Source organism: Bidens hawaiensis, unplaced genomic scaffold (assembly GCF_021521415.1).
Source record: "Bidens hawaiensis isolate Kalapana, Puna unplaced genomic scaffold, B.hawaiensis_p1.1 tig00013897_1, whole genome shotgun sequence".
NCBI lineage: Eukaryota > Viridiplantae > Streptophyta > Magnoliopsida > Asterales > Asteraceae > Bidens > Bidens hawaiensis.
In genome coordinates, this window is record NW_027492190.1 from 201714 (window position 1) to 273296 (window position 71583).

General features: G+C 39.2%; 4 protein-coding genes, 1 long non-coding RNA gene and 1 pseudogene across 8 annotated transcripts; 2 read left to right on the plus strand and 4 right to left on the minus strand.

Moving 5' to 3' along the window:
• Positions 1 to 2102: 2102 nt before the first annotated feature.
• LOC143545308 (uncharacterized) lies at positions 2103 to 4361 on the plus strand. Its single transcript, XM_077037228.1, has 7 exons — positions 2103 to 2208; positions 2513 to 2622; positions 2697 to 2846; positions 2951 to 3123; positions 3789 to 3899; positions 4001 to 4045; positions 4172 to 4361. The coding sequence occupies exons 1-7, from the start codon at positions 2106 to 2108 to the stop codon at positions 4329 to 4331; spliced, it is 852 nt and encodes a 283-aa protein (XP_076893343.1). The 5' UTR covers positions 2103 to 2105; the 3' UTR covers positions 4332 to 4361.
• A 19139-nt stretch (positions 4362 to 23500) lies between these two features.
• LOC143545310 (uncharacterized) lies at positions 23501 to 25935 on the plus strand. Of its 3 annotated transcripts, none has more exons than XR_013137402.1 (3): positions 23501 to 25003; positions 25096 to 25641; positions 25709 to 25935. It is a non-coding gene; the product is annotated as an uncharacterized LOC143545310 (long non-coding RNA). The 3 variants fall into 3 exon arrangements; XR_013137404.1 differs by having other exon boundaries at positions 25096 to 25250; positions 25400 to 25935; XR_013137403.1 differs by having other exon boundaries at positions 23501 to 24852; positions 24936 to 25003; positions 25096 to 25935.
• Positions 25936 to 30107: 4172 nt separating this feature from the next.
• On the minus strand, positions 30108 to 32791 carry LOC143545311 (uncharacterized). The gene is made up of 8 exons (XM_077037229.1): positions 32422 to 32791; positions 32248 to 32335; positions 31854 to 31939; positions 31687 to 31765; positions 31526 to 31585; positions 31303 to 31424; positions 31153 to 31224; positions 30108 to 30449 (listed from the first exon to the last, which is right to left on the minus strand). The coding sequence occupies exons 1-8, from the start codon at positions 32694 to 32696 to the stop codon at positions 30347 to 30349; spliced, it is 885 nt and encodes a 294-aa protein (XP_076893344.1). The 5' UTR covers positions 32697 to 32791; the 3' UTR covers positions 30108 to 30346.
• Positions 32792 to 34087: 1296 nt separating this feature from the next.
• On the minus strand, positions 34088 to 40926 carry LOC143545329 (uncharacterized; annotated as a pseudogene). Its single transcript, XR_013137408.1, has 14 exons — positions 40568 to 40926; positions 38976 to 39146; positions 38649 to 38752; positions 38174 to 38240; positions 37240 to 37332; positions 36996 to 37160; positions 36725 to 36865; positions 36431 to 36508; positions 36237 to 36349; positions 36064 to 36124; positions 35711 to 35878; positions 35505 to 35606; positions 35339 to 35428; positions 34088 to 34521 (listed from the first exon to the last, which is right to left on the minus strand). The product of XR_013137408.1 is annotated as an uncharacterized LOC143545329 (transcript).
• Positions 40927 to 43422: 2496 nt separating this feature from the next.
• LOC143545330 (putative NAD kinase 3) lies at positions 43423 to 47527 on the minus strand. The gene is made up of 10 exons (XM_077037241.1): positions 47279 to 47527; positions 46626 to 46758; positions 46219 to 46532; positions 45816 to 45929; positions 45586 to 45680; positions 45373 to 45476; positions 45180 to 45253; positions 44877 to 44955; positions 44231 to 44538; positions 43423 to 44009 (listed from the first exon to the last, which is right to left on the minus strand). Exons 1-10 carry the CDS (start codon positions 47303 to 47305, stop codon positions 43701 to 43703), a joined length of 1557 nt encoding a protein of 518 aa, XP_076893356.1. The 5' UTR covers positions 47306 to 47527; the 3' UTR covers positions 43423 to 43700.
• Positions 47528 to 63321: 15794 nt separating this feature from the next.
• On the minus strand, positions 63322 to 68463 carry LOC143545332 (eukaryotic translation initiation factor 2 subunit gamma-like). The gene is made up of 9 exons (XM_077037242.1): positions 68308 to 68463; positions 68104 to 68235; positions 67938 to 67999; positions 66857 to 66969; positions 66668 to 66770; positions 65555 to 65782; positions 64849 to 65067; positions 64509 to 64769; positions 63322 to 63822 (listed from the first exon to the last, which is right to left on the minus strand). The coding sequence occupies exons 2-9, from the start codon at positions 68207 to 68209 to the stop codon at positions 63520 to 63522; spliced, it is 1395 nt and encodes a 464-aa protein (XP_076893357.1). The 5' UTR covers positions 68210 to 68235; positions 68308 to 68463; the 3' UTR covers positions 63322 to 63519.
• Positions 68464 to 71583: the final 3120 nt, after the last annotated feature.

The window sequence follows — 71583 nt, forward strand, 5'->3', positions numbered from 1 at the left end:
TGGCAGATTCAAATATAGAGAGAGGAGTTACTCGGAGCAAGCATACCTGGACAAATGATGAAGATGCAAAGCTAATTGATGCATTAATGGAGATACATGCATCCGGAAAGTATGCTGGTGCTCACAATGGATTCAAACCAGGTTATTTAAATGGTGTTCAACAATTGCTAGATGTAAGTCTTCCTAACTCTGGCCTCAAAGAAGAACCACATATAAAGTCTAGGATGAAGACATGGAACGTGAAGGTATATTCTAAAAAATATATTTTTAGATTTTAAAATTTTAGTCTAATTTATTTGTAATTGTCTTGTAGTCTCACAAAGGTGCTGTGAATTTTCGTGACAAGTCATTTCCTTTCTATGACAAATTGTGTACCATATTCGGTAAGGATAGAGCTACTGGTAGTAAAGCAGTTGACCTTGGAGAAGAAGATGTTGTTCAAGAGACGCAAAAAAGCTCACATGTTGATATTGAAGACTTTGATTTTGTTGATGAAGCCGTTCCAAATGTTGATAGATCTGAAGGACAAACAGGAAGTGTAACAAGCAAGCGCAAAAGAGGTAGAAGCACGGATGCAGATGAGATATATCGAGAGTCTTGCAAAGATATCAAGGAAGTTTTGCTTCGATTTGGGGAGATGGTGGGTGAACAACTTAGCAAAGAAGGTATGGAGGCTCGTGAAATCTATGAAAAGGTTAGTGATGAGTTGAAAGCTTTACCAGGTATCACTACGAAAAAACGGTTCAAAGCAGCTCATTTGATTGGTAAAGATGTGGATCTAGGACGTTCTTTTCTTGCGTTGACAATAGAAGAGAAAATTGAGATGGTCGAGTTGTATACCGATGGTTCAATGGGATAGTTGTGTATGGTTGAAGTATGTTTTGTATGTGAATTGGTTTTAACTATGGTTGATGTTTTTTGCTTAAAAACTATGTTTTGTATGTGAATTGGTTTGATCAATGCATATTTTGGTTGGAATTTATGCATCTTTTTTTATGTTTTTTATTTTTTAATAAATATTTGTTATGAAAAAAATACTTGTGCTAATGATAAAGTTGATATAATTCTCTGTTTATTTCCTATGTACCAAACAAGAGAAATGATTCTCAGCTATATTTCTCTACTGAAATCTCTGTACTACCAAACAGAACAGTCAATTCTCATTCTCCAGACCAATTCCATTTCTCTGCAATTCCATTTCTCTATTCCATTTCTCTACAATTCCATTCTCTGTACCAAACACCCCCTAGTTGCTTATATTGTGAGATGAAAAGTTCCATAAGTTACACTTTTGTAACTTATAAACTTATTGAAAAGTTATAAGGAGGTAAAATAAGGAATCCCAAACACCCCCTTACACCCTGATCTTGAGTTTTTTTAAAGGAGAGAAAAGAAAGAAAAACTAAGGATAGTTAAAAAATGGGTGTTCTTGAGTTTTTAGGTTGGAAAGGAAATGAGTATGAGGAGTTAGGAGAGATTAAATTAATGTATTTTCCCAATAAGTTATCCTCCTAAAAATGGGATGATTACTAAGGATAACTATTTTTTAACATAGTTATCATTTTCTATCCTCTAATTTCCTTCAAACTCAAAAACACAACTAACTAAAAAAGATTTCCTCCCCTTCCCTTCCCTTTCTTATCATCCCTTTCCTTTCCTTTCCTCCTTTTCGTTGTGTTCCCGAGTTGAGTTAAGGAGAGAAAGGAAATGAATTGATTCATTTCCTTTTTTTTCATTTTCAGTTTCTTTTCTCTTTTTCTTTTCTTTCCTTTTCATTCAATTCTTTCCAATTTGAAAAGAAAATAAACTCATCCAATTTGCTCTTCATTTGCTTTGTTTTTCCTTTCCTTTAATGAAATTCAGGAACACACGTTTTCTTGTTTCTTTTCCTTACCTTCCTTAATGAAACTCAGGAACACGACACTTTACTTCTTTCTCTCAATTTCCTTACATTTCTTTCGTTTAATGAGACTCGGGTACGCAGCAATAAAGAAACTCAATAACAATGCGTTAGTGTGAAAGTTGAGAAGAGTGTTTACGCATTTATTTGGGTCCTCCACTTCATTTCATTCAGTCGTAATCGTCTAGCTGGTTGATACACACTCATGGAGGTTGTGGATGCTTCAGAGGCTCTTAGGATACTCGAATCGTCACTTTCTCGAACCAATTGGCGTCTCAAAGCTTCATCAAAGCAACGTCTCGTAACAGGTTTAATAATACTTTCATTTCATTTTGACCTTATATCCTGTGTTGTTTTAACCCTAATTTTACTGCTTTTTAGTTCTAGGAACCCTAATTACACAACAGTAATTGATTGAACTGAAATTAGTTTCCATAGTAATTTTATTAGGTTTCAATGTAAATAATAGAAAGGTGTTGTGTTGCTGGTAACTTATATATCAAATTTTGCTTATTTTAATTTCAAAAGTTTTGTTGACTTCTAAATGCTTTGTAAGTTCAATAGTTTGATATTAAATAAATATTTACAATTAAATTATGTATGTTTTAACAGATATTCTGGCATTATGCACCAGAATGAGACCGGTAATAATGATAGATTATGGTGGAAAGATGCCTGAACTTAGAGACCGATTATGTGCATTTCTCAAGTTTAGCCAAGAGGTAGAGCTACAATTTATATGCAGCTGCTCGTTTTGTATATTTGTGAATAAATGTTTCTTGTGCTCTTTGTTCAGGAGTCTTTGATCTTTGGGAATTTACGGGTCATGGTTATTGAAGATATGATATACTTGGTACATGTCAGAGGGCTTGCAGAACTTATTAAATTAACAGTTAACAAAGAACTGGAATTGCATTTTGTGGATCTTGAACAGGATCCACCAAAGGTTAAAGTTTTGAATGTTATATGAGCTGCTAATATATTTCTCAAGTTATATTTGTTTGCTTATTGTTTTTATGATTTTTTTTATTTTTATGTCAATTATTTCAGATGGTAACTGAGGCCGAAAAGATTTCTACCGGTGCACAATTTGTATCCCTCCAGAAGCTGTTTTTTTCAGTTTTTTGTGATGATGCTACAAGCAATGATAATCAGAATTCTGACTTCATTGATTTGAGTCATTTTATGCAAGATACGCCCGTCACTGTGCCAACTTTGAACGGGTAATTCTTTACATTGAACATTGTAAGCTTATAACATGTGAGTGAATCAAGAAACTGATTTCTGGTTACTCATAACTGACTTCCAACAAATGAAACTAACATGTGATTAAATTTTCAAACTTCCATGTGTTATTTCAAGACTACCTCTGACTTGTTAAGACTATTTTTTTTCTAGGAACAGAAAAAGACTTTGAAAGATAATTAAAATTAATTACGGTCTGATCTGCACATACTATATAGGGTTAGGTTCATTACAAAATACAAAAATAATTGCAAGAGCAAAAAGCACAAAACTTACAAACTTAATATTTTGATCACTGGTTTATATTCTTATATGCTGCACATCTTGAATGCAAATATATATGTTGTTCACATAAAATATCATCAGACTAATTTGTTTATAGCTTTTTTTAACAGTTTACTTACACATGTGTAGGTTTCATATATTAAAGAAATTTTCCTTATTTTTTTATTATTTTTTTTACTTTTAGGAGAGAGAGAGAATAAACAATGCATTTCAACTATTTTCTTATATTTTAAAAATTTTAAGATTGAATAAGTAAATGATTTATTTTGTTATGCCCGCTCTTGCACAAAATTGTGTTCTTCCTATTCATTTACACACACATGTGTATGTAGCAACTAAGATGAGTACATTGTTGCAGGTGGCTTCTTGGTTACCCTGTCGTGTATATTTTTGGCAAGGACCATATACAGGATGCTGTCTATAATCTTTCCACCAAATCATTAAATCTTTTCAACGTTTATGTACGAAGGTTTGTGCTTACTGTTCTTATCGCACCTCTAATTTTATCACGTGAATTAGCGTGTCTGTTATATTAATAATAGTTCTAATTTGGTATACATAAAATTGCAGGAACAGTAGCTCCAGTAAAAGACCTCCACAAGAAGAACTAATGAGGTCAGACTCCTAAGTCCTTTGACCTTTGGTCAATATCTTTGTCAACTCTTTTTTCCTTTTTTTTTTTTTGCTTCATTTTATATTATTCTTTTATGTTATTTTTACACACGAAACGGGTGGAAACAGTTTCTCAGTACCTTACGAACTGAGCATAGAGGGTGATAATGAAGCGTGGGCCGGGACGTTTCTGGCTCGTATGAAGACCAGGTGGGAAAATTGCAGACACATTTGGGGGTCGTTAAAAATGGAGGTCAATGCTACTTACCCACAAGCAATTGCATTGTAATTTGTAACCATTGTTAAGCTCTCTTGTTAGTTTTTATAGTTGTGCATCCCTTTTATGCCTAAAGGGTAAAATAGTCATTGCATGTAATTGAAAGTAACAATGTTTTTATATGCTGTGTGCTGCCTTGATGGAAGGCTAAAGAGCGGACGTATATTAACTTTGGTCTTATAAAACAAGGTTTATGCGTAAATCTCATAGGATACAGAACATATATTATTATTTATCATACATAAATTGTCAAAATAAGTTTTCTGTAATGACTTTTATTTTGTTCTAATCAAGTTTGTCGATTTTTTTCTTTTTTTTGAGACAAAACGTTTGGTGAGATGGGATTGTATGTAGGGGTTGGTGGAATTAGGAAAATTGAAGGAAACACCTAATTCAATTAAGTTGGATAATAACAACTCATTTCAACTTCCACCTAAGTCAGCACTTTTATTAAAAACTTTGGATTTATCGACATATTTTATTCACCACGTGACAATATATATAGAAAAAGAGAAAATTACCAAAATAGCTCATTTCATGAGAGAGAAAACAACAAATAGCACGTGAGATTTGAAATTCCTAAAATAGTCCATCAAATCTCACGTACACGTGAGTTTGTGAGATTCCCCGTGACTTTTCGTGGACGAATCAGATTCTGCTAAGTGTGTTCCATTCCCACCTACCACGATATTTTTCATCCCAAAGCTGTCGGAAACGTAACTTTTGACACCAAATATAACCTGAAAAAAAACCAACTTTAACGTGATGTTTCAAGCTGTTTTCATCGGCAACGTGAGTTTTCAAAATTATGGTTTTTAAAGTTATTTTGAAATTCATCTCCAAAAATGAATTTCAAATGAATTTCAACTTCGAAGACGATTTTCAATTAAAGTTCATTTTCTTCTTCTATTGTAAACCTCACAACCACCCTTCTTCCCCACCACCGCTACCATCCTCACTTTTCCGGTGAATATCACCTCCGTTACCCTCCCATCATCACCTTCTTCCAAATCACACACTTTCAAAAAAATATTATTCCTTTTACTCACACCCTCTCTTATTTCCATTCTTATTATTTCCACCATACTCACCACCCTCTTATACCGCTGCAACCACCACCACAAACCACCATCCTCCGACAGCCACCGCCTGTTTCCGGCCAAACACCCCACCTCCGACAAACCACCACCATTACCCACCACCGCTTCAACTCCTAGCACCCACTACAACCCACCACCACCACCACCACCACCACCATGGGTTCAACGGAGCTCCACCCACTGCCGCCATTACCCCGACAAAATATTTATCATAATAATAACCAACACAACGTAGACGAGTGTTGTTGTTTCACGGACTCCGAGGACAAGTTCTTCTCTCCGACAGGATCATCGCCTGTTGTGTCTGAAACTAAAAAGACGGTGTCGGTGCCGCCATCGCCACCACCGCCGGTGCCGGTGTTGAAGCCGAAGTTGAAAGGTTTGCATTGGGATATAGCACCTCTTTCCAGTAAGATTTATATTATTGGGTTTATAGATAGATACGTAATATTCATGTGGATATTTATAGCTATGGATATTCATTTTGGTTATGATCATCTGCAAAATCTAATGGCTTCCTACAAGAACAAAGATAGGGACTGGTCACTCACTCTATTGTTAGAGCTTGGAGTTGGATGAAGAGGATGACGAAAAAGATTTTTTTAAAAGTCAAAATTCATTTGAAATTCAATTTCCAAAAAAACATAAAAACCATCTTTTTAAAAACTTACGTTGTCGATAAAAACAGCTTGAAACATCACGTTACAGTTGGTTTTTTTCAGGTTATATTTGGTGTCAAAAGTTACGTTTCCGACAGATTTGGGATGAAAAATATCGTGGTAGGTGGGAATGGAACACACTTGGCAGAATCTAATTCGTCCACGAAAAGTCACGGGGAATCTCACAAACTCACGTGTACGTGAGATTTGAAGAGCTATTTTGGGAATTTCAAATCTCACGTGCTATTTGTTGTCTTCTTTCTCATAAAATGGACTATTTTGGTAATTTGCTAATAGAAAAAAGATATTTTGAAAATCCGTTTTGAGTTATGGATTAGGTCCCCACTGGGTATACACAGTAATGTCAAAAATATAAATTATAAAAAATAGATATGTTAAGGCATTCAAAAGTATCCTTTATACAGGAACCTACTGTTTTCTTAGGTTAAGTTTTACAAATACTTCCTAAAATATACACGAACTCCTAAATTAAAAAATAATGTAATTAGGGGAAAGTTAAGGGATCCCCAAATGAAGGATATAGACCTCATAGACAACCTTTATGTGGCGTGGTTGCAACAGTTTTGACTTATTTCGGCTAACCCATGCTCGTTTTAACATACATGTACCAATTTAATTAGGGGTGTGCACAAAACCGGAAAAACCGAACCGAAACCAATAAAACCGAAAAAACCAAACCGAAATAAACCGGTGGTTCGGTTTTGAACTTCAGCAAAAACCGAAATATTGGTTTTGGTTCGGTTTTGTATTTTGTTAATAACCGAAAAAACCGAACCGAACCGAAATAAGCATAACATCATAATCATTAAAACAAAATCTACCGATGAATATTTGTTTAATTTTAACATATTGTTAATACAAATATATTTGGTTTGCAAGTATGGTTAAAAACCAATAATAGGTACTTTCGGTTTTGATTTTGAATTTTAATTTCAAATATGTCCTCTATTATCTTTTAATATTTTAGGTCCAAATATTCAATTTTCTATTAATCATTAGTTTAAAGAAAAAAAAATGGCATGCTCGATTTCAATATCTTGGGCCAAATGTTTTTTGCCCAAAAAGTTTTGGCTCGACTAGCAAACCGAAAAAACCGCTTTCAAAACCGAACCGAACCCAAAAACCGAAAAAACTGAAACCGAATGGTTTTAAAAAATCATAAAACCGAAAGTTTTGTTTTTGGTTCGGTTTTAATCAAAAACCACACCGAACCGCACCATGCACACCCCTAAATTTAACTGGCTATTTCCGCTCAGGCGCCCACACTTATAAAAATCATGGATCTGTCAGCAACAAGAGAACCGTTTATTTAAAGGGTTTGCTTGTCATTATCATAGCTATCGATCTTTGCATGTCGTGTAAGCATTTGGTTCAAATATTGTGTTGTTTTTAACCATTTTAAAGGCTGCATGCCTTGCTAAAGCCACAGGTAAAAGAAATGAAAATAGTTCAACTTTATAATAATCACTAAAAAAGTTGCTCATAAGACCACCCGTAGTGGTGGCTTACCAGCGTTGTGAACCAAAACGCGGGGGGGTACACCGCCCCCGCCCCCCCCCCCCCCCCCGCGTTATGTTGATTTCATTTTTGCAAGCGTTGTATATAAAACGCTGAGAATGGCACCAAAAAACAAGTGTATAACTCTGGAAACACCGCCCCCCTCCAAGTTATGGAGGCTTTATGACTACACTTGTTTTTTGTACAAACCATAACTCTGATTGGGCGCCACGTGGCGCATGACCCCTGGATGTGGAGCTTTACGACTACACATGGTCTAAGTTCCACTTAATCAAGCAATACATTGGATTATTGGAAACTTAGCATCAACAAAACAAAAACATCTACCAAACAAACCCAGGTCATTGAAAATCGACGATCAAATCACTAGTTTCAGTAATCAGCAAGACTCAAAAACTCTTTGCCCTATACTATTTCCTCAAGCATTTGCTTGATTGACGACAAACCAAAATCATATCAAAGAAATCGGATTATTCCATCAAGAAGAAAAACGAGGCTGCGATCTATTGATGCACGTGCATAAAGGTGTCGACCTCTGACACAGTTGGAAGGGCCGGAATCGCACCCTTTTTGGTGGTGGTGATGGCTCCACAAGCACACGAATACCTCAATAGTTCTTTCAACCTTCCTTCATCCTACATTTCAATATTATGTTACAACATATGATAATATCATACTGTCATAGTGTCATTATTCAAGACTCGGCATCGGGTTTTATATTAGTCACGGTCAGTTAAGCGTGTCCAAGTAAGGATTTGATACATTTGACATGAAAGCGGTCACTTTTGTTCATTTTCAACCACTGACACGTTAATCCGTTTGACATGATAAATTTACAAATCATTAGAAAGATATTCCCCAAAGTTCAAACCATAAAAAGCAATAATCAAACATTTTTACTAGATAATTTACAAATTTGGAACCTATATATTACATATAATATATTTGTAGGGGTATGGTACTAAACCCGGCTTACGACCTTAATTTATTATGTTTGGCTTGTTTTATTATATGGGCTAATACAATATTATTGGGCTGAGGGGGTTTTGTGGAGGTAACCCTAACTGGGCTAGGCCCATTAGGGTACCATGATGGTGGCCATGAGGCTCCCTATATAAGGAGGTCTCCACCTCCTTGTTAAGGGTTGGTTGTTCTCAATAAGAGCCACCACCATAACCATTTTTGTGTCTGTAAACAAGAGATCCTTGAGATTTTTTAGCAGTCACCTCCACACCCCCAAAAACCATTGTAGATCTTAAGCTACCGGAGAAGAAGATCGAGTCGTGGTTCGTTCATCTCGAAGACCGGGGAACATCGTCATGGATCAGGTCAGATTCATTTCATGTTTCTACATTGGCGCCATCCGTGGGACAGGCAACGAACCACGTCTTGTTTTTCGTCTCGGTCCTCCGATCTGTTCATCAAATACTCTAGGTTCTACGATTTCTTCTTTCAGATCTGTTCTATGGAAGTCCAAAAATCCGTAGATCTGAAAATATTTCTAGATCCGGAAATATACAAGAAGAAATACCACCAAACTTTGGGGAAAACCCTTAGATCTGTGTGTTTTATAAGTGAAATATACCAGATCTAGTTATGATTTTTTCAGATTTGGGTTCGTTTGAGCAATAATCACCTTTCATATTCATAGATCTATAAATCCTTTCAGATCTGTTGGTTTTTACATAAAACCTACCTGATGTGGATATTCAGATTTGTTCCACGCGCGCTCAACCATTCTCCATGCATGCGCGCTCAACCCCGCCATGCATGCGCGCTCAACACCCCGCCATGCATGCGCGCTCAACTCCCCGCCATGCATGCGCGTTCAACTCCCGCCATGCATGCGCGCTCAACCCTCCGCCATGCATGCGCGCTCAACCCTTCACCATACATTCACCGAAAGCTCTCGCATAACGTATGTTAGCCTAATAATATCCCAAACGGCCACGCGCCAAACATAAAGGTCGGGAGCCCAATAATATCCCAAACGGCCACGCGCCAAACATAAAAGGTCGGGAGCCTAATAATATCCCAAACGGCCACGCGCCAAACATAAAGGTCGGAAGCCTAATAATATCCCACATGGCCACGCGCCAAACATAAAGGTCGGGAGCCTAATAATATCCCAAACGGCCACGCGCCAAACATAAAGGTCGGGAGCCCAATAATATCCCACATGGCCACGCGCCAAACATAAAGGTCGGGAGCCTAATAATATCCCACATGGCCACGCGCCAAACATAAAGGTCGGGAGCCTAATAATATCCCAAATGGCCACGCGCCAAACATAAAGGTCGGGAGCCTAATAATATCCCACATGGCCACGCGCCAAACATAAAGGTCGGGAGCCTAATAATATCCCAAAAAGGCCACGCGCCAGCGTAGGTTAGGCACACCTCATAATTTGCCCGAGGATGGGAACCTTGTAATACATCCACTTTTAGTTGATATGTTTTTGCAGGTTCGGCTACGAGTCGCACAAGTACCTATTACATTATTATTATTATCTGGCCGTTTGTGCCTCCATTATTATTTTGAAGACAAGCCGGGATAGTCATCCTGCATAGAAGAGGCCTTTGTGGGCCAGTCAATATCATCATATTATAGCTTATAAGCCGCAACTCGCGCATGCTTCATTATTTTATAGCTCGTAAGTCGCCTCGCGCGCAAGCTTCATTATTTTTATAGCTCGTAAGCTGCCTCGCGCGCAAGTTGCGTTACATTATTATCGAGATGCGCACTCTATCTTTTATCAGGCCCCGCGCCACTATTGTTATGATGCGTGCTATATCTTATTCATGCCAGTGCACCATTATTATCATAAGGATCACAACATGTCACCATCATGGAGAAAACCTCTCAAAACTCAAAGACAATAAAGACAAGGCCGAAGAAAGGGGAAAAAACCGCCTCATATCCTAACACACCTTATGAAGTCCAGAGCTCCACCTAAACGCTTGCACGCCTAGGAGCAACACTGGACTTGGGGGGCTTGTAGGGGTATGGTACTAAACCCGGCTTACGACCTTAATTTATTATGTTTGGCTTGTTTTATTATATGGGCTAATACAATATTATTGGGCTGAGGGGGTTTTGTGGAGGTAACCCTAACTGGGCTAGGCCCATTAGGGTACCATGATGGTGGCCATGAGGCTCCCTATATAAGGAGGTCTCCACCTCCTTATTAAGGGTTGGTTGTTCTCAATAAGAGCCACCACCATAACCATTTTTGTGTCTGTAAACAAGAGATCCTTGAGATTTCTTAGCAGTCACCTCCACACCCCCAAAAACCATTGCAGATCTTAAGCTACCGGAGAAGAAGATCGAGTCGTGGTTTGTTCATCTCGAAGACCGGGGAACATCGTCATGGATCAGGTCAGATTCATTTCATGTTTCTACAATATTGTTTTTTTATAATCATTACACTATATAAATACTAGATGTCTAGATCATTAACAAATTGTGTTTATAAAAGAAAACTTTAATAATCTATTCTTCTAATAAAATGATTCTAAGATGTCCTATGCATTAAAACTACACCTTAGACTGAATTCAACCCGTTTGACATAGTTTTTTTACAGTGGTTCTACCTTTTAGACTCGCTAGAGGTTAAATTTTTTTATTTATGTAAAATCGATTTTGATTAAAGCATCAAAATGCGAAAATATTACCTCTAACACGGATTGGTCATCAACGATCTTTGGTAGAAGAGCACCAACAAAAGAGTCACCTGCAAGTATTTTATTATATGGACACGTGGTAACCCTCTACTTCAAGTATTTTACAGTTATTTTTAAGAATCTAAGTTGGTTTCTTCCACGATTCCAGTTAAGGCTCCATCAAACACAAAACATTGATTTAGAAGCAGAGAGGTTGAAGACGGTTTTTGTTTCATTAGGTACGTCTGAAACAAAAACTAACTGGTCCCGCAAAGCCCAGTTGGACCCGCGAGTCACACCTTGAAGAGGTACGTCTGCGCAAAGACTAACTAGTCCCGCAGGACCCACCATGCTCAGAGAGATGAAGACCTTACACGCAGTAAGCCAGCTGTTCCCGCAGGAAAGCCTCCCTTGGTACAATACCTTGCCTGTTCCCGCAGCTATGGGTACAAGCCAAGAAGGAAGGCTACCCGCACTAACGGTAAGGCTACACGCATGAGGCACTAACTCTTATACTTCAGTAATGTCACCGGAAGAAGGAATGAGCAAGGCGGGAATATTCCCGCCCAAAAGAGCCAGTCCGTACGCTTCTGGAAGATCTTTTGTACTATACCTGCCAAGGTATGGACAAAATAGACAAGATCTGACCAAAGCAGCCCATGAACCAATCACAGGGTGACAGCTCACCGACAATAGTACGAGGAGGAGCACGCTCTAGTACAAAACGTCACTATCAGCCGCTGCCTACCCACCAGCTCCCATCGTGGCACGTACATAGCCCGTAGTTGGTGGAAAAGGAATAGTATACAGCCGGCCATGTCACTATCAGCCGCTGCCTACCCACCAACTCCCATCGTGGCACGTACATAGCCCGTAGTTGGTGGAAAAGGAATATTATACAGCTGGCCGTACCTGCTTGGAAACCTACCTTCGGCTATAAATACTCCAATACCTTGGAACGGTATCATCATCTTATCTTCTCTAGCTATTTCTCTCAATATACACTTATATTCAGAGCAATCTAGTCTGATTCTCACGCCGGAGGGTGGTCACAAGGAGGAACCCCCCCCCCCTTCTCAGTGACGAGCTCACGGTATCTGTTTTGCAGGTCTAGAAGAATAACCATCTTTGCCGGACCTAACCCTCGTGGGAAACATCTACTTAACCCTAAGATTATCCGTAATCTGCCGTGGTCACTTAGTGTTTCTTCATTGGCGCCATCCGTGCATAAAAGCTAGAACTAATTCTTTTTCTCAGCTTTTTCAAAACCACTGGAAAGATGGTTAAGGTTACTCCGATGCCAAGGCCAACGAGTGACCAAGAAACCCCGGTAACCACAACCCCAGCTACTGGGGGGAACACCGGCGAGTACACAGTTTTTACGAACACTACCCCGGTTACCCAAGCCGGGGCAAGTGCAGTAAACAATCCGCCCCTGGGATTCAATGATACCCAGTTGGAGAAACAACAGACGAAGCTCCCCCGCCAAACACTTGATCAAGTTAAAGCTTGGGCGGAAGCACGTCAAAAAGAATTCCAAGCTGAGTTGGATGAACGTTTACGTTCACTCCAACAGGCTAATGACGAATTCGGAAGCACTCGACAACAGCTCAACATGAGTAATGATTGCGAGTATTCGGATGATGAGTGGGAAGAATCTGACAGTGACGCAAACCCTCGTCATAAGACGAAAGGGAAGCGTAAGGAAGCAGACTTCCAGCCGAGAATAAATTTTGGAGAAACCTTTAAGCCAAGGAACGCGGGGGGAAACCCACGTGACTTCTCCAAGACTTTCAGGCCAACTGTTGCAAATGCGGGAACGTCCAAGTTTGCAAGGGACATTGCGGAAGCAATCGCCCCGAAGAGTGCCAAACAGATGTCCAACATCGGCACTTATGATGGCATATCCGACCCAGACGATCACTTGAACAGATTCATAGCGGGGGCAACCGTCAGCAACTGGACGGAACCCACGTGGTGTTATATGTTCCAGATGACGCTGGTCGGAGCGGCCAGGGCGTGGTTTGACCGTCTACCGGTCCACCACATCTATGATTGGACGGACTTCCAGCACAAGTTCAGCCAGCACTTCAGTCAACAGAGAAAATATACTGAAGAGCAGTGGACGATCCTCAAATGCGTTAGAGAGGAGGATGAATCTTTGCCAGAATTCATCACTCGCTTCAACTCAAAGAAGCTGAGTCTGGGCACCATAAGTGAAGATCTCGTTCGCGCCGCTTTCATCCAGGGCGCCGAATACCCAGAGCTTATCCTCACATTGACGGGTAAAGATGGCATGCCATCCACATGGGATGCCATCATGACGGCAGCTAAGCGCTTTGCCGAAACGGGGAAGCAACTGGGTAGGAATCTTCCCCATAGTACAAACCTCTACACGCAAAGGACCAGAGAGAATAATGTCCGCACCGCCCGACAAAACAAGAAGAGGAAGCTTGGTATTTGGCAGTCAAGGGTAAACTTTGACACCTCATCCAGCTCTCGCCCTTTATTAGGCGGAAGGGATAACACGCACTCATCAAGCCGGAATCCTAGATGGACGCCACTCACCAAAAGCGTCATAGAGATATTTGCCACTGAGAAACTCCCATGGCCAAAAGCTCCAATGATCCGACAGCGCCATAACGCTGATCAGAGCAAATCCTGTGACTTCCACGGGACAAAGGGCCACACCACCGAGGAGTGTACATCTTTGAAGGATATTGTCGAAACATTCGTCAAAGATGGAAACCTTACACACCTTGTGGCATCAATCAAAAATGGGGGGAGAAATGATAATCGGTACAAGGGCAACGGACGAAAGCCCGTCGACATCAGCATTCACATGGTTCATGGTAACGTCAGAGGAAGAAAACGACGAACGACAGAACCATGTGCGTGGAAGGAAGCTGAAGTGCGCTTCCCGCGAGTGCCAGGAGGGCCCAACAAAGAAGGCCCTATAGTCATCAAAAGCCAGCTGGGGCACTACATCACTTCCCGCACTCTTGCTGATAATGGCGCTTCGTCAACGGTCATGTACAGGCAGTTCTTCGACAAGCTAGACGACGAAGACAAAGAAAGCCTGGAAACGGTCTACGCCTCGATGGAAGGGTTCGATGGCAGCACAAACACCCCCTGGGTATCCTATCTTTCCCCGTCACTCTCACGGACGGGAAACACTCCCGCACATAAGACGTGGACTTCGTCGTAATGAGGAAGCCACACCACACATACGACATTCTCTTCGGGAGAGACGGGATGGCACGATTCAATGCCGTGGTATCTTCAGTCCACGGCATGATGGGGTGGCCAACAGCTGAAGGTGTAGCGATGATCACCGGTATTCCCCAGGTATGCATCGCATCTGTCTCATCTAAACCCAAACCAAAGATGGCTAAACCAACCATTACCGAACCAGAAGAATGGGCCTTCAATGGCAAATACCCAGACCAGGCTGTTACCATTGGCCCAACAATCACCGATCCCACACGCACCTTGCTCAAACGCTTACTGCAGAAAAACGCTGACATCTTCGCGTGGACACCAGCTGACATGACTGGTGTACCTCGAAGTAAGGCAGAGCATAAGCTCAAATGTGACCCGGCTTTTACGCCGGTCATACAAAAGCGTCGAGTAATGGGGGCGGAACAGGCAAACGCGTGTAGAACCCAAGTCAAGGAACTCCTTGATGTGGGCATCGTACGCGTTAGTAGATATCAAACATGGGTTGCAAATCCCGTCATGGTACCGAAATCTAACAAACAATGGCGCATGTGCATAGATTTCAAAGACCTAAACAAAGCATGCCCCAAAGATTGTTACCCGTTACCCGAAATTGACCTTAAGGTTGATTCGTTAGCACCGTTTCGCCTTAAATGCTTCCTTGATGCGTATAAGGGATACCATCAAATCCACATGGCCGTTGACGATCAGGACAAAACCGCATTTTGGACGCCCGATGGCACGTTTTGTTATCAAATGATGCCATTCGGACTTAAGAATGCCGGGTCCACATACCAACGCCTGATGGACAAAGAGTTTCATGCTCAAATTGGGAGGAACTTGGAAGTTTACATGGATGACTTGGTCATCAAAAGCCCTGAGCCAGAAGCGATGTTGAAAGACATCGAAGAAACTTTCAACACGCTTAGAAAGATAAACATGAAGCTCAACCCGAGCAAGTGTTCTTTTGGAATGGAAGAAGGGAAGTTCTTAGGAGTCATCGTTACCAAAGATGGCTTCAGAGCGAACCCTGAAAAGGTCGAAGCCATTATCAAAATGGAATCACCTACTACCATCAAACAAGCTCAGACACTGAAAGGACGACTAGTCGCACTTAACCGCTTTTTGGCGAATCATGCGGATAGGTCATTCCCATTCGTGTCAACATTGAGAAACTGTTTAAAGAAAACGCACTTCCGCTGGACACCAGAAGCGGAAGCAGCTTTTCAAGAGATTCGGTCACGCTTGATCGAACTCCCAACGCTTACAGCACCAGAAGCGGGGGAGGAGTTAATCCTATACCTCTCCACCACAGATAGAGCAACCGGGGCAGTCCTGCTAGTAGAACGAAAAGGCATCCAGATGCCCATCTACTATGTTAGCCGCGTCTTAACAGACGTCGAAACCCGGTACTCTACTTTGGAAAAATTAGTCTTAGCACTCGTACAGACTTCACGCAGGTTAAGACGGTATTTCCAAGGTCACCCAATCACCATTCTCACCAACTTCAAACTTGCAAACGTTCTAGGCAAACCCGAGTTGTCAGGACGCCTAGCCAAATGGGCAATAGAATTGGGAGAATATGCGATAAAGTACAAGCCAAGACCAGCCATAAAAGGCCAGGTCTTGGCCGACTTTATTGCAGAAGTCCCCGCTTCGCGGGAGAAAGAGTGCCAGGAAGAGGCTCAACCCTCTCCAGCACAGGACATTGATGATATCTGGCGACTCTACACAGATGGAGCAGCCAACAACGAGGGTTCAGGCGCAGGGTTGAAACTAACCAACCCAGCAGGCCAAGAGTACACTTATGCTATTCGACTGGATTTTCCAAGTACGAATAACGAAGCGGAGTACGAAGCATTCTTGGCCGGATTGAGAATTGCGCGTAAGATGGGAGTGAAAAACTTGGAAGGCCACGTGGATTCCATGTTAGTAGCCAACCAAATAAACGGGACGTACACGGCCGTGAACGACACAATGGCCCTGTACCTCGCACAAGCAAAAACCCTTATGCGCGATTTCAACGATTGTAAAGTCATACACGTCAAGCGAAGCGAAAACAAATCTGCGGAGACGTTAAGCAAGCTTGCATCGTTAGCCTTCACCCACTTAGGAAAGGACATCCGCATTGAACTCCTTGGAACACCATCAGTCCCGCACAAGGAAATTTGTGTCATCCAAACCGGCACGGAAACGTGGATGACACCAATCATAAATTACCTTGCGGCGGGTATACTACCAGAGTAAAAAACACAAGCAAGAAAGATACGCTGTAAAGCACTGAATTATCAACTCGTTGATGACATACTTTACAGGCGTAATTTTCTTGGCTCACTCCTAAGATGCGTGGACAACCAAGATGCTGATTACCTCCTAAGGGAAGTACACGAAGGCATCTGCGGAGTACACGCAGGTCCACGCGCAGTTGTAGCTAAGCTAAACAACGCGGGATACTTTTGGCCGGGGATGCATACGGATGCGCTGGCATACATCAGGAAATGCAGGTCCTGCCAACTTTACGCACCCAACACGCATCTCCCAAAAAATGAACTTGTTCCAGTCACTTCTTCATGGCCATTTCAGAAGTGGGCCATCGATGTGACGGGCCCGTTTCCCACAGCAGCAGGGAACGTTCAGTTCCTAGTGGTAGCTATCGATTACTTCATTAAGTGGATAGAAGCAAAACCCTTAGCCCAAACAACCGCAAAACATATCAAAAAATTTATTTGGGAATTTATTATTTGTCGTTTTGGACTTCCACAGAATTTGGTGAGCGATAACGGCACCAACTTTGCTGACAAGAAGCTACAAATGTGGCTGGAAGAACTTCAAATCACCCACACCTTTACCTCAGTGGCGCACCCGCAGGGTAATGGTGAGGTGGAAAGAGCAAATAAGAGCATCGTCGACGGCATAAAGAAAAGACTCTTGGAACATAGATCCGGCTGGGTGGACGAAGTTCCACACGTCCTTTGGGCAAACAGAACGCTGAAAAAGGCAAGTACGGGAGAAACCCCGTTCAGCCTCACCTATGGCACTGAAGCCATGGTCCCGGTCGAAATTGGTCTACCCTCACCAAGGGTCTTGGCTCAACCAGAAGACAATGATGCGGAAAGACGGTTAGACCTTATGCTAACCGAAGAATGCAGAGACTTAGCCGCAGCGTGTGAAGAGAATTACAAACGACAAATGCAAAAGTACTACAATACGCGGGTAAAACTCTGCAACTTCAATATCGGAGACTACATACTGCGTAACAACGAGGCTTCAAACCAAGAGCGTCCAGGAAAGCTGGCCCCGGTTTGGGAAGGGCCATACATTATCAAAGAAGTTTTGGGAAAAGGCGCATACCGGCTCGAAAGGCTCGATGGCACCCCCATCCCAAGAGCATGGAATGGAGCTCAATTACGCAGATGTTACATGTAGATCAATTCCAAACTTGTAAAGAAAAGGTCTAGAGCCACTTCTAATGGAAATGATTCTCCTTTATCACATTGTGTTGATAGCCTTACCTTTATACTTATGAACTTTCCAGACTGATATGCCGGTATTCACCGCATAAATAAGTGTGGAAAGAAGTAAGTCGTTGCGTGTGGAAGGCGGCAAAACCCGCATAAACATAAAAACAGTAAAAATTTATAAGGAAAAGATGAGGAAAACCTTCACGCAGGTCAGATTTAGGTAAAGTTTGGCCATCCTACTAAGTGAAAGTGACGGTCTTACCCGCACAATCATGATACAGGAAGCAAAACTTGAACTTATTATCTAATACGTTGACAGGTTAACTTATCCTTAACACTTAGAAAATTGCTAAGTTAAACTAAAATATGCATGAATAAAACATATATGGTTTACAAGGCAAGGCATTAACAAAAACATTTATATTCCATAAAAATTCAAAGATTACAAAAATGGCTGGGCATCTACCCGCCTACAAAAATGTAAATCTATCCTAGCGGGTGGAAGGGATCTCAAGGTTCAAGCTTCAGGACCACTCCCTCCAAACCCACTTGAACCCGCACCATCAGTTGGCTGTGGCGGTTCAAGGAAAGCCTTGAGAATAGTTAGCCCATCATCAGCAGCAATCTCGTTCACCTTCTCCACCACCGGATGGGGGAAGGCAGCATACTGGTTCACTGCTTGGTCGTAAGCAGCTTTAGTGTCCAAGTCATAAAGAGGGAAGTTGGAAGGCGGGATGCCCTGCTCAACAAACCCCAGACCAAGCAGGAAACCAGCCTTTTCCCCATCCTCATGAGAAGCGTTGAGGGCTGCGCTCATAGCATCGTCATATGATGTGTTCGTGAAGATCCGATGCACAACCTACAAAATAAAAATATATCAAAAACTTATCTACGTATGAAGAAAAGCGTAAAGAAGTTACGGAATTACGCATACCTGCGACAACGCTTCTCGTAGAAGCCATTCCTTGGTGATCAGAGCTTCCTGGAGGGCAGCTTGAGCTTGATCACGGGCGCGTTCGGCTTCGTTTTTGTTAAGGTTGGCGAGCAACACATCCTTAGCAGCAGCCTCTTCAACGCCCTTCAGCTTACGCTCAGTGCGGTCAAGCATACCCTTCTGATCCAGAAGCTCTTGGAGCTTCTTGGCGTCTTCTAAGGCCAAGGCATCATGAGCCTGCTGGAGCTTCTCTAATTTGGCTTTAAGCTCTTCGTTTTCAGTGCGTAGAGGCTCGGCAACAGCTTCAGCCTTGGTGGCCCTATCGGTCGCGTTCCGCGCAGTTTCCTTAGCCAACCTAAGCTGTTCGTTAACAGCTTGGGTAGCCTTGGAACGGGCCTCATGCCGGGCCTGGACCTCGACCTCAAGGTCCTTGAAGGCCTTCTCCTTCTCCGCAGCAACCATGGCAAGCCTTTTGTTTTCCTCCCGCAATGCACGCGCCTGAGCCACTTCCAGGCTACACGTCGTCTTTAACTTGTCGTTTTCACGACAAAGCAACTCGACGCGCGGCTGCATTCGAGCAAGGAGAATTCGAAGCTCATTGGTTAGCCTACCCTCCTGGTAGCTAGCCATGGCCTCCCCTAACGCACCGCTTGGGGCGGCGTGGCGCGCCCATTCGACGCAGTCCACAGCCGTTCGAAGGGTTGTTCCCCGGCGGATGTTCCACCGTGGAACATACACCTCATTGGAATCTGAAACTGCAAAAACAAAAAACAGTTAGGAAAAAATGATAAAAAAAAAGATAAAGATAATAGGCCAAAATAACCCTACGCACCTGTAGGGTCGATAACAGGCCGGTAGTCGCCAAACCCATCATCCGAACCTAAGGGATATCCATCCAAGAGGTCAGGGAGATGGGAAGGAGGCAGAGATTGGCTAGAAGCCCCAACCCTGAACATACCTGATGAACCGGCCATGGACGAGGTAGTCGCCGGTGCCGGAGGAGGCATGGTTGAAGCCGTCGCGGTAGAGACCATCGGAGGTGAACTCACTGGAGGTGAACTCACAACCGTGGCCACCGCTGCGGAAGAGCCCGCAGAAAAATCACCGCCGGCTCAGTGAAGAATGCAGTGAAGATGGCACTGACAGCCGGCGGAGATGACGTCACAATTGGAACAGTTGCCTCAACGGGATGAGCAACTGAACCAACAGTGCAAACAGGCGCAGCCGCCTGGGTCATCGCCTCGGGTAGGTTGACCAAACCTACCGTCGTGGGTCCAGAACTGCTCCTTCCCGCACCACTTTGGAATGCGGTTGCATCCACGCCTGCATGAAGATAAAACAATATTAAAAACAATGGCGGAAAGAAACGCGGGAAAGATAAATAAAAAGTATACTTACGGGTTTTCTTAATCTTGAAGGTTCTGACGGGCGGGGACGAACCCGATGGAACTGCCCTCTTCACGCCAGTCACCGTCGTAGAACTTGGTGGCTCGGAGGTGACAGCTGTCTCAACCTCCGAGACAATCGTCTCACCACCACCAGGGTTCCCCGCCGCCCCCTCGCTTTCAGTCTCGGAGTCAGACTGATTTCCTAGGTCGACGGCGGAGGTAACCTTTGCCTTGCCCTTCACGGCGGCAACTTTCTTCTTCCTCACGAAGACAGGCCCATCTGCGGATTCCTCATCAGAAGATGACAAAATTAGAGGAACTCCAGCAGAAGTCTGAGCATGCAGAGGGCGAGGATTAAAGAATCCCTTACCTGGCCGCGTGGCGCTCAAAATCTCGTGGCCTAGCGGGTAAACCTCCACGAACTTACCCGCCATTTGCTCCAAAATGGGCAACTCGTTCTCGTCGAGATCACGAGTACCCAGTCGAGCGGGACCACCAGTCTCCCGCGGTTGCAGAAGCGATTGCAAATTGTTCCCCTCTGAAAATAAAAAGAGAAACAGTTAGAAGAAAAACCCTAAGCCAGCAAAAAAGACGGAGCATACCGTAGGGAGTAGAATTCAAACCGTATTCAAGGATGATAGGTAGTTGCGGCGTCCCAGAACCGGCATCCTTCCATACCCGGCTCATCCCGAGCATCACCATCCCAGACTCCGCAAAGCGGTAAACCGGAGTCTGGATCTGGGAGATCTTGGTAAACCATTCCGTCTCCTGGTAGTTGGAGGCGTGAAGGTTGGGAAGTGCTCTCCCGTTCTTGAATGTCATCGCAATGGGGACGACACGGGCAGAGATGTAAAAGAACTCCCGTTTCCAAGACCGAAGACTGCGCTCGGTAGCGCAGATCTTCAAACCCTTGATCTGGGTGACCAAGGTATACCAGCCTTGGATGCACCTCCAGGAGTAGAAGGTCATCAGGCGGTCGACACGGGGCTCGATGCCCAGAATGTGGCACACCCATTCAAAATGGCGGACCTTAGCGATCGCCATTGGGTGTACCTCCGTCAAGTGTACACCGTGTTTCTCCAAAACATGGTATACAAACTTCGTTAATGGGAATCTGAGATTCCCATACATGAAGAATGAGGCATAAACCCTTATCTTGCCCTTGGGGGCATCATACACCGTCTGGTGAGGCTCTGTAAACTCAGGCTCGTAGGGCTCGAGCATGAACTTCTTGACGATGTAGTGATACAAATCGACAGAAAGAGCACACTGGCACTCGCCAGCAGTACTCTTGTCGTCCTTGTCAGACGCGGACATCGGGTTCTCAGGGTATACGTCGGACTCTTCTGCGGTAACCTCAGGATCGTGAACGGAAGACATGTTTTAAGGTAGGAAAGAGAACGATTTCAGGAGAATGCTCGACAGAAAAGTTAGAGTATTTGCCGGAAATCGCTTAGAAGAAGAAGAGTGAAGTGAAGGTGTGAATTGAAATGCACCCTCTCCCCCCTTTATATACTCATCGCAATGAATGCGATGAATTTAATGCGGAGGAGAGAGGAAGCGCAGGTGCAATGAAATGGCGACACGTGGAAAGCGCAAGCTGGCAACAGCTGTCGACAGGACGCGTGCCGTAAAATTCGCGCCCACGCGCCCAGGAACTCGCGCCCACGCGCCTGAAAAAGCGTCTGGAATGACCATATACTGTCACGTTGCCATAACTTCCTGCACATCCTGAACTGTCAGAAGAAACCGTCGGAAGACGCTAACGTCCCTTCAACAGTTTGGACTGTTCTTATCCTTTCACCAACTCTTCGAATTTCAAAAAGATTCAAAAATAAGAAGGAATATACCCCTCACCTTGGGAAGCAAAAAACCATAAGACAAGTGCGGGTACAGTGTCAAGGCGAAACCCTTCACATACTTAGCACTTGCAGGGAATTGAAGCCAAGAAGGATCTTGTGAGCCATGCTTGTGGAAAGGGAAATAACACCTTCGCATGGCGGGAACGTGGACAACTAGATTGTTTGAAACTTCAAGGTGGAATTGGTAGTTTAACATAACTGATCACTATGTCCAAAACTACCAAAACCTCGTGAAGAGTCTATACAAGTGAAAGTCAACGCTCCCGACTTGCGAAGAGGTTAAACACCTACCCGCATCATAACCAAAGATCAGGCAGAAAAGTCGGGAATTTCTGCAAGTGACATTAGGAAAACCGCGGGAAGAATCCCCACGGAAAACCTTAAAAAACAAAAACATCTTTAAAACCCCTTGCTTAAAGTCCAAAAGTTCACCTCACTTATTAACAATTCATGAGAAGAACAATGGACTGGGGGGACTTGAAGAGGTAGGTCCCCGCAAAGCCCAGTTGGACCCGCAAGTCACACCTTGAAGAGGTACGTCTGCGCAAAGACTAACTGGTCCCGCAGGACCCACCATGCTCAAAGAGATGAAGACCTTACACGCAGTAAGCCAGCTGTTCCCGCAGGAAAGCCTCCCTTGGTACAGTACCCTGCCTGTTCCCGCAGCTATGGGTACAAGCCAAGAAGGATGGCTACCCGCACTAACGGTAAGGCTACACGCATGAGGCACTAACTCTTATACTTCAGCAATGTCACCGGAAGAAGGAATGAGCAAGGCGGGAATATTCCCGCCCAAAAGAGCCAGTCCGTACGCTTCTGGAAGATCTTTTGTACTATACCTGCCAAGGTATGGACAAAATAGACAAGATCTGACCAAAGCAGCCCATGAACCAATCACAGGGTGACAGCTTACCGACAATAGTACGAGGAGGAGCACAAGCTCTAGTACAAAACGTCACTATCAGCCGCTGCCTACCCACCAGCTCCCATCGTGGCACGTACATAGCCCGTAGTTGGTGGAAAAGGAATATTATACAGCTGGCCGTACCTGCTTGGAAACCTACCTTCGGCTATAAATACTCCAACACCTTGGAACGGTATCATCATCTTATCTTCTCTAGCTATTTCTCTCAATATACACTTATATTCAGAGCAATCTAGTCTGATTCTCACGCCGGAGGGTGGTCACAAGGAGGAACCCCCTTTTCAGTGACGAGCTCACGGAGTCTGTTTTGCAGGTCAAGAAGAATAACCATCTTTGCCGGACCTAACCCTCGTGGGAAACATTACGTAACTCTAATATTATCCGTAATCTGCCGTGGTCGGTGTTTCTTTCATTGTCTCAACTCCCATTCTCCGCCTCTTTATCAACACGTCATCTGAAGATGAACATAAATTCCATTGCCCAAATCGAATCACTCACATGATTCGAGAAGAAATCTTCAATTCAGTCATCAATTTAAGCAAGTTGTTCTTCAATGGTTCATCGTCGTCCATTGTGTACAGGTTCTTCGTCATCGTTTGCCTTAATTTTGATCTTCAATTCATTCAATCGTGCAACATAAACCCGCGTACAAACCCATAAATTTGTCATGATTTCGCTACTTTCTGTTTTTTTTCCGCCACAGCTGTGCTTTGATTATAGATGTAATGTTAGGGGTTTATTTTTTATTTATGTGTTTTTAATCAATTTATTCAGCCTTTTATGGCTTTAATTAATTTATTCTGTTTTACTCATTAGAATACTCCAAGGATTGGAATGGAATTGAACAAATTGTGCTTGGGGATCCACAAGGAGCTTCGGCTAGGGTGGGTTAGTTTTGTAAGTTCAAGAATTCATGTTCGTTTTTTAAGAAAATATGTATATTGATTAATCTTTTGGTATTTGCACAATTTTTGCAAGATGAAAGAAGCAAAGAGCTTTTGTTTATGAGAGTGGCAAGGTGTGACTTGACGGTTTTTTGCTTTAATTCGTGTTTTTTACGATAAAGTTGCAAGATTTCAGTTAAAAGATTGATTATGTGATGTGTAATTGTTCAATATTGCTTATTAGATTTTGGTATATATATTAACTTAAGATTACGAAAACTGTTTTAGAAGCAATGGCCCAATTCTTTAAAAAACAATTTGGGAGATTCTAACCTCTAAAAATGTAGACTTGTTTTCTTTTTAAGTTAAATGATCATGCTTTATGCCATCTGCACCTTAAATATTGCGAAAATGATGCTTATATGTTAATACGTGACATTTTTATGGAATTCTACCCGAAGGCGGTGCGAGGAGGTATTCCAAATTGTTTTCCTCATGTATGTTTATAATTCCGGTGTATAATGCAGCTATTAACTGATCAAAATATATTAGTGACAACTTAATATGCATATATGCCTCTTAATGTAGTCTGACAACTGTGATTCACATGAGCAACACAAGTTAGCAAGAAACAAAATTTGGGTGGTTGATGAATGATGACAATGTTCCACCACTTCCCGCCAATGATTCCAGTTGGAAATCTTATGTTAACTTGCTTCTTAGACCATCTGAAGAAGATCTTAAGTCTTGGCCACACAGGTTTGACTTTACCCATTTGATATGTTTCCTTTTTAGCTATTATTTTCACTCTACAAATGTTTACCTGTTGTAGGGATGTAAACCGAAAGCCGTTTAAATTCTCTTCGCATATCACTCGCATCTCTCTGTATCCGACATAAGGTATGTGCCCCACATGTTATATTTTTCTTTATTTTCTAAATTGATGAAATATCATAACATTTTTTTTTGTTATATACATCTAGACATCAAGGGAGTCTGCCAGCAGAGTGTTACTTTGCAAAACATAAGTTTTGCATGGGAAGTTCTTATGGTAATCTTTGTTGTTATATTGTACAAGTATTGATTGTTTTCTCTCTTTTTATTACATTATTGTGTTAATATATTTTCTGTTGCTTTGTGCAGCTAACTAAGCAGCCTCTTTTTATATAGAAACAAATCTCTAGCATAGAAAGCACACTTTATGGCAGGCAACATCATACTTTACAGGCTGCTACACATAATATTGTGACAATATCTCTTGACAGGTAAACAGGGGCATGTATGCAATTAGAGGGACTGTAAGTGGTACTTTGCCTTTTGAGCTATGGTTTATACTCATGCCACATAAGTATATAAAACACTTGTCACTTAGTTACATAAAAAAAACTTACTGTAATTCGATCTTTATATTCTTTAGTGACATCAATATGATAAAATGCGTAAACAGGATGATGTTGGTAGAAGAGTTCTAAAAGGAATGGATTGTTCCAGCAGCCCACAGATTTTCACTTCAAAACCAAAATTCCTGGATGTAAATTTTCCATCACCTTTACTTTCAACATCTATTATGTTGGTAGCGCTCTATCGTTATTCAAGATTCACGAGCATGTGATTAGAAGATAAGGAATATTTTATCTCAAGAAGTCTACTAAACCACTTGGAACTCAAAATTTGAGGCTGTTAAATATGGTGAATAGCTAAAGTATTTATTTTTTTAATTATCATTTTCTTTTTCATCATCGATTTGTAATTATAGGTATGAAATTTGTCTCATTGACGACATGGTTACTCATGGATGATACGGTTTCTTATGCTCTTTGAGTGATGGTGGCATGCAAAAACTATGACGGTCATGTTGAAAGTGATTCTTATCACAAGGTTCATCTTCATAGCCATTTTGTTCTTAATTATCTTTTGTATAGAATTTATAGGGTGCGGATTAAAATTTAAGATCTGGTGGTTCTAAAGGGCATGGTTTTAATTTTTTTTTTAGTGTGAACTGATTGGGATGAAAGATAGCATTTGGCAAAGGTTGGACTTTTCATTTTTCCAATACTCTCGCTAATGTTTGCCATAATTGATGTTGCTAAATTCCGTTTTTTTACACAACTCCGTGTCTCTGTGTATCATATGAATTTTATATTTGTAATCTATATTTGATGGTTTGTGTTTGCTAATGTATGTTAATCATAGTTTATGTTTAGTTCAGTTTTATTATACGTAACCCCGTGTAACACACGGGTTATAACCTAGTATATATTATATAATGACATTGCATGTGAAGGGTTAAAGTGAAAGAGATGGTTAGAGTGAATTAATTATCAACAATCACCCCTTCATTTATTGCGTAGATTTATTTGAAGACCGAAATATAAGATTCTTTAATTACACCTTTACACCAAGATGAAACAAGATTGAAGTAAACACTGGTTGTTTTATGGAATGCTTTCTTCTTCAAATGATGTTGGCTTACCAAAAAGTAAGTTTCTCAAAAACCTTTAATTTTTTGTTTATATTGATTTTGTTCAAAAAAAGGAACAAAATAAAACAAACAAAAGGTTTTGAATGAATAATATTTTCATTGAAAAACGCGCAAAGACTCAAGTCATGTCTTGACATAATTTCCATTTTTATTAATAAACTAATATTACATACTAGTTTATGAAATAAAATGGAGATGTCATAGACTTTACTAATAAACATAAAAATATTACCAAATACTTGGGACGATTATTAGTAAATAATGACTATGAGTAATTATTTTATCTCATATGACATTTTAAAACAACAAATATCATTTTTGTAAGTGATATAAAAAGTTGTTTATACTCGTCCGCACATGTGATTAAAACTTTATTAACAAGTTTATTATTACAAGTTCAATGCTACTAACATTATTTAGCCGCAATGAACTGGGGGACTATTATGGTATATCACCACTACATTAGCGCGTGTCATCTTTGGATGGAAGACGCACCAACTTAGGTTGGGCACACCTCATAATCCGCCCGAGGATGAGAACCCTTATAATACACCCATGGCTACACGCCAAATTTATGACATACATGTCATCTTTGGATGGAGGACGTCCAAATAACAGGCTAATGCCAACGCCAGCGCCACAGGATAATTCCTACGCCACGGCTACGGGCTAATGCCAACGCCAGCGCCACAGGATAATTCCTACGCCACGGCTACAGGCTAATGCCAACGCCAGCGTCACGGGATAATTCCTACGCCAGGGCTACAGGCTAATGCCAACGCCAGCGCCACGGGATAATTCCTACGCCAGGGCTACAGGCTAATGCCAACGCCAGCGCCACGGGATAATTCCCAAGCCACGGCTACAGGCTAATGCCAACGCCAGTGCCACAAGATAATTCCTAAGCCACGGCTACAGGATAATGCCAACGCCAGTGCTAAATTAAAGGTTGGAGACCCTTACAAAAAACTCGCATAAAAGTTGGAGACCCTTACAAAAAACTCGCATAAAGGTTGGGGACCCTTTTAAAAAACCCGCATAAAGGTTGGGGACCCTTTTAAAAGCCCGCATAAAGGTTGGGAATCCTTATAAACCCATACGGCCACACGCCGAACTCAAAGGTTGGGAATCCTTATAAACTCATATGGCCACGCGCCGAATTAATTACATGCGTGTCATCTTATGATAAAAAGGCTCGCATGCCAAAATTGCCATCATGATTTAAAACTTCTTACAACCCGAAGCAAAGTAGACGCACATGCAAAAGGTCATAATTGGGTCAAAAAAGCACTACTCCTCACTCTTGAACAATCCTCATAAGTCCAGCACTTCACCAAACCGCTTGCACGTCCAGGAGAAGCACTGGATTGGGGGGACTTGTAGGTGTAGGGTACGTCAAACCCGGTACGATCCTTTATTTATTACATTATGTATTATGTTTATTACATTATTATTATTGTCTACTAATTAAGCTCATTGGGCTTGGGGTTTGTGGAGGTAACCCCTAACCGGGCCTGGCCCAATAATGGTTAGGGTTCATGATGGTAGCCATGAAGTCCCTATATAAGGAACCTTTATCATTCATTGAAAGGACCTTCTCTTGGACCCTTGGCTCCCACATATTTTTGTGTCTGTAAACAAGAGTTCATTCTCTTAGCAGTCACCTCCACTCCCCCACTTTTCTATGGCAGACCTAAGTAACCGGAGAAGAAGACCAAGGCGGTGGTTCGTTCATATTGAAGACCGGGAAACTTGAACATGGATCCGACCCGGATCCATTTCATGTTTCTTCACTCACATAAAAGGAATTTCTTCATATTACGAGGGACGCATTGAATGAATCCAACTACCACCTTACCGGATACATTTATTGTCCTTTATAGCATCTTGTTCCGGGCAATCAAGACTCGTAACCATAATCCCATATCCTTGTTTGCTTGTCCGGATAAGTTTCTCGTTAGACTCTTAAGACCCATACTTCGTGATTTTGGATACCGGATTCGGCACTTAAGGCATGTATCAGGATAGTTTACTTGAACAAGTAGTAAGAAAGTTATATCAATTTGTCTTAGGACTTTGTAGATTATAACAAACAATACTTCTGAGTAACTCAAACTTATCAACTTATAGAGAAAGATCCTCTTTATATTTTGTGTTTACCTTTTTAAGAGATTTTTTTTGCTGATTTAGGTGGGTTGGAGAAAAAAAAAAGTGTTTTTAGGTAGTGTACTAGAATTTAATTGCTTTTAGGTAATCCTCCATCTGAGATGACGGATTACATGTACACGCAAGCATGCTTTCCACGTGTGTCTCCAAGTCAGATGTCATGTCAACGGATAATACATGTGGAATCCTCTATCTGAGATAGAGGATTACATAAACTCATTTTACCACCATTTACCATGGACTTACCATATGGAGTCTCCTTTTTTACTTTATGGACACATGTCACAAAACCTGAAATCCTCCATCTCAAATAAAGGATTGTCACACAAGGAATATATGTTAATAACTCTCGTGAATGAATTGTATTCAACATTTGGAATCAGTAAATGTCATATTTGTCACCATAAAAATGTATTCAGCTTTCTCGTGTATAAAATCTTTTTTTCATGAGTGAATTATCTGCATTGGATTTTTAAAATGTAACCATAGGAATCATCCATCTTTACATTTAAAGATAGGATTATAACTATTCTTTACACACTCTTAATACAATATTAATTAACTTTTAATGTCAACGAATATGTTAAAAACAATGTATGAAAAACCCACATGAGAAGGGTTTTCCATATTAAAAATGAAGTAATGTATTATATTAAAAATAAAGTGAAGAATTTATAAAATCTATTGTTATTTTATCTCAGCCCCTAACCAACTATATGTAAATGTAACACTCTTGTCGGTACATACCAAAAGTGGTTATTACAATGGGCACAGGTTTATTTTGGTACGGAAGTTAATGATGGAAAATCACAAGAAGTTATGTGCTCATAATAATTAGCTAGTGACACTCTCTATGTATAGTTGTACCAATGTAACATATTCGTTGACATTAGAAGTTAATTAATATTGTATTAAGAGTGTGTAAAAAATAGTTATAATCCTATCTTTAAATGTAAAGATGGATGATTCCTAGGGTTACATTTTAAAAGTCCAATGTAGATAATTCACTCATGAAAAAAAGGTTTTATACACGAGAAAGCTGGATACATTTTTATGGTGACAAATATGACATTTACTTATTCCAAATGTTGAATACAATTCATTCACGAGAGTTATTAACATATATTCCTTATGTGACAATCCTCTATTTGAGATGAAGGATTTCAGGGGTTGTGAGTTGTGACACGTGTCCAGGAGGTAAAAAAGGAGACTCCATATGGTAAGTCCACGGTAAATGGTGGTATAATGAGTTTATATAATCCTCTATCTCAGATAGAGGATTCAACGTGTATTACCCGTTGACATGGCATCCGACTTGGAGACATGTGGAAAGCATGCTTGCGTGTACATGTAACCCGCCATCTCAGATGGAGGATAACCTAAAGGCAATTAAATTCTAGTACACTACCTAAAAGCACTTTTTTTTCTTCAACCCACATAAATCAAGAAAAAAATCCTTTTAAGGTAACCCGGACCGGCCCATTCACTTATTGCAACCTCTATCTATGTGATCCAAACCATGGCAAAACTAAGGAAAGAAAGGGAATACAAAGATAAACACAATGAGCACAACATACAGATTATAAAACTATTCTATACATGTAGTCTAACCGAATAACTATCTCCGGGTTGGGCTAGCCTATCCTAGCCTCCTACGTTGGCTCACAGGTCAATTGACCACATTATATCAGATCTTAAGTCCTGACTTGTTTTTCCATGGATGAACCACGTGGATCACAATGATCTTTAGATCTTAAAGTACTTGTATCCGTCTTCAGGGTTTTTCATTCCCTCTTCCCAGTCGCCCATTGACCTACCTCCAAAAACTACCTGTTGTATTCCCAAATACCTGCCCAAAAATAACACCATAAACGAAACAAAAAACGTGTAATTATATGACATTGAACAATAACAATCAGTTGTAACAAAACATATTCTATGGTGATGAAACAAGTAAATCAAATTGAGTTTCAGGTTGAAGTTTGATCTAGGCGAGTGCATGGGTTGGTTTTGGGCTCAAATTGAATCAAGGCCATTTGCTTTCGATTTTAACATCTGCGCTTAAAATTTTTGGGCCAAAAAATAATTACCCAAATAATGAAACTGGGACCAAATCTTTTTGTTAGTCACTAACTAAGTATTATACATTTGTGCCTAAAAATATATGAGTTACAATATTTATTAATTTATATGAATAACTTAACATTCATTCACAATTAAAAATGAAAATCTATAATTTGGTTTAGTTCGGTTTTCGGCTTTAGTTACATGCAAAACCAAAACTGAACAGAAAATCGGTTTTTCATGAAAACAAAACAAACCATTGGTTTTGTTTGGTTTTGGTTATTTCGGTTACAAGTCGATTTTTCTGTTTCATGAACACCCCTATTTAGATCAGTTTCAAGTCAATCGCGTAAAAAGAACCCTGTTGTTAAACTTAAAGAAATTAAATGATTTAAACAAGGACTTAAATATGCAAAAAAACCGACAATTTAGGAACTTATTGATGCAAAAAGTGAAAGTGATTGAGTAATCCAAATAAAGATTCTTACTCGGAACTTAATACAGTGAGGCAATTAAGCAGCACATCAAGAGCAAAGTAATCCGAAGTACCAATATCTACCCTGCTCAACATTTTCAAAAGTCACAACCTATATTTTATTTCTTAAAAGATAAATAATAAACGGCGTAGAGTTTTATACCAAACTCGTCCCCAGTTATCCTGAAACTCAACATCTCCAATATCATGAAACGATGAAGGCATCACACTGAATCCCTTATCTGCATCATAGAGCGGGTTGTATTCCATTGATGCATTCGCCAACTGCAAAATTAAAGACCAGAAGGTGATTAACTGAGTAAACTCGTTATCCCTAAACGAGGTACAGAAACATGGTACTAGTTTCAAGTTGTTAAGGTTGTTACCTGCAAATTAGATGAATTAAACGCACCCAAACGTCCCATCACATACCATGACTGAATAACCTGTCACATAACGAAGCATAAATAGTATTTCCAGTTTATAAATAGTAAAACCGATACGTTAAAAAGTTAAACATAACCAAAAACAATTTGGGAAAACATACGCTGCCAATCAGGTCAACATCCCGGTCAGATGGAGGTCCATATAACTTGAACCATATGTTAGAACCAACAGGACTGAAGCTGTTAATCATCAACAAATTTCAATACCCTTTTTTGGTAAGTTAAGAAATATTTCATAAAACTAACTAACAATAGACAAATTATTTACTCTCTAAAGGTGACTTTGAAAGCAACTACGGAGCCCGTTTTAGCTTTGTGAAAATCTCGCCCTTTTTTCCTGATCCTGTCTTCAACCTGTAAAAATATATATATAAACTAATTATAGATAATATAATCAATTGTTTTTAATCTATAAAGTAAGATTATAAAAAGGCACATGCACGTAAAATTTTAACCTTTATCGTATTTGTGAAAATATGAATTAGGTTTATTCTGTTTGAACAGAATTGAACCGACAACCGGAAGTTTTGACAGTTAAACATATAAGGCATTATAAACCTAACTCAGGCAGGCTCTAACCATATAAAACAATCATCTAACAATAAATTTACTTGTATAACATTTAACAATTTTTATGAAAGTAACATCTAATAATATGTTACCTTCTGTCTCATTTGTTCCGGCTTCCCAATGCTATCACCTAAAACATTTCTAAGCTCAACATCATTTTTCGCAGCATCTTCCAACACTCTGCCAATCAAAACATCTCATTAATATCACACACACATAACATAATCATTAATTAGTTAAATATAATATAATATAATTTAAGTTACTTAGCCCAAGAAGGATAATTATGAAGTCGATCATATTCACGTTTCCGTTTTTCCTCTCGAACCTTGAGCAATCGCCGTCCTCTCGCCGTAGTACCTGAGCCTCTGACGTCATCAACTACTGAACCACTGTCATCACCATCGCCGGATGATTTTGCAGCACTTACGGTGCTGATTGTTGTTCGTACGTTTCTGAGAACGAATTTAGGGCATATATACGAGATATCTTGATTTAGTGAAATTGAAGAAGAGTGACTGAATGCACTGCAGATGTGCATAATTTAAAGTTAGATAATCTGGTTTTTGAAATTGATAGCTATGCTAGTTGAAGAAGATAAGCTGAATTAGGGTTCTGAAGGGGTTTATAGTTTTCATTTTTAACTTTTAACTGGATAAACACTGTCATGTAGTTTATGTTTTGTGAATTTGTGGCTTCATTGCACGTGTCAGCTTCTTGTAAAAATCTCTAGTTTTTTTTTTTTTTGTAAACACCGGGTCTACGTTTGTAACTTTTTAAACTTAATTGGAGGACTAAAGTCGTAATGTAATCAAATCACAAGAACCATTCATATAATTAATTTTAAATAAATTTATAATTTTTTCAAAAATAACATGTTGAGGGATTTTATTTAATATGCAAAAAAATGTTAAGAGACTTTTATAAAAAAAAAAATAAAAAGTATATTGATTTTTTATGGCATTTGCCCTTTTATATATACACACATCTTAATTTGTAGTTTTTAGTTTTATACTTACGCACACACATTTTAGCCGGAAATTGGTTGATATCTCGCTAGAAACCGCTGACTTTACTGGAATCTGTCGGAAACCGTCGATTTTGGCCAGAAACTCGTCAGAAAAGGTCAATTATGTCCGATTAATCCTGATTTTGGCCGGATTTGACCATTGACCAGTTAATTGGCCGACAAGCACAAAATTAATAGTGAAGTAGGGATAACAATTACTCGAGGATTAATCGACGCCTAGTTGGGATTTTTGCAACACTGGTCAGCCCCTGTAGTTTGAATATACATGCATAAACAAACCATCAACTATAAAGTGAACCAATAGACTCATGGGTATCTCATATTCCCAAGTGTTCAAATCGCAATTCGAAAACTTGAAATTAGGTTATTTGAATCAGGTCCGTAGTAGAACCGAACTTCGAATTAGAATTTGGTAATCTCGAACCAAAACAAGACTAGTAACCCGAATTCCAGTTTTTGAACATTTGACCCGAAGAACATCCCCACTAGGTATGGACCCGTATGGTGAAACAAAAGGCCCAAATTATTTCGAATAGGTATTTGGGTTCTGACAAGTATGAAATTAGTTATAATTATTTTCACAAATTGGGAACGTATAATATGAGTTGATACTCATCCGGTTACTCAAAACTAATACCATACCTTACTTGTATAGTCATATAAAAAGTTTGAAATTGCGTAATAAAAAATACTAATGACTAACATGAAACCACATGACACTTATGATACGCAAATCACTTGTATAATCTTGCAAACTTGATTGGTATAATACCTTCTATGAGATAAATCTTACAATAGAATATGAAATATGGAACTGGGATCACCGTAAATTGTGGCACATCTGCACCAGCATCATCCTAATAAATGAACTGTGTACACTCAAAACTATTCTTGTTATAGCATCTATAAGAGATATTATTCATGAAATATAAACCAATGTTTCAGACCAGACCGATTGATCTGACAGATTTGTATGTGAACCATCAAGACCACCAGTTCGGTTATGAGCCAATGAACTAAACAAGATTCTATAATCAGTACTAAGAACAAATATACTAAGAATAGCCTGGAAAGATTACAGAGGTTACACCTCAAGCATAACAAAAAATTTCTGCATGTTTGCAATTATAACAAAAAATTGAATGCTCGGTTACTACCAATAATGCTCGGTTATACAAGATACCATCATGGTTCAATAAGAGCGTGTCTAATCTCTGCAGTCAGAACAAGCTAGTTATGCAGAAACCGAAAGGTTGTGAAACTGCGTATCATCTTAAACTACTTTGATCTTGCGTGATGGAGGACGACGAAAAAGACTGATGAGATCATCAAGACCCTGTGAAAATATATCATGTGCACATACTGTTAGAATTAGAGTCGAGTGGGATGGTCAAAACCATTGAATTACTTACAAAAATTAAGTAAACTTTGTTCATGCATTGAAGTCAAAAGATTAAGACGAATGTTCAGTAAATCATTCATGAATGTTCGGCAGAAAGATTATTTATGTTCATTTATCAATAAACGAACATGAATTATAAAAATTGTTCATTTAGTTAAATGAACAATAATGAACACATGGCATGTTCGTTCATTTATGTTTGTTCATTTACGTTCGTTTGTTTATGCTCGTTTACATATTTGTTTAGATTTATACCAATACTAATTGGCCTCTCATGTATCAACTCCTCACCCAATTGAATTTAGAATCAAGCCTTGAGTATTTGTCTAACAAATTGAATAAAAGAACAAGAGCACGTTCATTTTCTTTGTTCACTTACATTCGTTAATGTTCGTTCATCTATGTTTGTTTAAAATATAAACGAACACACATAAACATGTCCATTTTCTTAATAAGCAAACATGAATATGAAATCTGTTTGTTTAAATGTATGTGTTCGTTCGTTTGGTCGGTTAAAGTTAAACAAACGAACGAGAACAAGGCCCGTTTATGTTAGTTCAGTTCATTAACATGCCTACTAAAGATGCACATTCATTGAGTTTCGGCAAGTTTGACCTGCTTCTTTTTAGACTATATATTTTCTAAATCTACTTGTTGAACCCGCTAGGGAGAGAACATAACCCAGGTCAACCCATTCATAGGTAAACAGACCACAAATGCCTACAGTTTTAGCAAAATAAACAGATCGTACCCTGGTAGTTATCACGAGGAAACTGAAAAGGGTGATCAGATATGATCCAAGAATAAGTAGCAAAAGCAAGTCGAATGTTACACTTGCAACCTGCAAATAGAGTTGATCTTATTAGCTTCTTGAAAAGATTATCCACTTGATTCATTGTAAAAGACGATAACTTCACCTGATAAATCTGCAGTGTGTTAATTGTGGAATCATAAAATGTGAACATTCCATCAATAACATCATGTTGCAAATTTACTTCTACAACATGCTCTGCTAATTCCTGCAATTAACATACGGGATATTGTCTCAACGAAAATAAACTTTAAAAAGCTGTGGTTTCTTTTATACTATTTTCTAGAAGAACTTAAAATGATAAAATAATACCTTTTTCAATGCTGAGATGAATTCATCGTCCTTTGAGAGAAAAGGTGCCACTCGAGGTGTTCTTGACAAAAGGTCAAGCCACGATCGTACATAAGATAGATTGACCGCCAAACTACTGTTATCTACAAATATATTGACGTTTTTACCCTCCTGGCCGTAAATATGCCTCTGCGTGTAACATTAGTTGAATCAATTTAAACGCTTGTATATATTTTGGATGAAATAGTTTCATTTTTTAATAAAATACTTGAAGCATTTTTAGTTGTAGCATGCATGTGTATATTAGCAAAATAATATACATGTAATAAGATACTGTAAACTAATAATATATACTTGATTATTATTAGTCTTACCGCTAGACTCTCAGCTACCAACTTTACACTCCGAACAACTGCAGCTTCACCAATAAACTCTCTAAAAGACAAACCAAACAATATAATAAACAGGCAATCAGCAAAACAATTCCCAACTGTTATATAATTTATTATCTAAATGGTAAAAAATAGTAGGGTTCCAATATATTCACCTGTTATCAGAAATACCTCCTGTTTTTTCAAGTAAATCCGGTGCAACAGACAGTCCAGAAAGTGTAGCTGCAGTAACTCTTAATCGTGAAAACTGTTCATGCTCCCAAGCTACCTGCATGTAGTCAGCATATTAATTCTGAATTTATAACACCCTTTGAATTATAAGTTTGTTTTTCTTTCTGAATTTACTTACTCTGGAATTGGATATATTTATTTTTTTGTGCTTTAGGCCAACTTTAAGATTCAATTCATCTGCTACTTTGGATAAGCCCTGCACACAAGACCAATTAGACAGGAATCTGCTTTTAACAGAACTTAGAGACGTGATTAATATGCTTAACATGAGATTATGGCATATGGCAAGAATCAAAGGTTGATTTTTATGACGCAAAACGCTCAAGCCATGTGTCAAGCATTGAATGGCACATGCATCATTATTGTATTCGTTCCAACACGTATGGTGTTTCCTAGGATGTTATCTACTTACCTCAAAAATTTGCTTAACATAGGCATTCTCTGGAGGTTTAGAAACATGAACCCATAACCCGTTGTCCGCTGACCCAAGACTATTCAAGCAGATAGCATAATCAATACTTTCTCGTAGACGCTGATCAAAACTTCTAAGCCACTGCAAGAAATAAAACCTGATTGAAGAACTTCAGAATAATATATAAAAAAAGAGATGGATATGAAATAAACGGGTCGAAACAGCAACCTCTAATAAAAAGTCTAGAAAGAAAGATAAAACAGAAAATTACCTTCTGAGTTCCATTGTAGTTATAAGGTCCACCAGATGTCAATCCAAACAGTATATTATATTTTCCTCTTGTGTTAGGGTTGGAATATAAAATTGAAAATAATCTAGCAATTTCAAGAAGTGCCACTACGCCACTTCCATTGCTATCGCTTCCAGCTGATAATGCCTATAAAAGAGAATGAAAGACGGTCAGGAAAAGTCAAGTAATTTTAAAAAGTAATTGAAAGGTTAATTTAGCAAATTACCGGAGCTGCACCGAATGTATCATATGATGCTACAATGGCAATAGTTGGAAGTTGGTTTGAACTCCCGTCAGCTTTTGATCCAGGCAACCATCCCTGTATATAGTTAACTCGGTATTAGAATATTTCAGCTAAAGTCATTTTAAGAGAAATAGCCCAGCAAAACTTGCAAACAGTTGCCGTTACACAATATTCTTGATTGATTATCAATGTCACGGAACATATCTTTTACGTTCACATAGACCTCTCAAAATGAGCATGTACTTATGTTGTATAAAGCATTTTGGTTTTGACGTTACTCCTAAACTATCTTAGCCATTTAAGCAATCTTTAAATCCATTCATGTGCTACTACAAAAACTAACTACAAACTGCCCCCTTTTATTTATTAATAAACCCACCTCTAGTAAAATCAGTTTCATTTATCAAATACGTATTGTCAAAACGTGTTAACAATAACACTCAATGTTTTGAAGAAATGCAGAATTCATCAAAAGCTTATCTGTTAAATGCCCGATCACAAAAATGCATTTTAACAATTTACCTCCTAAAAGAAATTTTAATAATGTTCTATCTATTTATAACATTGGAGTGCTCACATAATCACTATATATAGTGTCTAGTCGATCCACCATAAAATTTTATTCAGTTTCAACTATATGTATGTTCAATTTGGTTTAATTTACTTAACAAATTGTGAATAAAGCATATTTTATACTGGGTTTCATCTGACTGTTTTTGCAACAGGAGTTTATTTCTGGTCTGCAATAACTAATTGTGGATGGAGCATAGTTTTTATTAAGATTCCTATACTATATTCCATTGGGTAACCTTAGTCTCCCCTACTAACAGTGGATAAAAGGTTTATTGCCTACATTCTGTTGTGGGCCCACTTCCATAAATATAAAATCTGAAGAAAATAAATTTGCAGATATAACCTGAATGTTTGTGATAGTAGGCGATGCAAGTTTTTTAGGAGCTGGTGACGTGACAATAAGCTTGTATCTGTAACGATTGAAAGAAGTATAACCAGTATCACCACCAATATAAAAGTAAGGTCAAGCTATTCAGCTTGTTGCATTGAGACAACTAATTGTGTAAATAACTAAATACAAAATTAAGGAAAAATATTATGAGCAGCACGCTACTCCACAAAAAGGGCACGTAATATTATCAGAAGGATGAAGTATACTAATGAAAATAAAAGTTGAAAATAACACACAAGTTTTGATTGTAATGATAAGATGCACACTTGCATATGAAGTCAACGTTTTAGAATTATCCTTCTAACTTTATGTAACAATAAAAAAAAGGTTAAAACGTTGTTTTCGGAACGGCGTAAATGCGACGTAAAACTTCTATTGATGGCGGTATACTATGAATGGATTGTGTGCTTATATAATATAAACTAACCCGCCAGTAGTTGCTGTTGCAGGCTGACCAGCTGCATCATTTCTCTTGATATCGGCTAACACTTCATCTAAATTTTCATTTTCAAAAGCAAAATACACAGGATACTGTAAAATAAAAGCAGAATTAATACACAAGATAACAAAAGTGAGGCACAGAAAGGCATTAAGCACCACCTTCTGAATTATAAAGAATCAAAACTGTTACTAAAATTTTCAAGCATCAATCATCATAGACGAACATCAGTTTTTTTGTTGAGAGAAACATTCACTTGCATATGCACAAAGATAAATAGTTAATAGTTGATATGCACATATATTGTTCACTCACTTGAATAGTAGAATGTATTAGCTTCTGCTCTAAATCCACCAATAGTTCTTTCATTTTCTCCTTATCATGATTGTCAACATGTACTCCAACAGTTTGACTGTTATCAGAACGAAAAAATTGAGGAAGTAGAAGTAATAAGCCCCCCTAAAGGCTTTCCCTGCTGAATATATTCTGCCATATAGTCAACAGTAGTTAAAAAGTTGAATCAGATTATAACACAATTAACAACAATAAGAAGCCTTCTACCCCAAACTAGTTGAAGTAGGCTCAAATAAATACAGCAAAAGGATTAACAAAACTATGATCAGATAAATTAATAATATAAACCAAATTGGATGCAAAAAGAAACGTTATGCATCAACACATGGACTTGCGTCCTATAACCGGTTCAGATTTTATATTATAGTATCTATCAATTTATCTCAGTAAACTCACCCATTGCTTCAAAGTACATTTCATCTTCTGTTTTTTTTATGAATATTTATTCGCCAAGCTCCCTATCTTAGTCTCTCTGACATCAAATACCTCTCATTAAATTCTGTTTTAGTCAGACTCTGTATGCAAGTGTAATTAAACTGCATCAAATTTTGGCCGCCCCATCTTCTATTAACCCCCATAGACATCCAACCCAATCAAGAGTCGGGACCAAATCAGAAAGTGAATACGCACAAAAAGCAAAGTGATTCACCACTTTTGTAACTTTAATGCACAACTTTCATAAATCCGCTCCGATAAGTAAAGCTGTTAATCATCGTTACAGAAACAGTGAATTAGTTTGCTTCTCTCAAGTACATAGCTTCTTACTGATCCTAAGCCGCCCAACCTATAGCACATGCAACAACTTCACCTTAATCAAACTCAATAAAACCCGATATCTAACCAATACTAGCACATATCATGGCATCAAACTGATCCCAACTCACTAGACTCTAAAACTATGTTCAAAACAAAACTAATCATCAAAATACCTAAACATATGGAAAAAAGAAACCATCAAATTAACAGTTACCTCGAATGAAAGTTTCATAAATCTACTCACATAGGTAAAGTTGTGAATCTTCAATAACATTAGTACAAAACAGTAAAGTAGTTCACTTCTCAGGTACATTTAGCTTCTAACTAATCCTAAGCCGTCCAATTAATAATACAAGTATAAATTTCCTCTTAATCAAACTCAATAAAACCCAAAACCTAACGAACAGTAGCACGTGTCATGACATCAAAGCGATCTCTACTCTCTAGATTCTAAAACTACATTCCAAACACAACTAATCAAAACACCAAAACAGATGCAAAACAAGCCATCAAATAAACAGCTACCTCAAATGAAAGTCGTCATTACAAAAACAATGAACTAGCTTGCTTCTCAAGTTACATTTAGCTTCTAACTAATCCTAACCCGCCCAATCAATAACACACGTATCAATTTCATCATAATCAAACTCAATGCAAAACCTAAACTCTAATCAACCGTACGGTCCGTACCACATATCATGACATCAAACTGATCCTTCTAAAACTACATTCACAACACAATTAATCAAAAACACCTAAAACGCAAAATAATCAATCAAATTCAAATCAACAGTTACCTCTAATAAAAGTCTCATTCAATTCACGTAGTGGAAGAATCACAACTGTACGTGATAAATCAGAACCAGGAGCGAAGAGAGAAGAAGCGGCGTGGTGATTAACCGATGCGACACGAGATCCGAAAGGCGCACCGGAGATATCGTACTGAATGAGACGGTAGACGTCAACGACGGTGGATGCATCGCCGAGCTCAACGCATGCGATTAGGATGAATATTAGCGTAATGATGGAATAGAAGGATTCGATCACGTGTAGTCGTTGTTGTCGTACATCTCCGGGATCCGCCATTGATGAAAACAAGAACAGATGAGACGTTGGATTGGATGAGTGAGTGTGAACTAAGGTTTAATTATTGGAAACTAATAATATTACCATGCAAGTGGCAGTTGTGACGTCACTAACAAGAAATGAAGGTGGCTTGTTCGGGTTTATTGGGTAGGGTGGTGATCGGTTTTCAGTTTCGGTGACTACTTCCCGCAGCTGTGGTTAAGGGTGTTTTTTGGGTTTGTTTTTCGGGTTTTAAAGTTTTAAATCTTAACCCGAAACTCACCCAATCTCTTACGGTTTTTCGGGTTCGGGTTTTGTTAATCGGGTTTCGGGTATCTTAGGAAAACAAAACAAAAAAACAAAAAGAAATTAAAGTACTTGAATGCTAAAATTAAAACAACTTATTCTTCTTCGCTCGTAACGCAAATAATCAAGTAATAAACCAACATACAGTTCAAAAGAAGAGTGAAACTAAGTAACTAACTCGAACCGTAATCATCTTCAATCGGACGTGATTTGGTTGTTCGGTTACAGTTGTTATTAGTAATAAACGGAAAACATAATTACAACATACAATCTATCAATAATAGTTGGAATGACAACAGTCGATTAAGGTCAGATTTTGATAACTTTAGTGGCTAAGACTAAGCTTATTATACCTAAAAATATATTTAATTTCAAAACTAAAAGTTTATTCGGGCTGACCTGAAACTTATAAATCAAACCCGAAACTAACCCGAATTACTTCGGATCGGGTTCGGGTTAGTCTTTTATCGGGTTCGGGTTTTCCGGTTCCGGTTCCGGTTCGGGTACGGGTTCCGGGTTGTGTTTCAGGTTTCAGGTAAAAGTGACAGCCCTATAGTGGTGACTTCACTAACAAGAGATGAGGTGGCTTGTTTGGTTTTATCGGGTAGTTGGTGAGCTTGCTTCAATGGGATGTGCCTCGAGTATTTCAAGATCATGTGAAGTGGGTTAACGCAACAAGTCAGGTTCATTAATTCTAGGGGTGGTAACTAGTGAGGGCAATGAGAAGTTAACGGGTGCTAAAGGGGAAGAAAAGTTGCACATGTACTAACCGAATCTAATGAAGTCAAGTGGAGTGAATGTGTAATGGGCGTTAACTCACTATACCTTGTCTAATAATCATGTTGTTTATGTTGGTTTCTACACTGGATTTGACTATGGACTAAATACAAATCTATAACCAATAATGTGGTATATTTTAGTTTTTTTTAACTTGTCATTGCAGTCGAAACACGAAGAGATTTGACCGAGCCGGGTGACACACATAACATATGTGTTAATCAACCTTTCCCATGTGGCAACCCACAAAACAAATCATTAAAAGCATCATTTAAAGGATTTAAAATATTATGTCACCTTTATTTGTGAGACATTAAAACCATCTTATGATGAGAACATTAAAGACACAGTTAGATGTCTATAATAAGCACCTACTACATAAGCATCACCATGGTACAAGAAAGTTACAGGATATACGATAATCTTTATCATTCACACTCAAAAAAATTTCTTTGAACATTTACCAAATAGAAAAACTATATGTTGATTCTTAGTTGGAGATGTCAATCCTGTAACGAAGCTTGCAATTTTTTTATTTTTTTTTGCATTTTCGGTTCAAGCAATCTTGATCGTTTATAATCTCATCCGACAAAAGGGAATATTTCGGTTCAAAAAGATGGTTTGGTTAATCACTATTCACTGCTTTGGATGTTGATGGATTCAAGCATAGAACAATTCATAAATTCAACCAAAAGGGTCTTAGGCTTAGTGGTATCAATCTATTGGATAAATCTGTCTTTTCAAGTTGTGAGTTTTCAAATCCAATGAGTGACTAAAAATAAAAATATATATAAATATAAATCCATTAAATAACAATTAATAAATTCAGTTATATCTTTAATTAAGTAAAAACAAAAAAAAATAACTAATATTTTGTTGAAGAAAACAATTAATATCATTGATTAAATAAGAACTTATAAATAAAAATAAATAACTTTGAAGACGCGTAAAATTCTTCAGTGGACCAAGTACCACAATATAGACGATCCCCACCAACTCACGCCAAAGGAATAAAAGTTTACAAAGAAGGGACCACTTGGGTGATATGAATGAGGCAAAAGTAACACCTCACCAATAAGATGCGAGAAGTCATCATCAATCCGTTAAGAATGGTCCGTATCAAATATTCTCTTTCTTGTACTATAAATACTACTCTGTACCCTAGCTAATTAGAGTTTAAGGAATATGGAGCAAGAACTTTGTACTTCTTAGCAAACGTGAGATAATATCATATTCATAGAATTTCAGTACAATAATTTTATGTTGTTATACCTATCATCTTCAAGAGTTTTATAACTCTTTGGTTATTTGTATATTGTATAGAAAGTATAACAAACTTTTAGTACCATGATCACATGATGTTTATTAGGTGTGCTATGGTGGTTTAAAAATAATTAAATTTCATAATGCTGAATATATTAACTCAAAATTGATTTGCTTGTATTAAACAAGAAATAAGCAACCAAAACTTGCTTCAGATTTAATAAATCTGTTTTTAAATTACTAAATTTTGTAAATGGTTATTTCTCTATCTAATTTCAGTTTTTCTTGGCACACCACAATACCATTAAGTCACTAATTTTGTTTTTAATGTAAACAATATTATTTGTATAAATTCCTTCAATCTTGGTCACCACCTGGTTAACCAGTCCCTAAAGAAAACCCACCATATACCACCTATAATATCATCAACCACATAAAATTACAGACTAAACCACAACACTGCATGCATAATCTGGACCCACACACACCATTAAACATTCAAACCCACCCAACTCGCTGTTACGAGTCTCGGGGCCCATCAGAAGATTGGGTCTTTCTCAAGTTCCAATGCAGGCCTTCATGGATGCTGCGCAAGAAGTCATTGGTGGAATCCCCTCTACAAGCTGTGGGCACAGGCCAGATAGACATGCTGCACACAAGCGCATCACCTGGACCCAACTGTTTTCTACCTTTCCCGTCAAACGACACCCATGCAGGACCTCGACTACCTAAGGCGACTTGGATTCTAAGTGTTACATACTCCGGTAATATTAGAGGTCGGAAAGATAAGGAATGTGGACAAATCGGGGTGAATAAGATGCCGGGAACCTGCAAGTTTTGTTTAAGTTGTGTAAATTAATACTATATGCAAATTGAGTGCAGTCATTCGGTCACATATCATCAGTGACGGAACTAATGCTATTTGTCAAAAAAAAAATCTGATTATCCTACTATTACAAAATCAAATTGGTGTTTTGTTATAGCTGATTATCCAATAATCAACATCCAAACAAGTACCAAAAGTTAACAAAATATTGCATGCAACGTACCTGCGGATGGACCATAGAACCTCCGGCCGCAAGGGAGTATGCAGTGCTCCCCGAAGTGGTTGATAATATCAAGCCATCTCCTTGTACACATGTGACAAACGAGTTATCACAATAACATTCAAGATTTGTTAGAAATGCTGAAATTCCTCGGTCTATTGTAACCTCGTTTAACACGAGTATCGGCTCTTCGGTCTCGTATTCGGTTTTAGCCGATTCGCGGATGACGTGGCACTGCAATCGATGTCGAAGTGTGATGCTAATTGGACCTTGGAGGATTGATTTCAGACATTCTTTGTATTGCTCACTATCTTATCAAAGTTAAAGATCACATTTTTTTGGGTAATTTGCAAGTCAAATGGAAATGGGTCAACTGGGTCGGAAGTCAAACACCTCCAAAATCGTTTTTTGAAAGTTATATTATCATGGCAATGATATAGTTTCCATAACCACACTTAAATCATTAACTAGTTATATCAATGAACAAAATAAGGTCATGGGTTAACCCAATCTGACCCGTTTCAACCTGGGTCCTTTTTGACTTGTCAACCAAACCGCCTGCCATCCCATCTACCACCTTTACTTGCTAATCGCTATACATAATTCAAATTCGAAGAAAAAAATTATTTTCAGAAAGATCTAAGGATACGAAATGGAGTCATAAAGCCCAACGAACCCAAAGAAAAGGGCACAATTGGAGGAACGGGGCCTTTAAACATTGATGCTGCCTGCAAAAAGTAAGCAATGCAAAGTTATTTCAGATCAGTCACGTTAATATCGACACCAAAATATGACATTTCACTCGCTTGGCATATATAAACTATTTTGCACACTAGAAAATCGATAAAAAGAAACATATTATGTATTATTGAAATGAAATGAAATAAAACATCACACAAAAAGAATTTTCAAATCATTATATTCTTGAAGAAACGGAAATGAACAAACATACCCAAAGCACGGTTCCATCCCCGCCAAGAGTTACAACAAGATCAACTTTCTCATTCAGAAGCAAAATGCCATCATCTGTCAATTAACAAGACGAGATTGTTTGACCATTTGACCACAGAGAACTTTCTAGAACATATTCTCCAACTTTATGACACTAGAAGTTGAATATATCGAGGATAAGTTGCATGTCTAACCGTCTTTCCAGGTCTGCACAAAGTTGTAGTATGATGACTCTGTTACAAGCTCTGTTCTTACCCTTGGTTCCACATAAATATTTAAATTATTCTCCTTCAACCACCTGAAATTACTTATTAATGAGTCGATTTGGGTTTTGTAATATCTCTTAACAAGTCAGATGAGTAAAATAATAAATATAGCTAAAAGGATTCGGGTCAAACGGATGCTACCTGACCATTTCCGCACATATGATTTTAACAGAAGTTGAATTTGGTTTTGTCAATATGAGAACAGTCTGTGGAGGAGATTCCCACTTCAAACAAATCTGAAATAAAATACAATAAAAACACCAATTAGAGCAGGTTTGAACAAATCAATATTCTATATGAAATTATGAATATGTTATGATGTTGACAATTACAGTTTTCTAATTATCCATCTCGGTTAGAGTGTGTCATACCTGTTTACTGCTACGTTCTGCTGTTGTTATATTTCCCTTTTCAAAGGACACAATATCATGTTTATGTTGATCATTCTTTTCACCTTTGCAATACCAATGTAGCTTGAATGAGGCCTGTGACAGGGATAAATTCATCTTTCAGTCATGCTTTCCAGAAAGCAAAACTATACACTACAATACGATGATGTATCAGAAAAGAAAATTAGAGAGGTGACAAAATGGGCAAGTTGGGTACGCGTTCAGATCAAAATACTTTGGTATGGGTCCGTAAGAGTGTAAATGAGCCAAGCCACTCGTAATGTGAGCTACTCGAGATCGGCTTGCTAAAAGCTCAAATCGAGTCTAGCTTAAACGAGCTTGGGTCTAAACATAACCTAGTTTAGTAAACGAGCCCGAGTTTTACCTTGCGAATAAGCTTGCTATGAACTTTGGAACACGCGTTATGCTCCCTGTCCCGAAGAACCTCATGAGAGTAAATTCCAGTTTTTCCACAAAACAATAGAGACGGTTCCTCGGTTTCAGACACGAGTTTAAGGCTGTTTGCTGAGTTGTCAACATTCTTCACAGTACAGTTACTATGTTGTTCATATCGTAGACCTTTATTTTCCAGCTGCAAATTCCGTTCCCTTTCAAGTTCATATTTCCGTTTCCATTCCGATGCCTCAGCTTGAGCAGAAGCTTTCCCCTCAGCAGCTCGTCTCAAAGCCTTACCGACAGCTGTACATCAATCCAAGCAACATATATAAACAAAAAGTATCATTATCTTGTGTTGTGTTAACAATTTTATAAAATTTGAAAACAAAATCATACTTCTCATGGCCTCTGAAAACTCCACAAGATGATCATCAATCCCATCAACAAGAGGCTGTTGAATCATTTCCATTGCAGCTTTCTCAGAGTTCACAAGAAAATCGTCCTCAAATGGCAAATTAGATGCATTACCCTATTTAGAAAGTATTAAAAAAAAAGAAAAATAACAAAAATAAGAATTATTGTTATGGTCTAAAGAAAACCATACTTCATAAAGTTTGTAGAAAGTTAGAATATTTTTTTACATTACTCTAAAAAATACAAATATCTATAAACAACCATTATTGTGTTTTTTAGCTGAAAAAAGTAATAATAATTTGTTAAGTTGTTTGTTGTAACTTTCATGTACAGTACAACAACTGCAGCTATTCTGTTTTTAGCAATGAGTAATGATTAATGTCCAAAAATGTTAACTTGAATAAAACTCTTGTTCGTTCATCCATGTGATCTGTTCACACAAACCCTAAAAACTAGTATTTATATATATAATCCATTTCAAAAATCTAATCAGTAAACAGTGCATACATGATCAAACCAAAATAAACTGAAATCAAAAGATAAAATACATAAACTGATAATAAACACTAACTAAATTCAATCAATTAGAAAACACAGATTATAATAATAATGAGAAGAAGAAGAAGTAAGCGTACATTAGGGTTGGAATTGTGGAGTGCCATGAGAATTGGATTAATGAAATAATTTGGGGATTTTGTAATTGTATTTGTAGCTGCAGGTAGTAGTAGATTGACTTTGGTGAAAGAAACCCTAGAGGTTGGGTAGGTGGGGTCTATTTGGACACGTGGAACCGGGGACTAATTCTCCGCACATGTAGGAAGGAAGCTTACGGTAGATGTTGACACCACCGATAACGTCAACTCCGGCCACCCTACCAGACGGCTATTTCAGCTAAGCCGAGCCAAGCCGAGCCGCATTTATATTCAGTTCAGTTATGGAGATGATTAGTTTGTTGGTTGGTTGGTTAGGCTACGTGCAACGAAAATGTTACAGAATGGGACGACTTGTATATATCTCACACATATAATAATAATAATAATAATAATAATAAACCCACACATCCACCGCCGACAAATAGACGTCGCCAACCCCCCCCCCCCCAACCAAAGTGTCGCCCCTCTTATCGCCAAGGGGTGGTGTTACTCCAATTTGTAGCCCAAAATCGCTCATTTCCTCGTCCCACTACGCATAGCCTTATATAACTTCTTTATTTTTTTTTTAATATATTACACACCAAATGTCTTAAATGATATTAGAACTCGTAACTATTTGATTGTAAGACATACATATTTGTAACTATACCAAGCTAGTGGATAGTTAGTTATATAAACTAGTTGTTTACTGAATAAACACTGATCCGATCTCCTTAACGGGTCATGGATCTAATGAGTTAACCGGAGGATACAACAACAACCAACACGATATGAGCACAACTTCCCAAAGTCCAGTGACCGTAACCTGCAAAACAGAAATCGTGAGCTCGTTTGGGGAAGGACAAGAGGGGGGTCTTCCCTTAACCACCATCCGGCGTGAGAATAAGTACCGTTCTAACGTAGAGAAAGTACCAGAGTATTGAGAGTAAATACTTGAGAGTGAATGTGTACCTCATGCAGATGGTGTCACACCCCGGTTTAAGGCCTAGGCGTGTGACCACAAGTTGGTACCTGTTTTATAAGTACATCAGAGTTGCGGTTTATTTTAGCGGAAGACTTTGGTTGAATAAAATATTAATTTATTTGAAAAACTTCTCTGATAATAAATACCCGGTGTTTGATTTATAATTCTTGTTTAAATACTGTTTGCAATATTTAATAACTTAAAACTAGGCCATCATTACCTTGCGATTATCTAACTCCATGAATGTCTATAATGTCTTGCTGCCTGTGCTAATATGTTTTCCTGAAATGTGGGAAAAATACGTCAGCTATATGCTGGTGAACACGTATGACTCTATAAAACATTTGAATAACATTACAATACAAATATAGTTTTCTCAACAAGCACAGCGAAAGCATTTCTACTTCCGGTATATGTATCACTGCTCTACACACATAACGGTAAAACCAAGATGTGACAAGTTACCAAAGATAAAGGATTAAAAAGGAAAATTTAAGTCCAGCATGCCATCGCGATACGCGGGCGTTGGGCGCAATGTGGCGCTTTGATGGGATATTTTTATTTCCTTATAGAATGATTTCGTTTTCTTTATTTAAATTTTCTCATTACTTATTTTAGAGAATAATTTTGATCCTTCAACTTTACTAAGTTGTCAAGTTTGGACCAAAATTTTGGGGATGTTACAGATGGAGAGGGTATTTATAGCCGAAAGATTTGAGAATTGTGATTGAGTCAGCTGTCCCATTCTAGAAGATCTCCAATAACTGTCTGGACGCGTGTCCTTATGTGATAGGTTGAGCTATACGTCCCATGTGCATGATTATCACAACATGGACACGCGTCATTCAATGATAGGACGAGTTGATCCCTGGCCATGTGCACGGTTATAACAACCTAGCCAGGTGTCCTCCATCCATTGGTTGATGAGTCACGTATTCTTCAAGTAACAATCGTGGTGTATGCTTTTAGAAGGTAATTAGTTATTTACAGTTGTCATATTGGCATTGCCTTCCGGTCAATTTGGCGGATAGATGTGATATCATGCGGGTGACGTCTGAGGGTGCCTGGATGCTTCCGCGTGTGGTGTAAGGATATTCTTCTTCAACCATGTTGTGCGGGTGATCCATATGTCCTGCGGGTGGTATATGAGGGATTCCTCTTCGACCCGCGGGTGATATTGAAGGGAATTTTGGTCTTTTTGGTACCCTACCTGTAACACCCCGACCAAAGGCGGATTATACATCGGGGCGCCACATATTGTTTCATTACTCGTGACACTATTGGGTGTCAATATTTAATAAATACATTCATTCGCGCACGCGCAAAGTAAACACAAGATAACATAAAGCAACATAATTCATTATATTATAAGGCAGAATATTCGAACAACAATAACTTGTCTTGATACATTTTAATCTAGGTCCAAAAGTAAAAACGTCCTACGTGTCCACAAGCTCCAAATGTAGCTACAGCAAACCTGAACATGTGTTAAAATAAAACGTCAAACACTTGCGTGTTGGTGAGAAATCAAGTTTAATACAATACATAGATAACAATAAATCTGCGCGCAACACGTGTATGTCTGGTGTTTAACAAGGGTGCAATCAGATTGTGATCAAGCCTAAATAGATCATAGCTCATAGTTCATAGTTCAATCCGTGCTCCCAAATGAGCACAAAAACGAGAAAACATCTGTGCAAGTGTAAACAAAGAAAACCGTAAACGATAGGTCTCCCGTGTTCATCTAATGGATCCATGAAAACTGCGGAATAGGCCGAACAAAGCGGTTAATGATACGCACATACAAATAAACAGCCAAGTAAAAGTCCTCAACACATGGGATACTGCGCGACTAAAGTTCATAAACAAGTTTAAGACTCAAGTTTGTACGAACACATGAACATCCCAAAACATTAAAAATAAAAAGGGATTAGGTACGAGATTACTCACTTGATAAACGATGCGGTGTAAGATAAAGCAAGAACCAACTTTAAACAAGCACAAGTTAACCTATAATTAAAGATTATTGTTTTAACGATTTGCTTTAAGTCTTGATTATAAGTTAGCATAATTAATAAGTAACTTAAACAAATTATTATATATAATAGATTACCGGAAAACAGGGCAGAACAGGGAGGAAGACGGAGGCAGAGAGGGAGGCGGCAGAGAGATCGAGGAGGAGGTTAAATTAAGTGTTTGTGTGTGAAGTGTTAGGAAAATAACATTATTATTTATAGGGAAACCCTAGGAAACACAATCCCTAGAAAAGGGGAAAAGATCTCAAAAAGCAAAAGATTCCAAAAGCAAAAGATATCAAAAGATATGGCAGCTGCAGGGGACAAGGAAAAGCTGACAGGTAACAGTAAACAGGCATGGGAGGGTCAGATAAAGGTACTGGCCAAGCATGGAAAAGCAAATCTCAAAAGATAATGTCAGTCACTTTTTCTGTCAACCAATGGGGTTGGCGCGCATGCTGCGCCGAAAGTAACTTTTCAGACAAGATAGGTCAGGTCAACAGCACAGAAGAATAGACAACACAAAAGCAAACGGCTAGATTAAACAGAAGAAAAGATAAGTATAGCGAGAGAAAGCTGCGCGCGAGAAGGCTAAGGCGCGCCGCGGGAAGAATCACATTTCTTAGCGCGCCGCGGGAGGAACTACAATTCCTAGCGCGCCGCGGGAAGAACTATAATTCTTCGCGTGTCGAGGGATGAACTACGATTCTTAGCGCGCTGCGAGAAGAACCACAAATCCTTAGCGCGTCGCGGGAAGAACTACCGTTCTTAGCGCGCTGCGAGAAGAATTACAATTCTTAGCGCGCTGCGAGAAGAGTTCGTCTCGCGTATCGCTGGAACAGATGGTCTTCACGCAGGCTTCCTGAAAGGAGTCTGGCGCGTGGAGCTGCGCAGACAACCTTAGGCGGGAAGAAACAAAGGACAAGGAGAGGAGAAAAAGAAGGAAACAAGGCTTAAGGGCGGGACGGCGACAAGAGGGAAAAGAGGGCGGAAAGAGAGAAGGAAGAGGGACGGGATGGCGGAAAGGAAAAGAGAGGAAGAGGCGGGAAGGAAAACATTATTATTAAAAATAAAGTATAAGTATAAATAAATATTAAATCATAAAAGAAAGAGATCGGATCGGAGAAACGGGTACCTGGGTCGGGTCGGATCGGGTCAGATGTCACAGTCTCCCCTACTTTAAGAAATTTCGTCCCGAAATTTATCTCGAAGTAGGTTGCGCAGAGAACAGGTGCGGGTACTTGATCTTCATCTGATCTTCCCTTTCCCATGTAAACTCGGCTCCGCGCTTGGACTCTCAGCGAACTTTCACGATAGGGATGCGACTGCGCTTGGTTTGCTTTACCTCGCGATCCATAATCTCAACAGGCTTCTCAACAAAATGCATAGATTCATCAACTTGAACTTCATCAAGTGGAATGTGAAGGTTCTCGTCAGTTAAACACTTCTTGAGATTGGATACATAGAACGTTGGATGCACATTACTGAGCGCGGGCGGCAGGTCAAGTCTGTAGGCAACTTTTCCCACACGCGCGAGAATCTTAAATGGTCCAACATATCGAGGAGCAAGCTTACCTTTCTTCCCAAAGCGGACAACACCTTTCCAAGGCGACACTTTGAGGAGAACAAGATCACCAACTTGAAATTCGAGAGGCTTTCGCCTGCGATCTGCGTAACTCTTCTGTCGGCTTCTGGCAGTCAGCAGATGATCACGGATCTTGGCGATTTTATCGGTTGTCTCTTGAACAAGTTCGGGTCCTGTGATTTGAGTTTCACCCACTTCGCTCCAACAAATCGGGGAGCGGCACTTACGACCGTAAAGTGCTTCAAATGGGGCCATACCAATACTGGAATGATAGCTGTTATTATAAGAGAACTCGATCAAAGGCAGGTGCGAATCCCAATTACCTCCAAAATCAAGAACACAAGATCGGAGCATATCCTCAAGAGTTTGAATAGTTCGCTCAGACTGTCCGTCAGTCTGAGGATGATATGCAGTACTCATGTCCAAGCGAGTTCCTAGCGCAGATTGGAGAGATTTCCAAAAGCGAGATATAAAACGGCCATCGCGATCGGATATGATGCTCAAAGGAGTACCATGGCGGCAGACAATCTCTTTGACATAAAGCTGCGCGAGTTGCTCAACACGGTAGTTTTCACGAATGGGCAGAAAGTGAGCAGACTTAGTCAAACGATCCACTATTACCCAAATGCTATCATGTTTGCTTGCTGTCAAAGGTAACTTGGTAATAAAGTCCATCGTTATACCTTCCCATTTCCACGTAGGAATTTCTGGTTGTTCGAGCAAACCAGATGGGCGTTGGTGTTCAGCTTTTACCTTAGAACAAGTCAGGCATTTAGCTACGAACACAGCAACATCCTTTTTCATACCGGGCCACCAATAAGTAATGCGCAAATCCTTGTACATCTTATCAGCGCCGGGATGAATAGAATACCGAGATTTATGCGCTTCACTCAGGATATCAGCGCGAAGATTCTCATCAAAGGGAATCCAGATGCGATTTAGATAGCAGAGAATTCCACTCAGATTAGGGACAAAGTGCGCTTCCGCGCCACACGCTAACTCGGCGCGAAGGTTACCATTACTGATGGATGCGCGCTGCGCGTCGCGAATGCGTGATTCAAGATTGCTCTGAATCGGCGCAAAGTGAAGCTGCGTGAGCGGCAAGATACAGTTAAGCTGGCAGGGTTTGCGGCTGAGCGCATCGGCTACCACATTAGCCTTACCAGGATGATACCGGATCTCACAATCGTAATCGCTGATGAGTTCGTTCCATCGGCGTTGCCTCATGTTGAGTTCCTTTTGATCAAAGATATGCTGAAGGCTTTTATGGTCAGTGTAGAGGATACACTTAGTACCATAAAGGTAGTGTCTCCAGATCTTCAAGGCAAAAACAACTGCGCCTAGTTCGAGGTCGTGAGTTGTATAATGCTTCTCGTGAACCTTGAGTTGCCTTGATGCGTAAGCGATAACCTTGCCTCGTTGCATAAGAACACAACCGAGACCTTGGTTGGATGCATCGCAATACACGACAAAATCTTCATTACCCTCAGGTAGCGCAAGAACAGGAGCTTCACACAACAAACGCTTGAGCGTCAGAAAGGCTTCTTCTTGCTTCGAGCCCCAAATATACAGTTTACCTTTGTGCGTTAGAGCTGTTAAAGGCAATGCGATCTTTGAGAAGTTCGAAATAAATCGCCGGTAGTAACCAGCTAAGCCTAAAAAGGAACGGATTTCGGTAGGAGTGGATGGCGTAATCCAGTTCTTGATTGCTTCAATTTTGGATGGGTCGACATGGATACCCATCTTGTTAACAACATGGCCAAGGAACTGTACTTCATCCGACCAAAATTCACACTTGGAGAGCTTGGCAAAGAGCTGCTCGGCTTTAAGCTTTTGCAACACCAACCGAAGATGTTGCTCATGCTCGGCCTTGGTCTTAGAATAAATCAGAACGTCATCGATAAACACAATCACGAATTTATCCAAGAAAGGCCTACACACCCGATTCATTAGGTCCATGAAAACGGCGGGTGCGTTGGTTAAACCGAAGGACATGACCAAGAATTCAAAATGGCCATAACGAGTTCGAAAAGCAGTCTTCGGAACATCTTCATCGCAGATGCGCAACTGGTGATAGCCAGAGCGGAGATCGATCTTGGAGAAACAAGAGGCACCTTGGAGTTGATCAAAGAGGTCGTCAATACGCGGTAAGGGATACCGGTTCTTAATGGTGAGTTTGTTCAACTCACGGTAATCAATACACATGCGAAACGAACCATCTTTCTTTTTAACGAACAACACCGGAGCACCCCAGGGCGAAGAGCTAGGGCGAATGAATCCTTTAGCGGTCAACTCTTGAAGTTGACTTGCCAATTCTTGCATCTCAGCGGGCGCAAGACGGTAAGGAGATTTGGCTACGGGGGAAGCACCAGGGACAAGATCAATACGGAACTCGACTTCACGAGCGGGAGGGATACCAGGAAGATCATCAGGAAAAACTTCAGGGAAATCACGCACAACAGGGATATCGCGAAGCTTCTTCTTTCCTTCATCGGGTTTAACCACATGGGCTAAAAATGCAATACACTTCTTCCGCATGAGTCTTTGGGCTTCGGCGCAAGACATAAGCTTAAGACCACTGGAGGGTTTCTCGCCATAGATATGAAGATCACCGTTTTCTCGAGGAATGCGAATCAACTTCTTGGCGCAAATAACTTCGGCGCGATTATTCGAGAGCCAGTCCATACCAATGATAACATCAAAGCTTCCAAGAGGCATGGGGATGAGGTCGATCAGAAAATCGTTTTCGTTAAGGTTAAGCGTGCAATCTTTAATCACTGAGTTAATTAAAACAGTTTCGCCATTAGCCAATTCAACTGAAAAATTTTCTTTTAAATCGCTGCGCGGTCGCGCAAGCTTCTGCTCAAACGCGCGAGAAATAAAACTTCGATCGGCGCCAGTATCAAAAAGTACAGAAGCATAAAATCCGTTAAGCAAAAATGTACCATTAACTACGTCATTATTCGCTTGCGCTTGGTGCGCGGTTATGTTAAAAGCTCGTCCGCGCGTCACTTGGTTCGAAATCTGGTTCACCGGATTCGCTTGCGTAATCTGAACTTGTAGTCTCGGGCACGCGTTCCGGAAATGACTGGGATCACCGCAGTTAAAGCACGATCTGGGTCGTGGGTTTTGGTAGGTTGGTTGTGGGTTCTGTGGGTAGACTGGTGGTATTGGCGCAATTGGATTGGCGGGAGGGACTCTACAGTATTCGGCTGAGTGACCAACGCGGCCACATCGGTTACATTGTCGACACGGGGTCTGAGTTGGGTGGTGAAGTCTACAGGTTGGGCAAAAGGGTTGGTTTCCTGTGTAAGGTTTCTTAGTTGGCGGGGTAGGGAGTGCGGGATTGGTTAAGGCATAGTTATGGACTACAGGGGTTGGGTAGACTGACAGTGGTTGAGGGGCGTATACTAGAGGTTGGTAGGTGGGTTGCTGGACTATGGGTGGGCTGGTAAGCGCGTAAGCTTTGCGCCTGCGCTTGAGGTTGTTACGGTTCGAGGGTTCTGGTTTGGTTTCTGTTGGTTCAGGGACAGTTTTGGTGGGTTTGGTCTTCTCAGTTCCCCGCAGGAACAGAGTTCCTGCTCTGACATGGTTGTCGCTGAGCACAGCGGCCAACTCGATGGCGTCAGAGAGGGTTACTGGGTTTCTGGCCCATACAGAATCTTGAATTTCCATGGGGAGACCCCCAAGGAATTTCTCTATGGCTCGGCGGGAAGGGGTAACAAGGTGAGGGACAAGCAGGCTTAGTTCATGGAAGCGCGTCGCGTACTCGCGCGCTTCACCGCTGTATTGCTTAAGATTCCAAAATTCTTCTTCCAGGCGCTTAACTTCGTTGGGAGGGCAGAATTCTCGCGTCAGAATTTCTTTGAATTCCTCCCAGGGCATGCTAGAAGCAGCTTCTGCGCCACGCGCATGAGCTACTCCATTCCACCATGTAAGCGCTCTAGATTCCAGGACACTGGAAGCATATAGAGGTTCGTCTGTCTGAGGGGCATTGGGTGTGGAGAAAAGTGTTTTCAATCTTCTCGAGCCATTGGAGCATCACGGTGGCTCCTTCAAGACCTGTGAACTTTGGAGGGTTACCCGCATTAAATGACTTAATGTTATAACTGGAGGTATTAGCATTGTTTTGGTTTAAGGCTTGGGCTATTGCGGCGGCCATTTCCTGGGAACGTTGCTGCGATCGTCTGCGCGAGGCTTCTCTCCTCTGATGGCGGCGAGATAGCGGAGGCATTCTATAAAAGTTTTAATTTTTGTTAATATCTTGGTTTTAACGCAAAGTATAACCTCGAAAAGCTTGGTTTCACGGAGTCAGTTACTGTCAAAAGTTAAAGTAAAATAAATGACCCTAAATGCAGACTTAATAAAGGTAACAAATTCGAATCAAGAATCGACAATTCATGTATCACCATGACTTTCCGAATTCCCAATTTAAAATATACGAGCAAACGAGTATTGGAGATTGACGATTCATGTATCACCATGACTTTTCAATCTTCAATATAAAACATACAAGAAAATGAGTATTGGAGGTTGACAATTCATGTATCACCATGACTTTTCAAGTCTCCAACCTCAGAACATAATCGTAAATGGAAATTGAAAATCAACTATTCATGTATCACCATGACTTTTCGGATTTTCAAATCCAACAAACGAACATGTAAGTAAAATCAATAAAAATCGAAATTCAACAAAAATCGAAATATCGCGAAATAAAACATAAAATCATATACTGCGTCTGCGCAAGCATATTTATAAATAACGAGTAACTAACAATAAGCGCGCAAACATGAGATTTCTTTCATGCGCGAGAAGGGACTCTTAGGTATTCTAGGCCGTTACGTCTAACCACCTATCCTAAAGTCAACGAGCTCTGATACCAATCTGTAACACCCCGACCAAAGGCGGATTATACATCGGGGCGCCACATATTGTTTCATTACTCGTGACACTATTGGGTGTCAATATTTAATAAATACATTCATTCGCGCACGCGCAAAGTAAACACAAGATAACATAAAGCAACATAATTCATTATATTATAAGGCAGAATATTCGAACAACAATAACTTGTCTTGATACATTTTAATCTAGGTCCAAAAGTAAAAACGTCCTACGTGTCCACAAGCTCCAAATGTAGCTACAGCAAACCTGAACATGTGTTAAAATAAAACGTCAAACACTTGCGTGTTGGTGAGAAATCAAGTTTAATACAATACATAGATAACAATAAATCTGCGCGCAACACGTGTATGTCTGGTGTTTAACAAGGGTGCAATCAGATTGTGATCAAGCCTAAATAGATCATAGCTCATAGTTCATAGTTCAATCCGTGCTCCCAAATGAGCACAAAAACGAGAAAACATCTGTGCAAGTGTAAACAAAGAAAACCGTAAACGATAGGTCTCCCGTGTTCATCTAATGGATCCATGAAAACTGCGGAATAGGCCGAACAAAGCGGTTAATGATACACACATACAAATAAACAGCCAAGTAAACGTCCTCAACACATGGGATACTGCGCGACTAAAGTTCATAAACAAGTTTAAGACTCAAGTTTGTACGAACACATGAACATCCCAAAACATTAAAAATAAAAAGGGATTAGGTACGAGATTACTCACTTGATAAACGATGCGGTGTAAGATAAAGCAAGAACCAACTTTAAACAAGCACAAGTTAACCTATAATTAAAGATTATTGTTTTAACGATTTGCTTTAAGTCTTGATTATAAGTTAGCATAATTAATAAGTAACTTAAACAAATTATTATATATAATAGATTACCGGAAAACAGGGCAGAACAGGGAGGAAGACGGAGGCAGAGAGGGAGGCGGCAGAGAGATCGAGGAGGAGGTTAAATTAAGTGTTTGTGTGTGAAGTGTTAGGAAAATAACATTATTATTTATAGGGAAACCCTAGGAAACACAATCCCTAGAAAAGGGGAAAAGATCTCAAAAAGCAAAAGATTCCAAAAGCAAAAGATATCAAAAGATATGGCAGCTGCAGGGGACAAGGAAAAGCTGACAGGTAACAGTAAACAGGCATGGGAGGGTCAGATAAAGGTACTGGCCAAGCATGGAAAAGCAGATCTCAAAAGATAATGTCAGTCACTTTTTCTGTCAACCAATGGGGTTGGCGCGCATGCTGCGCCGAAAGTAACTTTTCAGACAAGATAGGTCAGGTCAACAGCACAGAAGAATAGACAACACAAAAGCAAACGGCTAGATTAAACAGAAGAAAAGATAAGTATAGCGAGAGAAAGCTGCGCGCGAGAAGGCTAAGGCGCGCCGCGGGAAGAATCACATTTCTTAGCGCGCCGCGGGAGGAACTACAATTCCTAGCGCGCCGCGGGAAGAACTATAATTCTTCGCGCGTCGAGGGATGAACTACGATTCTTAGCGCGCTGCGAGAAGAACCACAAATCCTTAGCGCGTCGCGGGAAGAACTACCGTTCTTAGCGCGCTGCGAGAAGAATTACAATTCTTAGCGCGCTGCGAGAAGAGTTCGTCTCGCGTATCGCTGGAACAGATGGTCTTCACGCAGGCTTCCTGAAAGGAGTCTGGCGCGTGGAGCTGCGCAGACAACCTTAGGCGGGAAGAAACAAAGGACAAGGAGAGGAGAAAAAGAAGGAAACAAGGCTTAAGGGCGGGACGGCGACAAGAGGGAAAAGAGGGCGGAAAGAGAGAAGGAAGAGGGACGGGATGGCGGAAAGGAAAAGAGAGGAAGAGGCGGGAAGGAAAACATTATTATTAAAAATAAAGTATAAGTATAAATAAATATTAAATCATAAAAGAAAGAGATCGGATCGGAGAAACGGGTACCTGGGTCGGGTCGGATCGGGTCAGATGTCACACTACCTCTATATTTACCAACAACACTGTCGTAAAGTCGTAAAAAGTTTGAACTGAAATTAAATAAAAGAGTAAAATGACAAAAATGCATCCGACTTACCATTAAAAACTAGACGAGGTTTGTTGGTCTAGGCAAATCAAACAAATAAACTGGGGAAACAAACTGCAACTCTTTATATATAATCAAACAAACTTACAACGAAAAAGAATTTAACGACACACTATAACAATAAAACCTAGTCAGCTATTTCATCATCATCATCATCATCATCATCGTACTCAGTATATCCCACCAATAGCAAAGCTATGTTAGGGTCTGAGGAGGGTAAGATGTAGACAGCCTTACCTCTACCCCATAGGGATAGAGAGGCTGCTTCCGGTGAGACCCCCGGCTCGATAGTAGTTTTGCATCAAGCCTTGGACATAAAGCACATAGCACTCAATCATCGGGATACCGGCTGATTGGTGCATGTACCCTCGTCTTTCGGCTATCAACGCCACCACATGATGCCTGATTAACCTTCCGCCACTTTTAACGTTATTTTCACGAGATTAGTAAAATAACGTCAAAATTAGTGCAATTTCACCCTAGTCAGCTATTTATTTTATTAAAACCGTAACTTGAAAAACAAGAAAACTTATTATAAAAAAAAGACTAAAAAACCCAAGATATTCTTACCATAAGAAAGAAAACATACCAACTTAAATTTTACAAAACAAACCCTGAAATAAATGCAATTTGCAAATGACAAGGAGGTGTATAAACTATAAACTATAAAGTATCTGAACAACGAACATTAGACATGAAATCTAGATACAATGAACGGTCTATCAAGTGAAGTTGCCTTGTTAGTTATCACCCAGTCAAACTTATTAAGCATGTGAAACTTTCATATTTGGACACAATCAAAAAGACCAACAGTAATTATTATATATTCTATTGTTCCCGGATAGTGTAACCACTTGAAGGATCAATAATATCAGGCGTTGGATGAGGGTGAGAGTAAATGTCAGCCGTTTAAAGTCATGAATTTCCTTCTAGAAGCAGCAGTTGGAGGTGGTTTCTCAGTTACACTCCTGTTCCGCTCTAATTCCAACGTCCATATGATTAAAATGAGACCAAAAGGGGGTTTCGTAGAAGACGTGCTGATATTTCCCTTCACCGCCGAGCTCTGTTGTTGGATTTCTGCTCATCGACACCAACTCAGGCTACTATGATAAATATAGAAATGGAAGCAAAAGTTATGGCTTATTCTGCCAGAGAAGAGGAAGAACTGAGGATGAATTTCTTCGATTTTGAAATTGAAAACGTGTATCATTGCCTTCAAGAGTAATCTCTTTTTGGTTTTGCTATTGTAATTTAACACTCTTTTGCTATGTATGTTATCAGGACCTCTGCAGAATTAAGTCTCTGAGATTAATAGCTGTAATAGGTTTGATATAGAAGCTTATGATGCCTTGGTGCATACACAGATTGGAAATGGTGCCTCCACGTAAGTTAATATGGAACTTTTTATTTATTATATATTTCTCTTTAGACTATAATAGGTTTTGCACCAACGCTTGATATGCAGACCTGAGGGTTAACACTTTGAATCAAAAGGCTGAAATGTGGGATTTAAAAAAAATTAAAATTAAACCAACCAGTTCTGGGCCATAACCTAAACTTGCCTGAACCGACTCATTTGCCACGCCATTCAAAAGTATAAGTGGGCATACTTTATTTCTCTTATATGTTATCCAGCCTGTGTAAATTTCAGCAACTGATACATCATACATTGTAAGATAAATTTCAACTATCAGCTAAGTTTCTTATATATCCTAAAAAAGACAACATAAAAAATCATGCAGGTCCAGGAAAAGATAGTTTTTTTTTATATTAACAAGAGTGAAATGAGAAGTAAACCAAGATGAAACTTTCAGTGATATGTGACTTCTTTTTCTTGTCACATATGAAGGCTAAGTGCGTACTTAAGGTTAAGAACTTATCAAGTGACAAAAGACAAAATTGATGGTTCAAATATCTTCATGTAAGAATGAAGGCAACCTTTTATTAGTTATTACCTTATTATATGAATTTGAATTTTAATATTTTCTTTTGCCTTTTTTTTAAGATATGGTGAAGGTTGGGATTTTGATGAAGTGATTAACTGTTGGTGTTTGATGATATAAAGTTCCCACTCACAATACAAAGAACACGGAGGTTTGTGAAGCAAATGGAAGAATCCAAAGGCTCCTATTGGTGGGATGGAGGTTCATTTGATGAAGTGGCAAATTAATCAAGCTTTGTGTTTCTTTAATTGAAGTTGGTCAATTTGTTTTCTTCATTAGTGAAACAGGCTATGTTTTTTATCTACAAATACTTCTTTTTTCTTTTGAAATGCAAGCCATTATTGCATTAGACTACCCGTCCACCGGACGGGTATAAAACTAGTTGTGTTGAGTTAGTGATTTAATTAAAATGTGTGAAAAGTACTTATGGATAAATATAGGAAATTATGATTAAAAAAACTAGAATCATCAAAGAAATGTGAACGTAAAATTGTCAGTTTTAGATTTCTTTTATTAAAAAAAATCAATTAGAACATGGGTTTCACTTTTGCATAGATGAATATATTACATATGCCATAGGAAAGTAACATGTATATATTTTTCAATTTAAACCGTCCATTCATTTCTCCTGTGGCCATTATTTGACAACAACACATAGAAAGCATCATGCATAAAATTATTTTCAACAAAAATCGACTATATATATGTGAAAAGTGTTGAGGAATAGTTTCTTTGTATCCCACATTAATAGTATCTTATTATGCATTTAATGTATAATGTGGGAATAGTACCTTATGTATTTAATATGTATAACGTGGGAATCCATCTAGATGTTAACAAGTAATGGACATGTCCAGTAGTTGGGGTATTTTATTTAGAATCTCACGTGATTTTATTTTATGTCTATTTTTCTTAACGAAGAACTTTAAAAGGAAAATATTATATTGCCATCTGTATTTAAAAGTGGGTGTTTCTTTAATTTTGGAGTTAGGGTGGTTTTTACTTTTTTACATGATTTTCGAGGGCATAAAAGGTTTTTATCTCCAATTTGAAATCAATGTATACTTTATTAGTTTTATGATAAATGAAAATAAAAACTCCTATATATATGTATCGGTGGCACTTTGAAACCAGGATTACAAACCATTATTTGGTCCATGTTTCACAACTAAAAACTAATAGAAATGATAATATTGTATATTTGTTAGAATCTATTGGGCAACTTCTATACATTTATTAACTACAGACTGATGGAACCGGTTCCACTAAAGACGGATGGTGTCGTGCAATTCCCATCACCAAACCGCACTTTCCCAATGGAGATGGGGTGTTATCGACTTTCCTTCTCCGGCCATCCCCACGAGATTCACTCCTTCATTCATATTACCATGATGGTAGTAGCATTCAACGCCCATTTGTACCACACCTCTCCATGCCACCTCACTCATAACACCCTCCACCTCACCCTCTCCATGTTCTCAACGACACCCTGCACCCTAAGTAAGTCTTTAACGGAAGGCAAAGAATATTGTTCCAATAATAAAAGTAGCTAGTTGTGTTACATGTAAATTTTCACACTTCTGGTAATGATTTATATAAACAGTACAATTTGGACATTTAATTACATAAAATTATTTAATTTAATATAATTATATATTTATATGAGCACATATGTAAACACATAAATCTATCACTCAAATACTTTTTTTTATTGAGTGGAAAATGTTACTGCTAGTCTATATTACACCCAAAAAAAATCTTAAGTACACCATTTCACATATTTGAACATAGGATCTCCCCCTCTAATAGGTGATGAGGCGAGTGTCTTTATCAAGTGGGCTAGCCTCATAATGGCAAGTCACCCAAACACGTAAATTTATGTCTGTGAAATAGTTTTGCTTCTATTTCAAGTGTTAAATTTTCATCTTCATGCTATTGAATCTATACAGTTACCTTTTGAGAGAGTGTTGATAATTTCTACGAACTCTTTCATATGTGATACAATTTGTTCTATGCCTTTCAATTTTCTCTTTTTCAGAAGTATAACCTATTCTTAGTATTTCACTACATTAGCATTCTGAATATCATTTCTAAAAAAAAAAAAAAAAATCTTTGGTAGTTGTAGTTTGGGTAAGTCTGCTCTTTAATACTTTATTCTTTTCACCAGGGCTTCTGAAAGCAAGTTCTGAGGGCTAGATAGATGTAAGTTCTTTAATAATTAGTCATCATTTAGGATTCATGCTAGTTATATAATTACGCCTAACCCATAAAACGTGTAAAGTCGATTGGTTTGATGTTTGTCATATTTCAACACATCGTATAGTTTAATGCTTAACGCGTGACCCCCTTACGCCAAACCACTCGATTACTCATACAATGTAATATTAAAACAACTTGATTGCTGTATGTATTCATACAACTTTGTTGCGGACTTGCGGGTATGTTTGGCTATTTAAACATACAGCGATGTTTCACCACTCGTGATAAATTTCTAATCGATGCCTGCAACTAAATCTATAACACAACTCAAATCAACTCATTACACTTAAGTAAAAAAACCGTCACATCTAGTTCTCATCATAAAACAATAAAAACAATTTATGGTGAAAGGTACATGTCTAATGATCATTTCTTCAAACACCATGCAAAGTATTTGTTTAAAGCAGGTTCAAACAGTGTAAAGTAAACCAAAAACAAGAAATAAGAATCAAGGAAGAAGTGATGGACAAAACTGGAATTCAAATGTGTGTCTAAATAGGGCAAGGTGGGATTTCAAGAGTTAGACCGGCTTGAATCTGTCCCCACCCAATCAACCGCCAATGCTTCTCGACTCTCCTGCTCAGAGCAATCTTCTCGCCTTTGCTAGTGCACACGGGTGAGGTCAGCTGCAGTTTTGCTAAATCGTTCTTAACTGCCAAAACACGGGCCCCAGTAGACATAGATCCGATGTTGAGCATCAGTATTTCTGCCTTTGACAGCTTTGATACCTTCCCTTGTTTTTCTGTTCCTTTTGTCTTCACACCCAGTAGCCGACGCAAAAGAAAAAAGTTCACCTGACAGATTGGTGCCCAAATAGCATGGGTCATTTTTTTTCGAGTCAAAAGAGTAGGGTTGCCCGTCAACATTTTTTTCCCAGTTTCACAAATAATCAATGCACTAAATATCATTACAAACAAGGCTGTTCAAAATACTCGATGCTCGCTTGAAATTGAGTAATTGACTTGTTTTTAAACAAGCAAAGGTAAGCTTGGCTCTTTGGCTCGCACATTTGGCTCATTTAAATTCAACCACTTTTATGTGATTTTTAAAATTTGAACTCGTTAATCCCATCTTGGTGTTGACCAATGTCCATTTCTTGAAATAATTAATTATGATTACAAACAAAATAATTAAATTTTAAATAAAAAATATTTTAGGTTGTGTGCAAACAAAGGGTAGCTTACAATCCCTCTGACCCACTCCCTTTATAGCTAAAATTTTAACTTGACCTGCTTGTTGCTAACAAATTAACAAGTCAAGAAATTTCATAAATAAATTGACCAAAATTGGGACCCTGATTAGACATACTACAGGTCACCATCTAGACTCTGCCCACCAGAGATATTTAACCAGTTTTTTAAGTGTACTAATTTCTTAGTAAACATCTTGAAATTTTAAAATGACACCTTTAGGTATCAACCCCACAATAAGAAAAAAGAAAGATTGTACGACCAATTGCTCACATGTTATGAAAGGTTACCTCGAGTTCAACATAAACATCAGGAAGAGACCCAACTTCCCCAAGAACCTGACCCACCAACCGGTCAGCACGAGTCAACATAGGGTCCATTGTTGTTCCAACACCAATAAGACCCCCAGGTACAGCATACTGAAGCTCATTCTGCTCTGCATACAGTGACACTATTCTAGAGTAAATAGGGGTGCACTTAATGTTGCCACTCTCATCTTTAACAACAATCCCAGGTCGCACTTCAATATTCTGGTTTACCTTCAACACACCCTGTATAAAAGAATGTTAGTACAAAAGAAGTAAAGAATAATACCAATCTTAGTACTAAAGAAGTAAAGAAAGAACAGACCTTGAGGATACTTCCACCAGCAACACCACCTCTAATCTCATCAACCTCGGATCCAGGTTTGTTAACATCAAACGAACGAATTACTATCATATTTGGAGGTGATATGAAGTTTCTCTCAGGAATGGGAATTCGTTTAATTATGTATTCGCAAACCACATCAATATTATATCTAAGCTGAGCCGACACTGGGATCACTGGTGCACCGTCAGCAACCGTTCCCTGATATCATAAGTAATAAGTAATGTTCGCTCGGTTATGTTCATTCACCCTGTTCAGTTATGTACATTTGTTTCCATTTATACTTTTAACCGACAAACATTAACGAACACAAACAAGAGCACGTTCATTTTCTCCATGAACTAAACAAACAAGGATATGTTGTTTGTTAGTTCGTGTCTGATCGTTTGTTCAAATACAAACACGTCCAGTTTGTTTTTGTTCGGTTCAGCCTACTGGTTTTTGTCCAAGCTTCTAAACTTTTACAACAAGATTTTTTTCAAAGCAAAAGTATTAGGATGCTTGTTGAAATTAAAAAACACTTAGAGAAAAATGCTACCCATTTGACACGTTTAAGCTAATAATACTTTCTAAACTAGTTTTACCTGATACAACATACCCAAATCAACCCACGAGAGAAAATTAACCAAAATTGTTACCAATTCATGGAAATCAACAAAAGGTAGAGAAGAAAAGCATGGCAGATAACCTGAATGAATTTCTGAATGGCCTCATGTTGATTAATGGCTACATTTTCCTGAATAAGATCAACTTTATTTTGAAGAATAATAATATGTTGAAGCCTCATAATTTCAACAGCAGCCAAGTGCTCAGAAGTCTGAGGTTGAGGACAACTTTCATTTGCAGCTATGAGAAGTAATGCTCCATCCATGATTGCAGCTCCATTAAGCATAGTAGCCATGAGAATATCATGTCCCTGTAAAAAAAAAGATAAAATTTCAAATATACAACTAGTGAGACATGTTGTAAACTATAAGTTCTGCAAAAGGGTTCACTGGGAATGCAGCCATGATGATGTTTTAAACACACTAATAGCCTAACAAATTTTTCTTGCATACATGTTAGCATGAGTTTTAATGTTATATAATCTATATTCCTATGGACTTATACTTCAATTTGTAAAACTGGTTGCAGCATATATCAGAAAGACAGAAACAGTTACCACTGCTTTTATTAGGCCTGAAACAAACTAGAAGTTTAGTGAACCGTTTAGCGAAAACTTCATTTATCATAAACAACCAAACACAAACAATTTTTATGTTCATTTAGTTAAACACATGTCTTGCTCACTCATTAAATTAATTTATGTTCGTTTGTTTACGTTTATTTAAATTTGTTCGTTTACGTTCGTAAATAGACTGAATAAAACTTTTAAAACCATCGCCATTTAGTCTACTTTAATAACTATCCGTTACATTAGTTCATCTAGTTTCAGCTATGTACGTTCGTTTACGTTCACAAAGCGTTCGTTTATACTGCCAACAAACAAACATGAATGAACATAAGAACACATTAACTTCCTTAACAAGCAAACACAAACAAAAAATCCATGTTCGTTTAATTGTTCATGTTCGATCGTTTGCTCAGTTAAACTTAAACGAACGAACACTAACATGATTCGTTTGTGTTCATTTACAAGCCTATTTATGTCTCAAGAGATATGATTCAAAAGTCTAAAAAGTAGTCACTAACAACTTCTAAAGTATAGCAAAACAGAGTTGTGAATGTTTGTAACCAAATACAAATCTAATCACATTAATGCAACTTTTAAGAAAAAATTCAGAGCCTGTTATATACTTACCGGGCAGTCAACAAAAGATACATGCCTAACCAATTTCATCTTGCTGTTCTCAAATCCAGGCACGTCACAAGGAGGGCTATCTTCTTTCCCGCTTCCATAGGCCCTGTGAAAATTCAAACAAATCTTTAATAACATGCTAGGTGATGATAATGGTAAGATACAATAATATTGTCTTAATTGCATTCTTACTTGTAGCACATGGGTCGAGGGCACCTTTCATCTTCACATTTGTATATCTTTGCATTAGCATACCCAAGCTTAATGGTAATGTTACGTTCCAGTTCGTTTTTAAAACGAACAGTCTGGATATGAATGATGACCATGTTATTAAAAAAGTCAACAAAATATGTATAAAAAAGTTTGGGAGGCAGAACTATGTCACACTCCACACAAGACGGGGTATTAATGACTGATTGATACAAAAACATAAATGAGAACTTTATTTCTAACTGATACTTTGATTACAAATACATCACAATTCCCATACCATTATAACAAAAACTTTCATTGAATACTCATCTTCAACAAGATCCTTCTATCTACCTTATAAAGTCTCCTTCAATTAACTTCTGGTGGTTACTTAAGACATATACTTAAAACATGCGTAGATAATCACTAGAGTGTAACCAAATGTAACTTTATTAGGTGAAAGAAAAAACTTGTGAGAACGAATATAAAATCTATTGTTGCTATGAAAACTTGAATGTATTTGTAACCAAAGTATTAGTGATAAAAACAGCCGTGCTTCTTAGTAAAAAAAACATAATGATACATTAACTAACAACAAACACACTTCCAAAAACCATATGCTAGTTAAGCATAATGAAGAAAAAAACCTCTTCACTGAAATTGAATATCATGCACTTTCAAATAATTAAGATAATCCGTAAATTGAAAAATAGAAAAACAGATTCATTGGCCTCGTTATCACTATGGTGTTGAAAACATCATTCAATTGCTCATGCAAGCTTTTTATAACTTGCAGTTAGCCAGTTATTGAGTGGTTCACACTTCACACACACGGTGTCAGCACAAAACATGGCAATTGGTAAACAACAATACACAGATGTTAACAAATATAAAGGCTGATTATACTTAAATCATACGACATGTACTTTAGAATAGCAACAAAACTATAATGTGTTACTGCTTACTACTTCAACAATGATCAGTTTCAGCTTAGTTCTCTCATATCAAAACTTTTTGTGATTTCATATTTGCAAATTAAAACAACATAAAGCAAATGCAGAACTCCAAGTCTAGTATTTACCTGCACACCAGATATTGCTTTCACAACTGTTGACTTTCCATGAGCCACATGACCAATAGTCCCTGTTTACCACATATAAAAATATTTACACTAACAATTTATCATTCACAATTACAAAAGACAGTCCATTAATATACATACAGATTAAACAAACATATTAATATACCAATATTAATCGTAGCCTGGCGAGAAATGACCTCAGGAGAGAGAGGATGCAGCGTTGCCACATCCAGCTTCTTCAAATCCTGCTCCATTAAACCTTTTCGCGCCATATTGAAACCCTAGGTTATCACGCAACCTGCAATTACGAACTGAATTAATCAAATCGTGAATCTGATTTTACATGGATTGAAATTGAAATGAAATTAACCTTTGTTCAGTGAGGATGCACCGAATCGCTTATAGAGATTCTGTGATCCTTTGACGCCGGCGGCGGTGGTGGCAGTAGCAGTGGCGGTGTTGGTGGATAATAATATTGAGTTTAGCTATAGCTAGGGTTTGAGGGTTCTGTGGAAAGTAGTGAGCGTATGACAATATTGTGACTTGGCCGCCACGTTCCGGGTGGGTTTAATAATCCGGCCCGAAAGTTTTCATTCGGGTGGTTCCATTTTTCTTCTTTCTTTTTTATATTTTTTTCCTAACGACATTTTGGAGAGTCTAGTTGCATCGTTTGAACCAAATTATGTTGTTTTAACTTAGCCCAAACTGACTTTAGAGCTTGGATTTGACGTTATTTCATAAAACTTTACCATTAACTGTCATTTCTCAAATTAGAAAGTCTTGTTGCCCCCACTTGATTTATAACATTCAATCTTAAATCAATTATAATATGTATGTGTATGATGGTTAAACTGTTTTACATTTTAAGTAAATTTTAAATACATGTTTGGTTAAACGGTTAAATCAATTATGATAAAAATATATATATATATTTTTAGAAAAAGTGGCAATGAATTAAAATTGGTTGAAGTTCTTGAATGGATTCAACATTTGCTAACTAGTGTGTACATGTAATTTTATGAACGGAATGAGAAACTAAAGATCAATCATGATTAATAAGCGAGAAAGCAAGGATTAAATAATTCTTTTGAAATGATTAAATGAATGATATAAATCTTTTATTTGTCTTGTATGAAATCTAGTACACAAGTATTGAGATGATTTGGAACATATTTTGTGACTAAATATTTCGATATATTAAATCTACATTCATCATGGTAAGCAAAACAAAAAATAGAATGTGAACCTGTCTTCCACTACATGTGTTTCAGGTTTGATTTATCAATTTAATTCTAAACTGTAAACCAAATTATAAAACATGCCTTTTCAAACTCTATCATCAAGGGAAGATATGATTCTTATGGTTATGAGACAAGTCTCAAGTCCAGCATAATTCAAGTAATAAGTTTCTTTATCTACTTTATACCCTTTGTGACGTAATTAAATATTTTTTTATCCTTTTCATTTAGCAATTGTTTGAGTTTAATGTTGGTTGGTAGTAAAATGCGTGTGAAGGTAAGTTCTCGGAATTGACTTTTTGCAAGATTTGAATGTGATCGTTTTAGATGTTCATCTAACCTGGCCGATTTAGTTCATTCGGATAGTTTGATCGGATTCAAATTTCAATGTTTCCTGAACATGTTTGATAGAGTGGTTTATGGTCACCTTAAGTGGGATGAATAGAGTCAACAATACATCTTATATTCAACACGACACAATTACTAATTTTAGCGAGCTTAAACAACACATGTGAACATGTAAAGTAATGTTTTGATACAATTTTCATTTTAAAACTACGACAATCTACGGTATAACTGGGTAGTCGTAGGCTCGCAACCAAACATGATAAGCTTGGATTCGGTTACTGAAGAAACACTAACCGGACCCCGGGCAGATTACTGGTAACCTGGGAGTTAGATAGATGTTTCCCACGAGGGGTTAGACCCTGAGAAGATGGTTCTTCTGATAACCTGCAAAACAGACACCGTGAGCTTGTCACTGAGAAGGGGGGGTTCCTCCTTGTGACCACCCTCCGGCGTGAGAATCAGACTAGATTGCTCTTTAAATATAAGTGTATATTAAGAGATTGCTAGAGCAGATATCAGGTATAATATGATGATAATATGTTAAGATGAGATGGTCATACCATTTGCGGTATTTATAGCCGAAGGTAGGTTTCCAAGGAGGTGTGGCCGGCTGCAACAGTGTTCCTGTTCCACCAACAGTGGCCTACGCACGTGCCCTGCTGGTAGTTGGTGGGTAGGCAGCGGCTGATAGTGACCAGGCCTGCTGTGTACTATTCCTTTTCCACCAACTGCCGGCTACGCACGTGGTATGGCAGTAGTTGGTGAGTAGGCAGCGGCTAATAGTGACACAGTACAGGAGCATGCTGCTCGCCATACTGTTGTCAATAAGCTGTCGTATCTTTAGTCAGATCTTTTTCCCATACCTCGTCAGGTACAGTACAGAAGATCTTCCCGTATCGTACGGACTGGCTTATTTGGGCGGGAGTATTCCCCCTCCCGCCCTTGTGCGGGATTGTTCCCGGCTTTGCTCATTCCCTCAGGTGACACTGAGTGATTGAGAGCTAAGTGCCTTGTGCGTGTAGCCTTGCTGCGCGGGTGGCCTTCCCTGATGGCTTGTATCCGAAGCTGCGGGAACAGGCGGAGTCCTTCACAATCGGGAGGCATTTCCTGCGGGAACAGCTTGCGTACTGCGCGTAAGGACGTCACGTCTCTGAGCATGGTTGGTCCTGCGGATCCAGTTGGTTTCTGCGCAGACGTCCCTCTTCAAGGTGAGTCTTGCGGGTCCAACTGGGCTCTGCTGGGACCTACCTCTTCAAGTCCCCCCAGTCCAATGTTCTTCTCATGAGTGTTTAATAAAGTGAGGTGAACTTTTGGACTTAAGCAAAGGGTTTTGAAAAGGGTTTTTTAAGGTTTTCCATGGGGATTCTTCCCGCGGAAGTACTTGTCACTTGCAGAAATTCCCGAGTTTCCTGCTTGGTCTTTGGGTATGATGCGGGTAGGTCTGTAACCTCCTCGCAAGTCAGGAGCGTTGAGTCCCACTTGTGTGGATTCTCCATGAGGTTTTGGTAGTTTTGAACATAGTGATCAATTATGTTAAAACCACCAATTCCATCCTGGAGCTTCAAACAACGTAGTTCTCGACGTTCCCGCTATGCGGGGATGTTATTTCCGTTTCCGCAAGCATTGCCCAGAAGATCCTTCTTGGTTTCAATTCCCAGCGGAGCGCTAGGTATGTGAAGGGTTTTGTCTTAACACTTTACCCGCGCTCGTCTTACGGTTACTTTACTTCCAAGGTATTCCTGGCGTCAATTCCCTGCGGGTGCTAGGTATGTGAAGGGTTTTGCCTTTACACTGTACCCGCACCCGTCTTATAGTTACTTGGTTGCCGAGGTATACTTGGCTTCAATTCCCTGCGGGTGCTAGGTATGTGAAGGGTTTTGCCTTAACACTGTACCCGCATCCGTCTTACGGTTACTTGTTTGCCAAGGTTTACTTGGCTTCAATTCCCTGCGGGTGCTAGGTATGTGAAGGGTTTTGCCTTAACACTGTACCCGCATCCGTCTTACGGTTACTTGTTCGCCAAGGTTTTCTTGGCTTCAATTCCCTGCGGGTGCTAGGTA

What these genes read in the sequence shown, in the direction of transcription:
- LOC143545308 (XM_077037228.1), top strand. Translation starts at nt 2,106, where the DNA reads ATGGAGGTTGTGGATGCTTCAGAGGCTCTTAGGATACTCGAATCGTCA. An exon ending in ACTGTGCCAACTTTGAACGG is followed by an intron (nt 3,124 to 3,788) that starts GTAATTCTTTAC and finishes ACATTGTTGCAG; the next exon opens with GTGGCTTCTTGGTTACCCTG. An exon ending in CCACAAGAAGAACTAATGAG is followed by an intron (nt 4,046 to 4,171) that starts GTCAGACTCCTA and finishes GGGTGGAAACAG; the next exon opens with TTTCTCAGTACCTTACGAAC.
- LOC143545311 (XM_077037229.1), bottom strand. Translation starts at nt 32,696, where the DNA reads ATGCACATCTGCAGTGCATTCAGTCACTCTTCTTCAATTTCACTAAAT. An exon ending in TTCAAAGTCACCTTTAGAGA is followed by an intron (nt 31,766 to 31,853) that starts GTAAATAATTTG and finishes GATGATTAACAG; the next exon opens with CTTCAGTCCTGTTGGTTCTA. An exon ending in TTAATTCATCTAATTTGCAG is followed by an intron (nt 31,425 to 31,525) that starts GTAACAACCTTA and finishes TTAATTTTGCAG; the next exon opens with TTGGCGAATGCATCAATGGA.
- LOC143545330 (XM_077037241.1), bottom strand. Translation starts at nt 47,305, where the DNA reads ATGGCACTCCACAATTCCAACCCTAAT. An exon ending in ATATGTGCGGAAATGGTCAG is followed by an intron (nt 45,477 to 45,585) that starts GTAGCATCCGTT and finishes AAGTAATTTCAG; the next exon opens with GTGGTTGAAGGAGAATAATT. An exon ending in GGGATGGAACCGTGCTTTGG is followed by an intron (nt 44,956 to 45,179) that starts GTATGTTTGTTC and finishes TACTTTTTGCAG; the next exon opens with GCAGCATCAATGTTTAAAGG.
- LOC143545332 (XM_077037242.1), bottom strand. Translation starts at nt 68,209, where the DNA reads ATGGCGCGAAAAGGTTTAATGGAGCAGGATTTGAAGAAGCTGGATGTG. An exon ending in CCAGGCTACGATTAATATTG is followed by an intron (nt 68,000 to 68,103) that starts GTATATTAATAT and finishes TGTGGTAAACAG; the next exon opens with GGACTATTGGTCATGTGGCT. An exon ending in TATCTTTTGTTGACTGCCCG is followed by an intron (nt 65,783 to 66,667) that starts GTAAGTATATAA and finishes TTTTTTTTACAG; the next exon opens with GGACATGATATTCTCATGGC.